At 46.8% G+C, this 72089-nt stretch overlaps 3 protein-coding genes and 1 pseudogene across 3 annotated transcripts; all 4 read left to right on the top strand.

The window, feature by feature from the left end:
* The first annotated feature begins 35391 nt into the window (after positions 1 to 35391).
* LOC109741164 (protein ALP1-like) lies at positions 35392 to 38707 on the top strand. Its single transcript, XM_020300235.4, has 2 exons — positions 35392 to 35846; positions 37380 to 38707. The coding sequence occupies exons 1-2, from the start codon at positions 35714 to 35716 to the stop codon at positions 38414 to 38416; spliced, it is 1170 nt and encodes a 389-aa protein (XP_020155824.1). The 5' UTR covers positions 35392 to 35713; the 3' UTR covers positions 38417 to 38707.
* A 1867-nt stretch (positions 38708 to 40574) lies between these two features.
* LOC109741159 (uncharacterized) lies at positions 40575 to 52747 on the top strand (annotated as a pseudogene).
* A 1632-nt stretch (positions 52748 to 54379) lies between these two features.
* On the top strand, positions 54380 to 55241 carry LOC109741166 (osmotin-like protein). Its single transcript, XM_020300238.4, has one exon. The coding sequence runs from the start codon at positions 54438 to 54440 to the stop codon at positions 55131 to 55133; it is 696 nt and encodes a 231-aa protein (XP_020155827.1). The 5' UTR covers positions 54380 to 54437; the 3' UTR covers positions 55134 to 55241.
* A 365-nt stretch (positions 55242 to 55606) lies between these two features.
* LOC109741158 (E3 ubiquitin-protein ligase Os04g0590900-like) lies at positions 55607 to 56113 on the top strand. Its single transcript, XM_020300231.1, has one exon. The coding sequence runs from the start codon at positions 55607 to 55609 to the stop codon at positions 56111 to 56113; it is 507 nt and encodes a 168-aa protein (XP_020155820.1).
* Positions 56114 to 72089: the final 15976 nt, after the last annotated feature.

Raw genomic sequence — 72089 nt, 5'->3', positions numbered from 1 at the left:
CCTCCGTGATCAATGCCCCTCCGGCGGAGCGCCGAAAAAGGCCCCAGGATGGGATCTCACGGGTACAGAAGGTTGCGGCGGTGGAAATAGGGGTTTTGATCCTCTCCTGATGGTTTGGGGTACGTAGGTATATATAGGAGGGGAAGTAGGTCGGCGGAGCCACGAGGGGCCCACGAGGGTGGAGGGCGCGCCCAGAGGGGGTAGGCGCGCCCCCTGCCTCGTGGCCTCCTCGTTGATTGCTTGACGTCCACTCCAAGTCCTCTGGATCACGTTTGTTCCGAAAATCACGTTCCCGAAGGTTTCATTCCGTTTGGACTCCATTTGATATTATTTTTCTTTGTTACACTGAAATAGGCAAAAATAACAGCAATTTGGGTTGGGCCTCTGATTAATAGGTTAGTCCCAAAAATAATATAAAAGTGTATAATAAAGCCCATTCAACATCCAAAAGAGAATATATAATAGCATGGAACAATCAAAAATTATAGATACGTTGGAGACGTATCAAGCATCCCCAAGCTTAATTCCTGCTCGTCCTCGAGTAGGTAAATGATAAAAACAGAATTTTTTATGTGGAATGCTTCTTAGCATAATTCTCAATGTAATTCTTGTTATTGTGGCATGAATATTTAGATCCGAAAGATTCAAGATAAAAGTTTCATGTTGACATAAAAACAATAATGCTTCAAACATGCTAACCAAGCAATTATGTCTTATCAAAATAACATAGCCAAAGAAAGCTTATCCCTACAAAATCATATAGTTAGGCCATGCTTCAATTTCGTCACAGAAAACATTCTCATCATGCATAGCCCCGATGACAAGCCGAGTAATTGGTTCATACTTTTTAACGCGCTTCTGCCTTTTCAACCCTTACGCAATACATGAGCGTAAGCCATGGATATAGCACTATGGGTGGAATAAATTATAATGATGGGGGTTATGTGAGAAGACAAAAAGGTAGAAAATCTCACATTGACGCGGCTAATCAATAGGCTATGGAGATGCCCATCAATTCATGTCAATGAGAGGAGTAGGGATTGCCATGGAACGGATGCACTAGAGCTATAAATATATGAAAGCTCAACAAAAGAAACTAAGTGGGTGTGCATCCAACTTGCTTGCTCACGAAGACCTAGGGCATTTTGAGGAAGCCCATCATTAGAATATACAAGCCAAGTTCTATAATGAAAAATTCCCACTAGTATATGAAAGTGATAACATAGGAGACTCTCTATCATGAAGATCATGGTGCTACTTTGAAGCACAAGTGTGGAAAAAGGATAGTAACATTGTCCCTTCTCTCTTTTTCTCTCATTTTTTTCTTTTTTTCTCTTTTTTGGGCCTTTTTTTATTTGGCCTCTTTTTTTCATTTAGTCCGGAATCTCATCCCGACTTGTGGGGGAATCATAGTCTCCATCATCCTTTCCTCGCGTGGGACAATGCTCTAATAATGGTGATCATCACACTTTTATTACTTACAACTCAAGAATTACAACTCAACACTTAGAACAAAAATATGACTCTATGTGAATGCCTCCGGCGGTGTACCGGGATATGCAATGAATCACGAGTGACATGTATGAAAAATTATGAATGGTGGCTTTGCCACAAATACGATGTCAACTACATGATCATGCAAAGCAATATGACAATGATGGTGCGTGTCATAATAAACAGAGCGGTGGAAAGTTGCATGGCAATATATCTCGGAATAGCTATGGAAATGCCATGATAGGTAGGTATGGTGGTTGTTTTGAGGAAGATATAAAAGGTTATGTGTGATAGAGCGTATCATATCACGGGGTTTGGATGCACCGGCGGAGTTTGCACCTACTCTCATGGCGAGAAAGGGCAATGCACGGTACCGTAGAGGTTAGAAAATTGTGGAAGGTTGAGAGTGCGTATAATCCATGGACTCACATTAGTCATAAAGAACTCATATACTTATTGCAAAAGTTTATTAGCCCTCGAAGCAAAGTACTACTACGCATGCCCCTAGAGGGATAGATTGGTAGGAAAAGATCATCGCTCGTCCCCGGCCGCCACTCATAAGGAAAGCAATAAAAGAACACCTTGTGTGTCAAAATTGTCACACAACTTTTACCATACGTGCATGCTACGGGACGTGCCAACCTTAACACAAGTATTTCTCAATTTCACAATTACTCAACTAGCACACTCTAATATTACCACCTTTATATCTCAAAACACTTATCAAGTATCAAACTTCTCATGATATTCAATGAACTCAATATGGAAGTTTTTATTATGCTCATCTCGGATGCCTATCATATTCGGATAAATTTCACAATTAAAGCAAATTACCATGCTGTTTAAGACTCTCAAAATAATATAAGTGAAGCATGAGAGATCAATAATTTCTATAAAATAAAACCACCACCGTGCTCTAAAAGACATAAGTGAAGCACTAGAGCAAAAACTATATAGCTCAAAAGATATAAGTGAAGCACATAGAGTATTCTAACAAATTCCGAATCATGTGTGTCTCTCTCCAAACGTGTGTACAGAAAGGATGATTGTGGTAAACTAAAAAGCAAAGACTCAAATTAAACAAGACGCTCCAAGAAAAACACATATCATGTGGTGAATAAAAATATAGCCCCAAGTAAAGTTACCGATAGACGAAGACGAAAGAGGGGATGCCTTCCGGGGCATCCCCAAGCTTAAGATTTTTGTTGTCCTTGAATTTTACCTAGGGGTGCCTTGGTCATCCCCAATCTTAGGCTATTGCCAATCCTTGTTCCATAATCCATCAAATCTTTACCCAAAACTTGAAATTTTCACAACACAAAACTTGACAGAAAATCTCGTGAGCTCCGTTAGCGAAAGAAAACAAAACACCACTTCAAGGTACTGTAATGAACTCATTCTTTATTTATATTGGTGTTAAACCTACTGTATTCCAACTTCTATATGGTTTATAAACTCTGTTACTAGCCATAGATTCATCAAAATAAGCAAACAACACACGAAAAACAGAATCTGTCAGAAACAGAACAGTCTGTAGTAATCTGTAACTAACGCAAACTTCTGGAACTCCAAAAATTCTACCAAAATAGGACGGCCTAGATAATTTGTGTATTGATCTACTGCAATTGGAATCAGTATTTTATCACGTTCTGGTGATTTTTAAAAATTGTTTTCGTCAACAGAAAGTTTCTGGAAATTTCAGCAAGATCAAATAACTATCATCCAAGAAGATCCTATAGGTTTAACTTGGCACAAACACTAATTAAAACACCAAACCACATCTAACCAGAGGCTAGATCAAAGATTTATTACTAAACAGAACCAAAAAGCAAGAAAATAAAATAAAATTGGGTTGCCTCCCAACAAGCGCTATCGTTTAACGCCCCTAGCTAGGCATAAAAGCAAGGATAGATCTAGGTATTGCCACGATAATGGTAAGGTAAATCATGAAAACTCCTTTCGTATTCTCTACGTTCAGCAGAAAGTTTCCTTTGTGGCAAGCAAAAGTAATCAAAGGGGTTAAATTTAATAGGACAAAAGTCCCCAAGATCAAGCTCGGGAGGTATGGGTTCCTCCCTTGGCCCCTTATATTGCACAACCAATTCATCATTACAAGCGTTCTTTTGACAAAAAGTCACGAGTCTTTGCTCAAGAGAAAAACCTAACCCATTATTCTGAATAGCAAAGTCATCATTAAGTTTAGAAATTCTGTCAACTAGAACATCAGTAGGAACCTTTTTTCTAAGGTTTTCATTATAAGCAACATGATCCAAAGATTGTAAACGCATTATGTCTTCTTGATTAAAAAGGATAGCTTCTATGGGAGGATGACCAGCATCCACCATATAATGTGCAAAAGTTTCTTTAGCTTCTTTCATTATAAATCTGAACTCATGAGCCAAAAATATAGTAGCGGCACGCTTAATAGAAGAGTACTCAATATTAGAAAATTCTAAGAAAATTCTTTGTATGCAAGGATGCATATGAAGAAATTGCCTTTCAATTTCAACTACGAGCAATGATATTGCATCCGCAAGACTACTAGTTCTATGAAGAATGGAACCACCCATAATGGGCAAGGCACCGGCACAAGTAAAGAAATCTTGAATAACTCCCTTCCCAATAATATTACCACTACCGACTCGAAACTTTTTTGTATGCAAGATAGTAGGTTCCTCAGGAGGATCATTGAAAGCATCAAAATTTTCCATGTTATTATTATCACTCTTATCAACGATAAACTCCTCCGATTCAGACATAATGGCAGCAAACTCAAGGAACACGAGAAAAGAGGGAACGGAAAAAGAGGGTGAATAAAACGGCAAGGGTGAAGTGGGGGAGAGGAAAACGAGAGGCAAATGGCAAATAATGTAATGCGAGGGATAAGAGTTTGTGATGGGTACTTGGTATGTCTTGACTTGTGCATAGACTCTCCGGCAACGGTGCCAGAAATCCTTCTTGCTACCTCTTGAGCACTGCGTTGGTTTTCCCTTGAAGAGGAAAGGGTGATGCAGCAAAGTAGCGTAAGTATTTCCCTCAGTTTTGAGAACCAAGGTATCAATCCAGTAGGAGGCCACGCTCAAGTCCCTCGTACCTACACAAACAAATAAGAACCTTGCAACCAACGCGATAAAGGGGTTGTCAATCCCTTCACGGCCACTTGCAAAAGTGAGATCTGATAGAGATGATAAGATAATATTTTTGGTATTTTTATGATAAAGATTAAAAGTAAAGATTGCAGAATAAAGGTAATAGAAATAACTTGCTGACGGAAGATTAATATGATGCAAAATAGACCCGGGGGCCATAGGTTTCACTAGTGGCTTTTCTCAATATAGCATAAGTATTACGGTGGGTGAACAAATTACTGTCGAGAAATTGATAGAATTGAGCATAGTTATGAGAATATCTAGGTATGATCATGTATATAGGCATCACGTCTGTGACAAGTAGACCGACTCCTGCCTGCATCTACTACTATTACTCCACACATCAACCGCTATCCAGCATGCATCTAGAGTATTAAGTTCATAAGAACGGAGTAACGCTTTAAGCAAGATGACATGATGTAGAGGGATAAACTCATGCAATATGATATAAACCCCATCTTTTTATCCTCAATGGCAACAATACAATACGTGTCGTTTCCCCTACTCTCACTGGGATCGAGCACCGCAAGATTGAACCCAAAGCTAAGCACTTCTCCCATTGCAAGAAAGATCAATCTAGTAGGCCAAACCAAACTGAGAATTCGAAGAGACTTACAAAGATAACCAATCATACATAAAAGAATTCAGAGAAGATTCAAATATTGTTCATAGATAATCTTGATCATAAACCCACAATTCGTCGGATCTCGACAAACACACCGCAAAAGAAGATTACATCGAATAGATCTCCAAAAGAATCGTGGAGAACTTTGTATTGAGATCCAAAGAGAGAGAAGAAGCCATCTAGCTAATAACTATGGACCCGAAGGTCTGAGGTAAACTACTCACACATCATCGGAGAGGCTATGGTGTTGATGTAGAAGCCCTCCGTGATCAATGCCCCCTCCGGCAGAGCGCCGGAAAAGGCCCCAAGATGGGATCTCACGGGTACAGAAGGTTGCGGCGGTGGAAATAGGGTTTTTGCTCCTCTCCTGATGGTTTGGGGGTACGTAGGTATATATAGGAGGAAGAAGTAGGTCGGTGGAGCCACGAGGGGCCCACGAGGGTGGAGGGCGCGCCCAGGGGGGTAGGCGCGCCCCCTGCCTCGTGGCCTCCTCGTTGATTGCTTGACGTCCACTCCAAGTCCTCTGGATCACATTTGTTCCAAAAATCACGTTCCCGAAGGTTTCATTCCATTTGGACTCCGTTTGATATTCTTTTTCTTCGAAACACTGAAATAGGCAAAAAAACAGCAATTTGGGCTGGGCCTCCGGTTAATAGGTTAGTCCCAAAAATAATATAAAAATGTATAATAAAGCCCATTAAACATCCAAAACAGAATATATAATAGAATGGAACAATCAAAAATTATAGATACGTTGGAGACGTATCAGAGGGTTTTTCTACTTCATAACACACGGTTGTTATCTCCGGACCATGTGCGATGTTTCTTGTTCCCAATCCCGCGTGCATCCCTCAAAAATATCTGCCCGGCTCGAAGATTTTTCTGTTTCATAACACACGGTTGTTATCTCCGGACCGTGTGCGATGCACCATCATCAGAATTTTCAATAGCCCCGCCATTTCACTCCAGCGTTTGACTCCCGTGTGTAAAATTTTCAGTACCCGCGTCATTTCCTCAAACACCTCCCCTACACACACACCCCCTCCCTCGCTCGAAACCCTAGAAAGGTCCCTGCCGCTGCTGCCGCAAGGCCTCCCTTGTCAACATCTGCCGGTTTGCCCGTGCAGCTTACCCACCGATCTCCATACCCAGGCCGCCCTGAGTTTCTTAGATGACGCCTGCCAAATGCCCCCTTTCCCACAGATCCCCACCCCCATCCCCATCCCCCACTCCAGAGCGTCGCAGCCAAAGCCCGACTACGCTTCCCGTGGAGCTAGAGGAGTGGCTGGCCCAAAAGAGGTGTACCGCGATCTCTTCGCCCGACATCACCGAGGAAGCTGAGGACCATTACTGGCGGCAGGCACTCAAGCAGCGGGCTAGAGTATGCGGGCATGTCTCGGCCGCCGGCTATGACATCGAGGTCATCGACAGCGACGGCCTGAGGCGGGATATGTCACAGGTTAAGTGGCCCACCCCCAACCCCTCGGGTTCAACCGCCGTCGATCTCATCCATGGCCCCACCGCTGATCTCCTCTGGCTCGCTGTCAACAATTTGCCATCCTACATCGCCATCGAGCCCCTTTTGTCATTTCTGAAGGACATGTTCTGCGACGCTGGCTTGTGATCCACAACTTCCAAGTCAGACCTCATCGACGACGACCACGAGGAGGGCACCCTCTCCGGATCTTCCAAGGGGAAAGAGCCCATCTGCTCTTCCAAGGGGAGAGTGCCCGTCTGCGACATCAGGGAGGGCACCCTACAGCCGTGCTCTTCCAAGGGGAAGGAGCCCATCTGCGACAACATGGAGCGCATCTAGGGTCCATGCTCTTCCCACAGGAACGAGCTCATCTGTGACAAGTGTGGAAACCCATGATTTGTTTTGCCGTGCCTCTTCACAGGGGGAAACCCATGATTTATTTTGTCGAGTCCCTTTTGTAGTTAATTGCTATATCTCGTTGCTTGCAGTATGCCTTGTTTTTTTTTAGTTGTTCACAATGTGATGCTCTATATGTGCAATTATTTACTGTGCAGTGCATTTCATCAATCCAGTTTTAAACATACCGATAGGAATGCATATATTTGCTTGCTGTTAAGCCTGTTATAGCTAGCATATGCCTCTTTTAAAGTTTTTTGATTGTTCGGTTGTTTCTAGTTAGCATATGTCCAGTTTCAAATGCTATCTTTGGTTATTCGTAGTATGCCTTGTTTATTCCAGTTATTCACAACGTGATCTTCTATATGTGCAAGTATGAACTGTGCAGTTCAATTTCATCACTACCAGTTTCAACAATACCACTATGAATGACTACATTTGGTTGCTGCATCTTGTAGTTAACACACCTTTCCATTTTTATTTAACAATAACCAGTGTACTTAGACCGGCACAATACCAGTTTGAATGACTATGTTTGCTTGTTGTTAAATGTTAGGCCTGTTGAAGTTAACACACCGTTCCACTTGTTTTGCTTTACTAGCGTGCTTAAACCTGCACACTAAAGCTATCTTTTGGAGATTATTTTGTTTGCCATGGATAATTTGGTTGATGTTTAGCCTATTGTGCTTAACATGCTTCTCGATGTACCTACACAGGACAATTTTGGGAACGACTACTGTTTTCTATCGAGGTTAGTTTCATCCCATGGCTTATATATGCTCACTGTTCAGGATACCGGTAGCTGGTACCATATAGGCCGGGGGCTGATAAGGGACTAATCGGTGAATCAGACTTTTAACTGGATATATCTACAACCCATTTATTGTTAGGTTAACTAGGGCCATATGTAATATATCTGAGGCTACATAGCAACATGCACTGTACTTAATGTCTAAATGTTCTGATGATGTCTGGATACACGTAGAAGAGCAGCAACAACATCAGCAGCAACAACATCAGCAGCAACAACATCAGCAGCAACAACATCAACAACAACAACAACAACAACAACAACAACAACAACAACAACAACAACAACAACAACAACAACAACAACAACAACAACAACAACAACAACAACAACAACAACAACAACAACAACAACAACAACAACAACAACAACAACAACAACAACAACAACAACAACAACAACAACAACAACAACAAAAACAACAACAACAACAACAACAACAACAACAACAACAACAACAACAACAACAACAACAACAACAACAACAACAACAACATAACCCTATTTGGATACTCAACTTAGCTAGAGGTTAGAGTTAGTTTCTAGCTCACGACTAATCCTGAACTAACTCCATCCAAAGAGTTGTTTGGATGGCAGGGTTAGATTGACAGAAAATGCACTAGGAGAACTAGCTCCAATTAGCACCTTTTGGGTTGGATAGTTTTTTGGGTGGGTTATAGATGCAACTAGCTCAAACTAGCCCTCATGTTTAGATATACTTTAGGGCTATTTGAGCCTAAACTAGCTCAAACTAACTGTAACCCATGGATACAACAGTAGTTAATCAGCCGATAATTTGTAAGAATGCACTAAACTCCTTCCGGCCCATAACATAAGATGTTAATTCATCTAATATGTGAGTATATTGGATGTTATAAGATATTAAATAAGAGTAATTTACTACATCATTGTGCAATTGCTGTTTAGCTTCTAACACTACTGGAATCAGGAACTTTACCGTCAGCCAGCTCTTTGTCGTCTGCTAGCTGACAGCAAAGAAGTTCTTTGCCATCAGCTTAAATAAAGATGACGGCAAAGAAAGAGCGGACAGCGAAGAAGGTGTTTGTCGTCAGCCTGCTCTTTGCCGTCTACTATCTGACGACATAGAAGCTTTGCCGTTTGCTAGCACACGGCAAAGATGGTGAGTGGCGGACTATGAGGACGACCTAACGGCCACTTCTTTGCCGTCTGCTGGCTGACGGCAAAGCTTCTTTGCCGTCAGCCAGCAGACGGCAAAGAAAGCGACCGTTTAAACGGCCGTTTCCCCCCGGCCCCACCCTACTAAGTGAAATAGGGTCAGCGCCCCACCCCTTCTCCCTCCCCTCTCTCTCCTAGCCCTCACCTCACCCGCGCCGCCGCCCCCACCCCTGACCCCCCACCCCCGCCGCCCCGCCCCGCCGCCCCACCCCTAGATCCAGTTCTGGATCGGTCCATGCCCTCACGTGCCCCGCCGCCATCCGCCGTCCCCGGCGCCCATCCCCTGCGCCACCCCGCCCCATCACCGCCTCCTCCCTGCCTCGCCCCTCCTTCGCCCCCGCGCGTCGCCGCCCGAGGCCTCTGCCTCGCCTCGCCGACGCCGTCGCCAAACGCGGCCACCTCATCGCGCTGTCGTCGTCCCATCGTCGACCACTGCCGCCCGAGCTCCGGCCCCTCCGACGCCGCACCAGACCCCGACGCCGTCACTGTCGACCCCCTCGGCCCAGCCCCTCCCCCGAGAAGGATGCCCAACCCCCTCTGCCTCCGACCCCGCCGTCCACAACACCGAGGTGCGCCACCCCTCCCTCTTCCCTCCCTCTTCTCTCGCTCTCTCTCTCTCTAGGTTTAGGTTTAGGTTTACTTTCTGTTTGTTTAGGTTTAGCCGACAGGAGGAAGAAGAAGATGATGAAAAATTGACATTTACTTTAGGTTTACTTTCTATTTCTTTTTTCAGTTTAATAGGTAGCAGACTGTCTCTTTGTGGCCACTGAATCTACAATGCAGTACTAAGACAAACAACGAGAGCGGCAAGGATTTACACTAACGCAAGGATTTCATAGGCACCAGACCGTCTTTACGGGGAGTACGACTAACACTGAAATGGTATTCACATAGTATGGTAGGATAGTAGAAAAATCGTACTCCTACATGCTAGAGCAGGTCTTTCATACTGTTGCATCAACATCATTGTCTAAGTAGACAGGGAGTTCGTCTGCTGGTTATAGTAGCGTGTAATCAACAAGTTACTCCCAGATAACACATGTACAAGCTACTACTAACTACGATGCTGTAAGCACGAGACAAGAGTTTGACTCGCCTACCGTTTCTTCAGAAAAGCGTCCAGCAGGCCTCGCGCTTGGCAGAAAGCGTAACAAGTTCTGCTGGGTCGTTCGCACTTTGCCTTGCGTTCCAAGTGATATGGAAGCCCACGCACTAGCTTCGAACATGGTCCTACCGATCGATACTCATGCCTCCTTCTTTTCCGAGGAAAACCGGCCCAACGGACCTCGTTTCATTCTGAATATTTTGAGACAGAAGGACCTAGCTGCCTTGTGCCCTTACGCTCAAAAAGAAAGAAAAAATTGTCTAGTGCAGTGCAATACATTATCAGGTAAACATGGCAAACCCCTGATACATCCATTTTGCATCATGTTTTCTTACTGTTATTTATAATGCTTTTATCCATAATAATGCTTTTTGGAGTAATTCTAAAGCCTTTTCTCTCATAATATGCCAGGTATACACAAACAGGGAGAATTCCGGCAGCTGGAAATCTGGACCTGAAAAAGCTACGTCGGGCTACCTATTCTGCACAACTCCAAATGAGCTGAAACTTCACGGGGATTTTTTATGGAATATATAAGAATTATTGGATCAAATAACTACCAGAGGGGGCCCACTAGGTTGGCACAACCCACCTGGGCGCGCCAGGGAGCCCAGGCGCGCCAGGGATCCCAGGCGCGCCCTGGTGGGTTGTGCTCACCCAGGCCCACCTCCGGTGCCCATCTTCTGGTATATAAGTCATTTTGACCTAGAAAAAATAAGAAGAGGACTTTCAGGAAGGAGCGCCGCCGTATCGAGGCGGAACTTGGGCAGGAGCACTTTTGCCCTCCGGCGGAGCGATTCCGCCGGGGGAACTTCCCTCCCGGAGGGGGAAATCATCGTCATCATCATCACCAACAACTCTCCCATCTTGAGGAGGGCAATCTCCATCAACATCTTCAACAGCACCATCTCATCTCAAACCCTAGTTCATCTCTTGTGTTCAATCTTGTTACCGGAAATATAGATTGCTGCTTGTGGTGACTAGTAGTGTTGATTACATCTTGTAGTTGATTACTATATGGTTTATTTGGTGGAAGATTATATGTTCAGATCCAATATGCTATTTTGTTACTACTACCGTTACTTGCTTGTTACAAGTTATCTTGCTAGCAAACTGCTCCGCTACTTACAATTTCAGCACTTGCAGACATTACTTTGCTGAAAACCACTTGTCATTTCCTTCTGCTCCTCATTGGGTTCGACACTCTTACTTATCGAAAAGAGCTACAATTGACCCCCTATATTTGTGGGTCATCAAGGCTATTTTCTGGTTCCTTTGCCAGGGAGTGAAGCGCCTTTGGTAAGTGGAATTTGGTAAGGAAACATTTATATAGCGTGCTGAAATTTATTGTCACTTGTTACTATGGAAAACAATCCTTTGAGGGGTTTGTTCGGGGTATCTTCACCTCGTCCGGAACCACAATTAGTTACCCCTCAACCTACTGCTCCTACTGAAAATATTGAATATGAAATTCCTTCGGGTATGATAGAACAACTACTAGCTAATCCTTATGCGGAGATGGAACCGAACATCATGATATGCACATGATATATGTAGAACAAATTTGTGGATTGTTCAAGCTTGCAGGTTTACCCGGAGATCAAGTTATGAAAAAGGTTTTCCCTTTATCTTTGAAGGGAAAAGCATTGGCATGGTATATGCTATGCGATGATATTGGATCTTGGAATTGGAATCGATTGAAATTGGAGTTCCACCAAAAAAATTATCCTATGCATCTAGTTCATTGTGATCGGAATTATATATATATATATATATATATAATTTTTGGCCTCGTGAAGGAGAAAGTATCGCTCTAGCTTGGGGAGGCTTAAGTCAATGTTATATTCATGCCCCAATCATGAGCTCTCAAGAGAAATTATTATCCAGAATTTTTATGCTCGGCTTTCTCGTAATGATCAAACCATGCTAGATACTTCTTGTGCTGGTTCTTTCATGAAGAAGACTATTGAATTCCGGTGGGATCTTTTGGAAAGAATTAAACGCAAATCTGAAGATTGGGAACTCGACGAAGGTTAAGAGTCAGGTATTAGAATTAAATATGATTGTGTTAAATCTTTTATGGATACCGATGCTTTTCAAAAGTTTAGCACTAAATATGGACTTGAGTCTAAGATAGTAGCCTCCTTTTGTGAATCATTTGCTACTCATGTTGAACTCCCTAAGGAGAAGTGGTTTAAATATCGCCCACCTATTAAAGAAGAAACTAAAGAACCGGTACCAATTAAAAAAGAAACTATACTTTATAATGTTGATCCAGTTGTTCCTTCTGCTTAAATTGAGAAACCACCTTTCCCTGCTAGGATAAAGGAACATGCTAAAGTTTCGACTGTGGTTAACAAAAGCTATATTAGAACACCTAAACCTGATGAACAAATCAAAGTAGAATCTAGCATTGCTATGGTTAAAGATCTCTTAGAAGAAGATATGGATGGGCATGTTATTTACTTTTCTGAAGAAGCTGCTAGAATTGCCAAACCCGATAAAAAGGATAAACATAGACCTGTTGTTGGCATGCCTGTCATCTCAGTTAAAATAGGGGATCACTGTTATCATGATTTATGTGACATAGGTGCTAGTGTGAGTGATATTCCTTACACTTTATATCAAGAAATTATGAATGACATAGCACCCGCAGAAATAGAAAACATAGATGTTACTATTAAACTTGCTAATAGAGACACCATATCACCAATTGGGATTGTTAGAGATGTTGAAGTCTTGTGTGGGAAATAAAATACCCTACTAATTTTCTTGTTCTTGGTTCCCCACAAGATGACTTTTGTCCCATTATCTTTGGTAGACCTTTCTTGAACATCGTTAGTGCTAAGATAGATTGTGAGAAACAAACTGTCGGTGTTAGTTTTGGTGATGAGTCTCATGAGTTTAATTTTTCCAAGTTTAGTATAAAGCTTCATGAAAAAGAATTTCCTAGTAAATATGAATTAATTGGTCTTGCTTCTATTGTTGTACCACCTACTGATCCTTTAGAACAATATTTACTAGACCATGAAAATGATTGATATATGCATGAAAGAAATCAAATAGATAAAATTTTCTTTGAACAATGTCCTCTACTTAAACACAATTTGCCTATTGAAACTCTAGGAGGTCCTCCTCCACCTAAAGGTGATCATGTGTTTGAATTAAAACAATTGCCAGACACTTTGAAATATGCTTATCTTGATGAGAAGAAGATATATCCTGTTATTATTAGTGCTAACCTTTCAGAACATGAAGAAGAAAGATTATTAAAAGTTCTAAGGAAGCACCAGGCTGCTATTAGATATACCCTGGATGATTTAAAGGGCATTAGTCCCACTCTATGTCAGCACAAAATTAATATGGAACCTGATGCTAAACCCGTTGTTGATCACCAACGTCGGTTAAATCCGAAGATGAAAGAAGTGGTAAGAACGGAAATATTAAAACTTCTGGAAGCAGGTATAATCTATCCTATAGCTGATAGTAGATGGGTAAGTCCTGTTCATTGTGTTCCTAAAAAGGGAGGTATAACTGTTGTTCCTAATGATAAGAATGAACTTATTCCACAAAGAATTGTTACAGGCTATAGAATGGTAATTGATTTTAGAAAATTGAACAAAGCAACTAGAAAAGATCATTACCCTTTGCCTTTTATTGGTCAAATGCTTGAAAGATTATCTAAGCACACACACTTTTGCTTCCTTGATGGATATTCTGGTTTTTCGCAAATACCTGTTTCTCAACCTGATCAAGAAAAGACCACTTTTACTTGTCCCTTTGGAACCTATGCTTATAGACGTATGCCTTTTGGTTTATGTAATGCACCTGCTACCTTTCAAACATGTATGACTCTATATTCTTTGACTTTTGTGAAAAGATTGTTGAGGTTTTCATGGATGACTTTTTAGTTTATGGGAAGTCTTTTGATGATTGTTTAAGCAATCTTGATTGAGTTTTGCAGAGATGTGAACAAACAAATCTTGTCTTGAATTGGGAGAAGTGCCACTTTATGGTTAATGAAGGCATTGTCTTGGGTCATAAAATTTCTGAAAGAGGTATTGAAGTGGACCAAGCTAAGGTTGATGCAATTGAGAAAATGCCATGTCCTAAAGATATAAAAGGTATTCGTAGTTTCCTAGGTCATGCTGGTTTCTATAGGAGATTTATCAAAGACTTTTCTAAAATTTCTAGGCCTCTCACTAGTCTCCTACAAAAGGATATTCCCTTTGTTTTCGATGATGATTGTTTAGAAGCCTTTGAAACACTCAAGAAAGCCTTAATTTCTGCACCTATTGTTCAACCACCTGATTGGAACTTGCCTTTTGAAATTATGTGTGATGCTAGTGATGTTGTTGGTGCTGTTCTAGGACAAAGAGTTGATAAGAAACTTAATGTTATTCATTATGCTAGTAAAACTCTAGACAGTGCTCAAAGAAATTATGCTACTACTGAAAAAGAAATCTTAGCAGCGGTGTTTGCTTGAGATAAATTTAGACCTTATATTGTTGATTCAAAAGTAACTGTTCACACAGACCATGGTGCTATTAAATATCTTATGGAAAAGAAAGATGTTAAACCTAGACTTATTCGATGGGTTCTCTTGTTACAAGAATTTGATTTACATATCATTGATACAAAATGAGCTGAGAACCCACTAGCTGATAATTTGTCTAGGCTTGAAAATGTGCTTGATGACCCACTACCTATTGATGATGGTTTTCCTGATGAGCAGTTAGCTGCAATAAATGTTTCTCATAGTACTCCTTGGTATGCTGAGTATGCTAATTACATTGTTGCTAAATATTTACCACCTAGCTTTACATACCAACAAAAGAAAAAAATATTTTATGATTTAAGACATTATTTTGGGATGACCCACATCTTTATAAAGAAGGAGTAGATGGTATTATTAGACGTTGTGTACTTGAACATGAACAGGGACAAATCCTACGAAAATGTCACTCTGAAGCTTATGGAGGGCATCATGCTAGAGATAGAACTGGTCATAAGGTATTGCAGTCTGGATTTTATTGGCCTACTCTCTTCAAGGATGCCCGTAAGTTCGTCTTATCTTGCAACGAATGTCAAAGAATAGGTAATATCGGTAAGCGTCAAGAAATGCCTATGAATTATTCACTTGCTGTTGAACCATTTGATGTTTGGGGATTTGATTACATGGGACCTTTTCCTTCCTCTAATGGGTGTACACATATTTTGGTTGTTGTTGATTATGTTACTAAATGGGTAGAAGCTATTCCAACCAGTTGTGCTGATCACAACACCTCTATTAAAATGCTTAAGGAAGTTATTTTCCCAAGGTTTGGAGTCCCTAGATATTAAATGTGATGGTGGTTCACACTTTATTCATGGTGCTTTCCGTAAGATGCCTGCCAAGTATGATGTTAACCATAGAATTGCATCACCGTATCATCCTCAATCTAGTGGTCAAGTTTAACTTAGCAAGAGATAAATAAAATTAATTTTGCAAAAGACTGTCAATAGGTCCAGGAAGAATTGGTCTAAGAAATTAGATGATGCACTTTGGGCTTATAGAACATCATATAAAAATCCTATGGGTATGTATCCTTATAAAATGGATTATGGAAAAGCTTGTCATTTGCCTCTTGAGTTAGAACACAAAGCATTTTGGGCAGTCAAAGAACTCAACTATGATTTCAAACTTGCTGGAGAAAAGAGGTTATTTGATATTAGCTCTTTAGATGAGTGGACAACCCAAGCTTATGAAAATGCAAAATTATTTAAAGAAAAAGTCAAAAGATGGCATGAAAAAAGAATCCAAAAGCGTGAGTTTAAAGTCGGATAATATGTTCTTTTGTACATGTCGGTGTACAAAAGTAGGGGTCCCTTTTTTCACCCCACGCCCCTGGCCACGCTTGGCGGGGCAGAGGAAGCAAAGGCACGAGACGACCAGATCAACGCCAAGACGGAAACACAAAGAGCAGAAGGGCGAGGTGGACTCCCCCGGCAAGACCCTTGCCGGGGCGGCCTCCACAGCCCCGGCAAGAACCTTGCCGGGGCAACTTGCCCAGCGCCACCAGGGCTGCCACCCTGGAGCCTCAGAATTCCGATGCCCTCAACCACATTGGAACCAAAGCTCGGGAGGCGCCTCCGTGGTGGCATGCAGATCTTTGCGAAGACCAAGAACGTGCAAGATCAGATGAGAATCAGAAGACAGAGATCCTCGGCAAGATCCTTGCCGAGGATACCCTCGAGGCCCTCCCGGCAAGACACTTGCCGGGGACGCCCACGACGCCGCAGCAAGACCCTTGCCGGGGCCCCGGCAAGACCCTTGCCGAAGACATCCGCAGGGCCGCAGCCAGGCCCACATCTGCCAAGACTCCGCCGCCGTTCCCATGCAGCTGCCAGCCCACCAACTAGGCAAGCACCTGCATGGTGACGTACGGCCTCCAGGCCAACTCAGCAAGCACCTGCGTGGTGGCATGCAGATCTTCGTGAAGGCTCTGCCACCGCACCAACTCAGCAGCCAGCCAGCATGGCGCTACACGCCTCCTCAGTTCGGACGCGCGTCGAAGCCAGGCGAGGCGGCGACAGCTGGGATGAGCTTCCTTGCCGTCCCCGATAAAGCAATAAGGGCACATCGATAGTGCATTAAATGTGTTTGTCCTATGGTGCCAGAGGATAAACTCGACGACTGTATAGCTTTCCACCTCTTGTGTGCCACTGTGGCAGCCCCTTTGTCTATAGAAGGAGGCCCATGGCATACTGAGAAAGGATTCGGACTTTTTGGACCCTACACACACCTTGTAGCTAGTCCAAGAACACCAGATAAACAGAAACCAGCAGGAGTAGGGTATTACGCATCACTTGCGGCCCGAACCTGGATAATCCCCCTGCGTTGATCTCTCAATCACGCTCTTTCCACTGCCCCGCGCCCGCCAGCCGTAGAAAAAGGGATTCCTCGCGGTCGTAGGTGTCGTTTCCCCCGACATCTTTGGCGCGCCAGGTAGGGGGCGCAAGCTGTGAAATATTGTTTGAAGGTTAGCACATCGATTTCATCATCACCATGGCCCCCAAGAGAAAGGGGATCACAGCGATCGTCCTGTCCGGGGCCGGCCCATCCACGCCAGCGCGAGCAGGCGGCCGGGTGCCCACGGATGGGGCCGGAGACGTGGCCCGCGAGCATCCATGCCATTCTGGCGATCGGAGCCAGGCGAGCGGCGTCGTCCAAATCCGAGACGACGAGCCACGCGCCGCTGGGTCCAGGGGCGGGGCCGTGCTGCCCACGGGCGGCGCAGCAGCCTCTACGGCACCCCAGCCGGCGCCCAGGCCGCGCCCTTCCCAGGCAGCGCGCGATGAGCAACACCGCGATGCCGGAGCCCCCGGGCACCGCCGTGGAAAGAGCCCTGCGCCACTCACAGGACGAACCAGGCCGGCGTGCCCGCTCAGACGCCGGTGCAGGCGGCGTGCGACCGCGAGACCGTGATATAGACCCTTCTAACCCGGTTAGGAGTTGGAGGCGTCACGGTCTACGCAGATCTCGTCGCCGCCTACGCCAGCAGAAGTGCTGGCGCGCGTGCAGCTGCTCCTCAACTTCCCCCCTGCTGCAGAGAAGCTCGACGAGTGGAGAGCCACCATCCGAAGCCTTGTCAGCTTTGCCAACAAAGACGAGTCGCTCCCGACGGGACCCTCGCACCGGCGTCCTGGCGAGCCGGTGCATGCCGGCGGTGGGGAGACCAGAGACGCTGCAACCACGGTGCACTCCCCCCTGCGGCCGCGACAACAGACACCGGCCCGTCGACCCGACATCGGTGACAACCTTTCCACAGTGTCGTCCGACCCACGAACACGCCGCAACCAACGTCAAGTCCTTCGAGAACGGGCCCAGGAGGACGCTCGAACTACCATCGACGGACGACGGGAGATGCGCCATCAGTCAGATCGGTGTGCGGGGCCTACTATGGACCACCCGGCGCCGCGGGGGCCCCGGTGACCTGCCTTACGATGTGGGTTGTCCAGCCTTTACCCGAGAGCTACGGCAGTTCCAGTGGCCCTCCCATCGCACATTCAAGCCCGATGTTGGCGAGAAGTACAACGGCAAGACCCACCCGTCGGAGTTCCTCAGCATCTACACCATCGCGATGCAAGCTACTGGAGCTCGCGACGACAAGGTGCTTGCCAATTACTTCTCATTGGCACTCAAACCCAACGTCATGTCATGGTTGATGCACTTGCCGGTGGATTCCATTTCTTCTTGGTCGGATTTGTGTCATGAGTTTGTTGGCGCCTTTACTAGAGGCCACCAGGCTCATGGCTAGGCAAGCGATTTGCATATCATCCCCTAGAAGGAAGGTGAAAACATGTGCAAGTACATACAGAGGTTCAGCCGAGTGCAGTACAACATCCCAGATGTTCATCCCGCCGCCATTATCAGCGCATTTCATCAGAATGTGCGCAACCGCAAGATGCGTGAAGAGTTGGCGATGAACAAGGTCAAGGATGTGGCCGAACTTTATGTTCTGGCCGATAGATGTGCTCGAGCTAAAGAAGGGAGGAAGTACCCCGACGAGGACGCCGGTGCGGAAACCGACTCCACAGACGAAGACACCGCCGCCCCGACAAAGAAGGGCCGGTGCCGCAACAGGAAGTGCAAGGGCAAGACTATGCTTGCCGTTGATGGATCCGGCGAGCTCGGCGCCGCCAAAAAGGCCAAGGCTGACGACCCCGGCAAGGAGGTTACCGGGTGTGCCGCCTGCTTGGCCCTAGCGGCCGTCGGCAAGCCAGGAGGCTCCGACAAGTAGTACTGCATGATCCACCGCACCAAGGGCCATGACCTCCAGAACTGCCGACAAGTTGAGCTACTTGCTGAAAAGCAGAAGGCTGAATATGAAAGGTGAGACAAGGAGAAGGGTTAGGATGGTGTTGAGGGATCCAGCAAGAAGCGTGGCGGCCAAGGGGGTCGCCGCGGCAAAGGTAACCAACAAGAGAGGCCCGCTCGGGGCCGCGACAAGAAAGAGGAGGATGATGATCACGACGAGGACGACGAGTCCGGCGAGCACGAGTTCCAGAAGGCTACAGAGGCTATGTGCGGCGACGGTGGCGCCTCGTGGCACACCTCACACCGCCAGCTAAAGCAGTGGGCGCATGAGGTCACTGCGGCGGAGCCGTCGTTCGATGCCCAGAAGCCACTGAAGTGGTCCCGCACGCCCATCGTTTCTGACACCAAGGATCACCCTGACCGCACAACTACGGTTGAGTGTTTGCCGTTGTTGGTTTCACCAACAATACACAACCTCAAGGTGACCAGAGTGCTGGTTGACGGTGGTGCCGGTCTGAATTTGATCTCCCCCGCTGTGATCAAGAAGCTGGAGATTCCTGATGGAGACGTCAAAGAGACGGGCACGTTTTAAGGGGTCAACCCGGGAAGGAGCCAGCCTAAAGGTAAAATCACGCTGCCCATTACGTTTGGGGGCGAGCTAAACTATAGGATGGAGAAGACCGTCTTTGATGTCGCTGAGATCCCCTTGCCATACATTGGGATCCTTGGCCGCCCAGCGCTGGCCAAGTTCATGGCGTTGTCCCACTACGCCTACAACACGTTGAAGATCACGGGGCCGCTGACCATCATCACCGTCCCCTCTGACAAGAAAGACGCGCTCATCAGCGCCGACCAACTCTACCGAGAGGCAGTTGCAGCAACTGCCACCAGGGCACTTGCTCCTGCCGCTGAAGCTCCAGGGAGGAAAAAGGCCGGCAGGACTCCTTCCGGCAAGACTCCTTCTGGCAAGACCTCTTCCGGCAAGACTCCTTCCGGCAAAACCTCTTCCGGCAAGACCTTTTACACCCACTCCGGCAAGCGCACCTCTTCGGAGTGTTGTGCTCCAGTTGAGGACGTGTCAGAGAGCTCCACCGGCAAGAGCAAGAAGTCCAAGGCTGCACCACCAGAAACCAAGAAGGTGTCTGTCAAGGAGGATGGCACGGGCGGGGCTTTCACTATAAGCTCCACCCTTGACAGCAAATAGGAAAGCGCGTTCGTCGCCTTCCTGCGGGCGAATGTCGATGTATTTGCATGGCAAGCATCTGACATCCCCGGCGTTCCCAGGGAGGTGATTGAGCACCATCTTGCTGTCTGTCCTCACGTGTGGCCCGTTAAGTAGAAGGTCAGGAAGCAAGCTTTGGAGCGACAAGAGTTCATCATTGAAGAGATCAGGAAGTTAGAGGCGGCAGGCCTGGTAAGAGGAGTACTCCACCCCACGTGGTTGGCCAATCCGGTGGTGGTGCATAAGGCAAATGGGAAGTGGAGGTTGTGTATTGACTACGCAGACATCAATAAAGCTTGTCTAAAGGATCCTTTCCCTCTACCACGCATCGACCAGATTGTAGACTCCACTGCCGGGTGTGACCTGCTGTCATTCCTCAATGCCTATTCAGGGTACCACCAGATCTTCATGATGAAGGAAGACGAAGAGAAGACCGCGTTCATCACCCCATGTGGTACGTACTGTTTTGTATGAATGCCTTTTGGGTTGAAGAACGCTGGTTCGACGTTTGACCGAGCAGTCCAGATTGGTTTTGATCCCCAGCTACATAGAAATATGGAAGCTTATATGGATGACATAGTGGTCAAAACCAAGGACAGGGCCACGCTCGTGCAAGATTGAGAAGAAACATTCGCAAACCTGCGCAAGATCAACCTCAAGCTCAACCCAGAGAAGTGCGTGTTCAGTGTCCCCTCCGGCAAACTTCTTGGGTTCTTTGTGTCTCAACGCGGAATCGAAGCAAATCCCGACAAGATCAAAGCAATCGAGCAGACTGAGGTGCCGAAACGGGTCAAAGACGTCCGTAGGCTCGCCAGCTGCGTTGCTGCCCTGAGTAGGTTCATCTCCAAATCTGCTGAGCGCGCCCTCCCCTTTTTCAAAGTTTTGAAGAAGGCGGGTCCAGTAAAATGGACTCCGGAGGCTGAGGCAGCACTGCAAGATTTGAAGAGGTACCTCTCCTCCACGCCAATACTAGTCGCACCTAAACCACGAGAGCCGTTGCTGCTGTACTTAGCAGCAACAAATCAAGTGGTCAGTGTTGCGCTGGTGGCGCAGAGGGAAACTGAGGGAGAAGCAGCAGTTGCAGCAGAGTCGTCAGATGGCGGGCCGGGGTTTTCCCCGGCAGAGCCTGACGCCGGCAAACCAGAACCCCCGGCAAGGCCTGGACCCGGCGAGGCAGAGCCTGAGCGGATGGGCGAAGTGGGACAGCAGAAGAAGATGGTGCAGCACCCAATATATTTTGTCAGCTCCCTCTTGTAGGGGGCTAGGTCAAGATATTCTGGAATGCAGAAGCTGCTTTTCGGACTTCTCATGGCCTCGAGAAAGCTGTGCCACTATTTCCAGGTGCACGAGATCACCGTCGTCACCCGCCTCCCTTTCCAACGGATTTTGCACAACCCGGATGCGACAGGGAGGATTGTGGAGTGGGCATTGGAGCTGTCGAGCTTTGGCCTTAGGTTTGAAAGTACTTCAACAATCAAGAGCCGAGCTTTGGCAGAGTTCATAGCAGAGTGGACCGCAACGCCCGACGAGGAGATTCAAGAGACCACCCTTCCCAGCAAGGAGACGAGCAGTGAGTGGATTATGTACTTTGACGGAGCTTTCTCACTCCAAGGTGCTGGTGCTAGCGTGCTACTCGTCGCACCCACCGGAGAGCACCTCAAGTACGTAATCCAGATGCACTTTCCCTGGGAGAGGTCAACGAAAAATACAGCGGAGTATGATGGGTTGCTTGTCGGTCTCAGGATCGCGGCGGACCTCGGAATCAAGAAGCTCATCATCAGAGGTGATTCGCAGCTCATCGTCAAGCAAGTTAACAAGGATTACCAGAGCCCACTGATGGAGGCCTACGTGAATGAAGTGAGGAAGTTGGAAGAACGTTTCGACGGCCTATAGGCAGAACATGTTCCCCGAGCAGAGAACAGCATTGCCGACGACCTGTCAAAACGCGCTGCCGTCAAGTTGCCTGTGGAACCAGGTACCTTTGTACTTCAGTTAATACAACCATCCGTAGAGCCATCAGCAAGGCAGAACAAGCGAAGGAAGACAAGCCCCGGCAAGTACCTTCCCGCCGAGCTCCCAGGAGCCACCGGCAAGGAGGTTGCCGGGTACCACAAGCCTGCCGTGGGGCAACTACCTCCGACGGGGCCCCAGGCCCTAACCGTAGAGGCAGCTGCCCCTGCGGCTGAAGATGTGCCTTTGGTCCTTGCCGTCGAGCCCCAGGCTCTGGCATGGGCGTAGCCCACTGTCCGTTTCCTCCAAACAGGAGAGCTCCCCGAGGAGCAGGAAGAAGCAGAGGAAGTAGCCCGGCGGTCCAACATGTACTAGTTTGTGGAGGGTACCCTGTACATAAGGAGGCCGAACGGAGTCAGGCTAAAGTGCATTCCTCAAAAGGACGGACTAGAGCTGTTGGCAGAGATGCATGGAGGTATGAGAGGCTCCCACATAGGGTCAAGGGCCCTTGCCGGCAAGGCATTCCGGCAAGGTTTCTTCTGGCCCACAGCCCTCCAGGATGCAGCTGTGCTAGTAACCAAGTGTGAAGCTTGTCAGTTCCATTCAAAGAAGCTTCATCACAGCTCAAGCCCTTCGAACAATCCCTCTCTCCTGGCCATTTCGGTCTGGGGGTTCGACATGCTGGGCCCCTTCCCCCATGCTGTCGGGGGCTTTGAGTACTTGTACGTGGTAATCGACAAGTTCGCAAAGTGGCCCGAAGTGGAGGTAGTGAGGAAGGTGACAGCACAGTCAGCCGTCAAGTTCTTCAAGGGGCTAGTTTGCCATTTTTGTGTGCCGAACAGGGTCATCACCGACAACGGCACACAGTTCACAGGCCGCACCTTCATGCAAAACATCCAGGACCTCGGTAGCAAGGTCTGTTTCGCTTCGGTGGCACACCCACGGAGCAACGGCCAGGCGGAGAGGGCAAATGCTGAAGTAGTGTGAGGCCTGAGGACAATGACTTTTGACAGGCTGCAGAAGTGTGGAAGGCACTGGATTGATGAGTTGCCGACGGTTCTTTGGTCGATCAGAACGACGCCAAATCGAGCCACCGGCCAGACACCCTTTGCCCTGGTATATGGGGCAGAAGCAGTTCTCCCCACAGAACTCACATACGGGTCACCTCGAGTGCTTGCTTATGACGAGCTTGAGCAAGAGTAGTTGCGGCAAGATGACGCGACGCTCCATGAGGAAGATCGTCTTCAGGAGGCTTTGCGAGCTGCACGCTACCAGCAGGTCTTGCGCCGCTACCATAGCCGCAAGGTTCATGCCCGAAGTCTTGAGCAAGGTGACCTTGTTCTTCGGTGCGTTCAGTCGGCCAAGAATTCCAACAAGTTGACGCCGAAGTGGGAAGGCCCTTATCGGGTAATACGAGTCGCCAGGCCTAGCGCAATCCGCCTGGAGACCGAAGATGGTGTCCCAGTGAGCAACTCCTGGAACATCGAACATCTTCGTAAGTTTTACCCATGAGGCGCGGTTGCCAGGCCTCCCGGCAAGCCACCTTTTGTACAAGCCTTGCCGACAAGGCATGTAACCCTTCGTACAAAGCCAGGCGCAGACCCTGAGCATAAATAAATGAAGCGCTGGCGCCCTAAGTTTTAGCATGCATGCTAGGTTAAGTCTCTCTTTGGTAGGGTTGATAGTGCCCGACGGCAACTAACCCCTAGCATAGAGGTCGGGTGTGTGTCTTTCTGTCCTTTCCAGTCTTTTCTTTAGTTTGCAGGCTGCACAGGCGTTTCTGCTAAGCCGTTTAAGGGCAGAGAGGTGGATCGACATCCCCGACCCCGGCAAGCCATTGCCGGGAGGTTGCAGATTCAAGCACCCGACCATGGCAAGCCGAGGTTGCCGGGGGCTGCAGATTCAGATAAGTTGTTTATCTCCTATTATGCATTTCCGTATGGAATTGGGACGTATGAAGCCTCGTTTATTCCTAAGCCACCGTGCTCCCCCTTTCCTGTGCCCAGGAACTATTCCCCGGGCCGGAACTTGGTGGTAGTTGCGGTGGCAAGGAAGCAAACGAAAGGCCTAACCCTACTTCGCCCCTGCCTCCGCCGAGAGCGTGAGTATGGTCGTGAATGAATTGAGGGGACGGCAAGGCCTGTTTCCGGGCGACAATGTTTATCTTAAAAATAACAAGGATTCATTCCTTGGCATGGGCCTCGCTCACGCACAAAGAACCCGACAAGCACCCTTTTTCATTAGTACGTTCCAAACAGGCACCGTTCGTATGGAATGTAAAAATAAGCAAGGGGATTACAAGGTTTAAATCTAACAAATGCCCGCAGGTTTAAAAATAAAAAAGATAAGTGCCCCGTGATCCCCGTTTTTGCCCCTTTCCTCCCAGGCGCGGCAGGTGAAGGCAAAAAGGAGGCGACGGGGAACACGCCGATGGAGAGCTTGACGAGGAAGACCCTCGGCAGGGCGCGTGGCCGAGGGAGGAGGGCGGCGTGGTCAGTCAGAGTCGGCGTCCTCCCACCTGACGCCCTCGTCGTCGCTGTCACTGTCCTCCTCGCCACTCCCGCTTGAGGAGGAGTCTTCATCGTCGGAGGAGCTCTCCACGCAGCACCTTAAGCGAGTTCCCAAGTGCCCAAAGACCTTGACGGAGAGCAGGTCGTTCTCCATTAATTTAAAGTGGAGAACGAGCCCCTCCGACAGGCTGTGGGCACGAGCGAAGGCCTTCCATCCACGGCGAAGATACATGACGTGAGGGGCGGGGAAGTTGACATCGACCCGCATGCTGCCATTCCCGCATCCCCTCATATGCAGCCTCAAAGCCTGTGGCGGGTCGAGCTCCATCTCCCGAGTGAACGGAGTAGGGAGACGAAGACGACGACCACTGGCCTGTACAGCCTGATGAAAAATTCGCAGGGCTGGTCTCCAACATGGCCCTCCATTGGGGGAGGGGCCGCTGGCGGAGGCGAGGCCGGTGCGCCACCCCATCCTCCTCTTCCCCGAGCGCCATGGCGGCCTCAGCCTCACCCCCTCCCCCTTCCTCTCACGGCCGGCTCCACCGCCACGAGCTCTTGGGAAGGAGGGGCACGCTGTCGATCAGAGGCCCTCGTCGCCGCCATCGGAGTGCCAGCGCGCCCTCTCGCCATAACAGAAGGAAGGAAGGAGCCAAGGTGGAAGGAGATGAATGATGAAGGATTGAGGGGTGCCATCCCCTTCCCCTTCTTATAAAGGGGCGGGGCCGGGGCTCGGCTGCCCCACTTAACCAATCCGATCACCAGGGGCGCAGGGAATTGAGACCGAACCGCTGCTCCAATCAGCGACGGCCCGTTTTCCCGCCTCACCATTTAAGGCCAGTGCCCCCCGCGTCCGCTGCCTACCATCTTCAAGGCATGGGGGACACGTGGCGAGCAAGCCAAAGTCGAGAAGACAAGTGAAGCGACCGTTTTCCACCCCGTGATCGTGGGGCATGGGCGCCTTGAAGGACACGACTCGAGTCCACTTAGTAAATGAGCCACGCCCCTGCGTTTTCCTCTTTTTATGGGGAAGGCGCGAGCCGCCACTTTACTACGATGTGACGCATGAGGGCAGCAACCGCCCCACGCATGACCCCAAAGTCATGCATAACCCCCACGTCACGCATTCAACGCGGGTCGTGGGGAAGCGCAACGAGCGAGGGAGTTACTACGGTAAAAACTCCGCCACCCGCGCGCCCGCGCACCGTTCTGGGCCTGGCCCAATGACGCCCCGCGCTTATATGTGGCCCAGGCCTGGGGGCTCCTGTCAGTGTACAAAAGTAGGGGTCCCTTTTTGCACCCCTTTACTTGTGCGCGGGCAGTGGCAGCCCCACGCCCTAGCCACGCTTGGCGGGGCAGAGGAAGCAAAGGCACGAGACGACCAGACCAACGCCAAGCCGGAAACACAAAGAGCAGAAGGGCGAGGTGGACTCCCCCGGCAAGACCCTTGCCGGGACGGGCTCCACAGCCCCGGCAAGAACCTTGCCAGGGCAACTTGCCCAGCGCCAGCAGGGCTACCACCCTGGAGCCTGAGAGTTCCGATGCCCTCAACCACATTGGAACCAAAGCTCGGGAGACACCTGCGTGGTGGCATGCAGATCTTTGTGAAGACCAAGAACGTGCAAGATCAGATGAGAATCAGAAGACAGAGATCCTCGGCAAGATCCTTGCCAAGGATACCCTCGAGCCCCCCCCCCCCCGGCAAGGGCGCCCACGATGCCGCGGCAAGACCCTTGCTGGGGCCCCGGCAAGACCCTTGCCGAAGACATCTGCAGGGCCGCAGCCAGGCCCACATCTGCCAAGACTCCGCCGCCATTCCCATGCAGCTGTCAGCCCAACAACTAGGCAAGCACCTGCGTGGCGACGTACGGCCTCTAGGCCAACTCAGCAAGCACCTGCGTGGTGGCATGCAGATCTCCGTGAAGGCTCTGCCACCGCACCAACTCAGCAGTCAGCCAGCCAGCGTGGTACTACACGCCTCGTCAGTTCGGGCGCGCGTCGAAGTCAGGCGAGGCGGCGACAGCTGGGACGAGCTTCCTTGTCATCCCCGATAAAGCAAGAAGGGCACGTCGGCAGCGCATTAAATGCGTTTGTCCTATGGTGCCAGGGGATAGACTCGACGACTCTATAGCTTTCCACCTCCTATGTGCCACTGTGGCAGCCCCTTTGTCTATAAAAGGAGGCCCGCGGCATACTGAGAAAGGATTCGGACTTTTTGGACCCTACACGCCTTGTAGCTAGTCCAAGAACACCAGATAAACAGAAACCAGCAGGAGTAGGGTATTATGCATCACTTGCGGCCCGAACCTGGATAATCCCCCTGCATTGATCTCTCAATCCCGCTCTTTCCACAGCCCCGCGCCCGCCAACCGTAGCAAAAGGGATTCCTCGTGATCCCGTAGGTGTCGTTCCCTCGACAGTACAACTCTCGTTTCAGATTCTTTGCAGGAAAACTCCTCTCAAAATGGGAAGGCCCATATGTCATCGAGGAGGTTTCCCGGTCTGGAGCCATCAAAATAAATAATCCCGAAGGTACTAACCCGAAGGTTGTCAATGGGCAACGAATAAAGCATTATATCTCAGGTACGCCCATTAACGTTGAAAGTAATATTATCCAAACTTTGACACCGGAAGAACACATAAAAGAGTCCTTCCGGAACACTCCAGAATCGTGAAAATAAGGAGGTACGTGATACGGTAAGTAAACGGACTCCGAAAAATCTGCAAAAATATTTTTTATCAGTTTTGGAATGTTATTTTTTGGAAATAAAGAAACTTCCAGGAAGCGCCCCCTAGTGGGCACGGTTGTGCCCACCTGGGACACCTTACGGACTCCGTTTTTCTCCCGTATGCTTGTCCTCCAAGATAAAAAATCTATATATACTTGCCGAACCTGTTGGTCACCGTATCACGAAGAAATCCTTTGTTCTCTTTTCTTGTTGTTTCCAGTCAGATTTATCATGGCAGGCATCATGTCTTATTGCTCCTCCAACAACATGGAAGAAGATGCTTGGTTGATGAAGATCGAGACGAAGCGGGAGGATCCTATGGATGCCATCAAAGGAGACAAGGGCAATAAAGCTACCTTAGATCCATCCTCGGTGGCAGCACAAGCACTGCTGGCCGAGGAGGAAGAAGAGGATATCCTTAAGCCCTACCTTACTCACCTTACTCCTGTTGAGATTGAAGCTTTTTGCGTCATTGAAATAGTTCGCATACAAAATAATAAGTACCTCACTCGCGAAAATATTATGCATCAAGAGCATATCATCCATCTCCGGAGCGTCATCCGTCGGTTGGAGAATCTCTTGATCCTTAAGGATAGGATCGCTTCATCACCACCACCATCTTCTTCACTACCAAAGGAGAACCGAGTATCGGGTATGGGCACTCCCCTTGGCTTCCGCCAAGCTTGGGGGAGGTGCCCCGATATCGTATCATCCCACTATCTTATTACTTTTACGTATTTTAGTTCGATCTTTTGCATTAGATGAATAAAATTTTAGTTCGATCCTTTCTTCTTTGAGAGTTTGCTTAATGATTTATCCTTGTAATTGTGTGCAAGTTATATAATAAAGTTTAGTTTGAGTTTTTGCTTTCTTTACTTTCATGTTGCAAATAAAAGGAAAGAAATAAAGAAAGAAAAAGAGAAAGGAAATAAATAAAAGGAAAGAAATAAAAGGAAAGAAATAAATCAATAAGATTATATACTAATCTATGGTAGGTGATGGCACCACATAAGGAAAAGTATAAGTATAAAATTTTATTAGAGATTGACAAACATAGCATTAGTCCATGATGCAACTCATGAAAGAATTAATAAGGGAAGAGAAGATTCACATATAAATATACTATCCTAGAAATCTTTTGTGATTGTGAGCCCTCATCAAAATATTATATGCCAAAATTGTTGATGTTGGACAAGGAAGACAACTTAATGGTTTATGTTTGTTTATATTCACATAGAAGTCATATTGGCATAGATCCTTTAACATGTGATGCTTTCCCCCTATCTTTGCTAGCCAAAAATTCTGCACTAAGTAGAGATACTACTTGTGCATACAAAAACCCTTAAACCCAAATCTTATTTTCAAGTGTCCACCATACCTACCTAGGGATTGAGCAAGATCCCTCAAGTAAGTTGTCATCGGTGCAAAAAGGCAATAAAAATTGCTTCTAAAAGTGTGAGATCATTTAGTGTAAGAGAAAATTGAGCGTTGTACGAACTTGGATGGCAATGAATAAAAGCGACAGACTTCATAATAAAGGTTGTCATCTTAAGGGGCAGTACAATGTGGCATTCTTTTTCACTAAGGGATTGAGCATACAAACAAATAAGCGCATGGCAACCTCTGCTTCCCTCTGCGAAGGGCCTATCTTTTACTTTTATGAATTTACTTTTATGCAAAGAGCCAAAGTTCTCCTTCTATTCCTTTTATTTTCCTCCTTTGGCAAAGATGATGAATTGTAGTTGCAAAGTTGACTGAGAACATAGTTTGTTGGTTTTTAATAAGGTTTTTGCTTTATACTTCGATTGTGTGATGAACTGTTACTTATTCATGAGAAGTATATGATAAAAGTTCTATGATAAAAGTCCTATGTCAATTTTGTTGCTGTTATAATAATCAACATGATGCTTCTATGTCCGTATTTTGTTTTTATCGACACCTCTCTCTCAAAGCATGTGGACATGTTTTTCGATTTCGGTTTTCGCTTGAGGACAAGCGAGGTCTAAGCTTGGGGAGTTGATACGTCCATTTTGCATCATGTTTTCTTAATGTTATTTATAATGTTTTTATCCATAATAATGCTTTTTGGAGTAATTCTAATGCCTTTTCTCTCATAATATGCCAGGTATACACAAAGAGGGAGAATTTCGGCTGCTGGAAATCTGGATCTAAAAAAGCTACGCCAGGCTACCTATTTTGCACAACTCCAAATGAGCTGAAACTTCACGGGGATTTTTATGGAATATATAAGAATTATTGGAGCAAATAACTATCAGAGGGGGCCCGTCAGGTGGGCACAACGCACCTGGGCGCGCCAGGGAGCCCAGGCGTGCCCTGGTGGGTTGTTCTCACCCAGGCCCACCTCCGGTGCCCATCTTCTGGTATATAAGTCATTTTGACCTAGAAAAAAAATAAGAAGAGGACTTTCGGGACGGAGCGCCGCCGTCTCGAGGCGGAACTTGGGCAGGAGCACTTTTGCCCTCCAGTGGAGCGATTCAGCCGGAGGAACTTCCCTCCCGGAGGGGGAAATCATCGTCATCATCATCACCAACAACTCTCTCATCTTGAGGAGGGCAATCTCCATCAACATCTTCAACAGCACCATCTCATCTCAAACCCTAGTTCATCTCTTGTGTTCAATCTTGTTACCGGAACTATAGATTGCTGCTTGTGGGTGACTAGTAGTGTTGATTACATCTTGTAGTTGATTACTATATGGTTTATTTGGTGGAAGATTATATGTTCAGATCCAATATGCTATTTAATACTCCTCTGATCATGAGCATGTTTATCATTTGTGAGTAGTTACTTTTGTTCTTGAGGTCACGGGAGAAATCATGTTGCAAGTAATCATGTGAACTTGATATGTGTTCGATATTTTGATAGTATGTATGTTGTGATTCCCTTAGTGGTGTCATGTGAACGTCGACTACATGACACTTCACCATATTTGGGCCTAAGGGAATGCATTGTGGAGTAGCAATTAGATGATGGGTTGCGAGAGTGACAGAAGCTTAAACCCAAGTTTATGCGCAATTCCGTAAGGGACCGATTGGATCCAAAAGTTTAATGCTATGGTTAGAATTTATTATTAATACTTTTCTCGTAGTTGCGGATGCTTGTGGGAGGGTTAATCATAAGTAGGAGGTTTGTTCAAGTAATAACAACACCTAAGCACCGGTCCACCCACATATTAAATTATCAAAGTAGCTAACACAAATCGAACCAACATGATGAAAGTGACTAGATGAAATTCCCGTGTACCCTCAAGAACGCTTTGCTTATCTTAAGAGACCGTTTTGGCCTGTCCTTTGCCTCAAAAGGATTGGGCTACCTTGCTGCATTTTTGTTACTACTACCATTACTTGCTCGTTACAAATTATCTTGCTATCAACTACTCCGCTACTTACAATTTCAGCACTTGCAGACATTATCTTGCTGAAAACCACTTGTCATTTCCTTCTGCTCCTCATTGGTTCGACACTCTTACTTATCGAAAAGAGCTACAATTGACCCCCTATACTTGTGGGTCATCAACCCCATGTTTACTGCCAAAACATAGGAAATCAAACCTTTGCTCGACATGCTAGCTAAGCTAGTACCCGCCCAATAAAACTTTGCTTAATACAACATGGGGGGCTGAATACTAGAAAAAAGGCATGCAACTACAACTGTTTAAAGACACGATGCGAAATCTCAGCCTAACGTGACACTCGCTGGTCCAACAGGGGATAGTATCAGATAGTACATATAAGAAGAGAAAACAACCGAAAACGACTACATCGTCAGTCTCCTTGACACACAAAATATGCTCTGTTTTTTAGATTACTATGCTCTGTTTTTCAACATTTTCAGTTTTCTTTCATGTCTAAAAAATCCCTAATTTTGAAGGGTGCCAATTGCCATTGCCAACTAACCTACGAAATTAATTAAGTGTTGTTGATGTTGTTGAGCACAAGTGCATTGCTTTTTTCTTTCGGTTTTCTTTCATGTCTAAACCTTGGCTTTGTTCCAACTATTGCCAACTAACCTACCAAATTAATTAATTGTAGTTGATTATCTTCTGCTCAAAACTTCTGCTGTTGTAATGTTATATGATAATGTTGTAAGGGTAGTAATTGGTCTCTTCTACTGCTTATCAGAGATGGGGGGGCCGCCATCGCAGGCTGCGCTCTGCCACACCGGAGTACGACTTGGAAGGTTTCGAGTTCTTCATGATCATACTTGAGAATTCCTCCAAGAGGCAGGTATATAAAAGGAGATATCTCCCCTTCACCCATCTCTTTATCATAACTTCGTTGTTTGCTACATCACTCCTTGACCCATGTTGCAAAGGCTTCCTGACACTTTTATGGAGATGCTGGACGACCATCGGCCAAAGAATGTGAAGCTACCACAGGCAGGCAGCGGGCTTCGCAGGCTTTGGGACGTGGAGGTGGTGATCAGGAATGACCACATGTACATGTGTCGTGGCTGGGAGCAGTTCGTCCGTGCCTACGACCTGCGGAACGGGTACTTCCTTGTCTTCAGGTACGACGGCGACGCCATGCTCACCGTGAAGGTGTTCAACATGACTATGTGCCGCATGCGCTACCAGGACGACGACAATGCAAGTACACTCTGCCTCTTCTTCCTCTCCATTTGGCTTTGTCTCACACTAATTGTTAAAAAAAATTGTTGCATTTGGTCAGGCAATCGGAGCAGTGGCAGCGACTCTGGCTACAGCAAAAGCAGCAGCGAGTCTGGCTACAGTGAAAGCTGCAGCGAGGATGATCCGGAATGGAGTGGGGAAGAAGAGGAGCAGAGTGGGGATGAGGAGGTGCAGCCTATTCTATCTGACGATGACCTCGCGATGGTGGTGGCTGACGATGGCCAAGCGATGGTGGTGGCTGACGATGGGCAAGAGATGGTGATGGCTGAGGATGACCTAGCGATGGTGCTGCGTGAAGATGGCCTCGCGATGGTGGTGGTGCCTGACAATGACCTCGTGATGGTGGTGGCGCCGGCGATCCCACAGCCGGGCGACATGACCATGCCAATTGTGGTAGAAGAGTACATCCCGCTGCCTCGCCGCTCAAAGCACATCAGGATGATGAAGGAGAAGGAGAAGAAGGAGGAGTGAACTATGTCAGGTATGTCAGATCTCCAAAATGATCTATAATTAGCTTTGTTTCCTCCGAAATGACCTAAGTTAGCTCTAATATGCTTAGTTACCTAGGTTTGCTCAATAATGACATACACTTGGCTTACTTATGTAAAAAATGGCATAATTAGCTGACTTAGCTTATAGAGCTAGAATTAGGGTTAGGGGGGCTACGAGGGGCCCACAAGCTTGTAGGGCGCTGAGCTTGTGGCCCAGTCGTGGCTCCCCTGGCCTCCTCCCGAAGCTTCGTGGTTGTCTTCTGGTCCAAGAAAAATCCTCAAAAAGTTTCGTTGCGTTTGGACTCCATTTGGTATTGATTTTCTGTAAAAGACAAAAATAAGGAAAAAAACAGCAACTCACACTGGGCACTAGGTTAATAGGTCAGTCACAAAAAAGATATAAAATAGCATACTAATGCATATAAAACATCCAAGATAGATAACATAATAGCATGGAACGATAAAAATTTATAGATACGTTGGAGACATATCACATGCCATATTACTATTGCTTTAATGCCTCCACATGTTTGCGTCATGAAATGCCTTTCGTTATTACAAATAGACGTGTCCAACAATGCGTGCAAATGGATGATCTAGTATACACATAACATGAGTAGGGTTTTACCTCTATCAGAGGGCCTGAACCTCGTAAACTCGCCTCATTGTCCCTCTCCCCCCGACCTAATCACCACGCTGGGATAACCTACCAAGGGATCTGTCGAAATCATCTCCGACACTCCCGGACTCCTAGATGTTGAAAACATGGGAGTTGCTACTTTGGTGATTTGTGTATTAACCTTTCTACCATAGTAACCGCATGTAAGTGAATGGCATTCCACATTTCTACCGTCGGTATGCACTGAAAGCAAAGATACATCATGTCCTCTATCGCTTGATGAAAAATTGGACATTGTCCATCCAATCCAACGTGGAGGTTGCATAAGATTGATTTCAGTGGAAGAAGGCCACGAAATTCCCTTCACCCAAATATCTTTATTTTGCTTCGTATGCTCAGTTTCAAAAAAGGCTCCACACTGGATTGGTGTGAGATGTTCCTTGTCCATTCACCCTAGGGTTACCTCCACCGAACTGATGTTCCCTTTCTCTATGGTATGTTGTACATGCCGTGAAATTCTAGTTTTGGTATAGTGCCATGCCATGAAATCTTCAAAGGCATTTACATTGAGTAGAATATGTAGTATACATCATGCACCAATTAGTAGAAAGATTGGGTTGACTATATCAAGATCCCATGTTCCATAGTTGGGTCAATCAAATCGATGCTAGTAATCACTTTACGAGTGGAGCTTGAAGGAATCAATGTATCTTCCGATATATTTATATTTTCTCCATTACCAACTTGAAAAATGCCCCTCCCCCTCCCGAATGCTTGGGTTCTAGCAACAATATTTAGCCGCATGAAAGAAGAAATCATATTTGGTCCAATATTAAGAAGGCTACCATCTGTATAGTACTTGGCACAAAAACACAAGCAAACAATGAGTCTAGTGAATCTAGCAGACGCCAAACTTGCTTTGCATGCATAACTAAATTTGAAGAATAGAAAACGTGAAAACCCATACCACCTTCACTCTTGGGTAGGCAAGCTTCCACCGGACAGTCCAATGCATTTTCTTTCCTTGATCACAACCTACTCACCAAAACTTAGAGATTGCATCCGTCATTGTCCTTACAAACTCCTTTAGGTAACTTGAAAACCGACATGCCAAAAACTGAAATTGATTGTGCAACACCTTTAATTGAATTTTCCTTTCCTCCAATTGACTACATTTCTCTTTCCACCCTCGCAATCTCATACAAATTATCTCTATGAAGTGCCTGAAGCAATCACTCCGGTTAGCTTCAACTAACGTCGATAAACCAAGATATTTATCAGAGAGTACCTTAGTGTTAATATTAAGAATTTCACAAATCCTCGCTTTCAAACCCACATTGGTATTAGTGCTAGAAAAAAGTTTGATTTCTTCATAGTCACCAATTGTCCCAAATTTTTACAATACCTATCCAGGGTTTCTTGTGGCGAAGTGGCTTTACTCAAATATGTTTTCATGAGAATTAAAGAATCATCAGCAAAATAATGGGTGAAAATAACGGTACTTTTTCTAGACGCTCTGATCATTCATGCCACCAACTTCCTCTCCATACAATAAATATAACTAAGGGGAGACGGGATCCCCTTGTCAAAGCCCTCCGAAGAAAAAAAAACCCTTCCCTTTCATGATCATTGACCCTTATCGTGTATTTGACCGATCGATACAAGCCATCATCAATTTTACCCATGCCATGTCAAACCCCATCTTAATCATCATGTTCTTCAAGAAAACCTAACACAGTCATACGTCTCGTGCATGTCAAGCTTAATTGCACATAAATTTTCTTTCCCCTTTCTCTTGTTCTTCGCGGAAACTCATTCAACACGTTCATAAGACCACTCTTTAGTTACACTTGTTGACTCATAATCACAAACCCGTGTATCATAAAACCAACTAGCTTTTTGTTGATCACCATCATATCCATTATTTCCTTATACTTAATGAAAATACAGAGCACCTATCTTGTTCGCATTTATAAAGAACAAAACCGTCCCGCTCCTCCGGCTATGATCATGGAAATGTACACCCCCACAGCATACACAAACACACTCAAATTAAACATTCATCATGCATCGTACACAGTCATACGCACCTTGTTTTTTTTTTCCCGGTGACATCAAAGACACCGCAAAAAAAGAAAGAAAAAAGACACACCTATACGGATGCACAAATACTCAAAGCCTGTCTCTCCCATCTAGCCATCTCCCTCTCCTCTTCCTCCCCCGGCGTCTCCTTCCTTGCGTTGCCCCTTGCTTTCCTCACGAAGCCATACCGTACACGCTCGTCGTCCCCAGCAACTCCCCATGCCCTGCACCCTCTGCATGCCGAGCGACTGCGCGGGCCCCTTCGCCGCCACCTCGCCGCTGACGCAGTCGTGACACCCGCTGCGCTGTTCCCCCCGTGTTCACCCCACCCCTGGTTCCTGATTTCACCAGGTCCCATCAGATTACTCGCTCTTCCTGATTCATCCGGGCCGAGACTCCGTGTTCGTCATGGCGCCGCTTCGCGGGGCCAAGCGCCGCAAGAAGGCGGCCGCGGAGAAGAAGGCCGCAATGGCGGCCGCGGCGGCGGGGCAGGGTGCGCCTGGCGGCGACTGGTGGGATGGCTTCTGCATGAGGATGGCAGGTGCGTCCCTCTTCGGTGCTCGCGGCCGTACGTCTAGACGAGATTTGTTTGTGCAGATTCTGTGCCTCGCGAGCATTTGTTTTCTTTCTTTTTGTCATGTTACTTAGATCTAATTATGTCTCGGGCTTAAATTCTTGGGACTAATCTTGTGGTCTGTCGATCTTGTTAGAAGCTACTCGTGATAAATGCGATGGTACTGCACAGGTTGGAACAATGCCACTGGCTCAGTAGTTGCTGAGCAGGGTGTCATGTTGAGCACCGATGTCGCATCGTGGTAGACCAACGGCGATGCTTCAGTTTTAGGTGTGATTTTAGAATGGGTCATCGGTTGCGCAAACTCAGCCTTCAGTTGTTGGCCTGTGCCCTGATTTCTGATTACTGGGCAGTCATCCGATGTCAGGTCGTCTAACGAATTTGGTACACTTTTAGTGCAAATGATAGTTCATTTCATTACGTATTCTAGTCAGTGCTTCAATGTTCTCCATCCAAGCTGATTGAGAATCTTGCTTCGTATTCCATCAATCCAGAGCCCGTTTAACAGCACAACATATTTTGAACAAGAGTCCATGTGAATTCATTTATTTGCTGTATGGAAAAGCTCCTGCTATTGGGTATCACTGTCAAATGAACTTTTTATTTTGGGTCTAACTTTTACCATAAATTTAACTAAGAAATTAGGAATTATATGTACCCAAAAAATATAGCATTGGAATCTTTTTCCGAATACGAAAGCAATAGTTCACTTTTTGTAGCATACAACTTATATTTTGCTAATCAAATTCATGGTCAAAAATTGATCCAAAGTACGAGGCGGGCTTACATACCTGACGGGAGGGAGTAGCTTTTAACTCATTTTAGATGATAGGACATTGCATTTGTTTAATTGTTTCCTGGGCACTTGTGTTGGCGCACATATTTTCTTAGAAGTTACAAAAATTCTCATTTCCTAACTAAGTGAAGTAAAATATGGCATGAAGGGCATCCTCCACAGGGGGCCTCTTTGCTATTTCTGACTATCTTTGGAAGGAGATGACTCCTAACTAAACACCGGCAACCCTCAAAACTTATTTCTGGGCTATCTTTTAGAGTTCAAACATTCTTTTCCTGAATTTTTTTAGTTTACTGCAAACAAGTTCAAGTAGCAACTTGATGTTTCATTCAAGTTACTACTGGTATATGATGCATTTTGTGCAATATAGAATCGTCAACGTGACATGGCTGACATATAGTGCTTGTTGAAGTGGAGCAATTTTATGTGACTTTCATTTTTACGCTGGCACCGAACGTGAAACTTTAGTTTTAGCAAGTACTAGTTGTATAGCCCTTGCCAAAAAAATAATATTAGTTGTATGGGCTGTGTAATGGCTATATCTTGATTTGATCTCCACCTGACAAAAAGCTTAATGTGCAAGTTTATTGAATATATAGAACAGCATTTAATCATGAATCCATATGCTATCGATGGAGTCTATTTTAACACTATCATAATAGTAAGTTCTGGGTTTTGTAACCAGTTTTACATTTTCTTCTCAGGAACCTTATCCTCTGCGGAGGATGCACACAGATTTGAGTCTCTCTTCAAAATGCCCAGAAAAACTTTCAACTATGTTTGCAGCTTGGTAAAAGATGATATGATGGTAAGGGCTAGCAGCTACACCTTTATCGATGGGACGGTGCTGTCTTTAGAAGATCGAGTAGCTGTTGCTCTGAGAAGGTTGAACTCTGGTGGGTCGCTGGTGACCGTAGGAACCTCTGTTGGTGTGAACCACTCGACTGTCTCTCTGATAACTTGGAGATTTGTTGAAGCTGTGGAGGCACGAGCAGGCCACCACTTACGCTGGCCAGATTCGGATGAGATGGCGATGATCAAATCCAAGTTTGAGAAGATCCATGGTTTGCCAAACTGCTGTGGTGTAGTAGACACAACTCACATCATTATGTGTCTCTCTTCAGCTGAACCAAACTGCAAGGTGTGGCTAGACCACGAGAAGAATTACAGCATGGTATTGCAGGCTGTCATTGATCCTGATATGAGGTTCACAGACATTGTAACCGGTTGGCCAGGTAGCATGAAAGAGTCGAGTATTTTACACAGCTCTGGTCTCTTCAGGCTGTGCGAGAACGGTGCACGGTTGAATGGCAGCAAACTGACGGTATCAGACGGGTCAGAAGTTGGGGAATACGTAATTGGTGATGCAGGATACCCTCTTCTCCCGTGGCTGTTCACTCCTTACCTGGACAATGACCTCTCAGAATTGAAAGTGGAATTCAATAAGAGACACTCTGCAGCCAGAACAGTCGCGCTGAAGGCGCTGGCGAGGTTCAAGGACACATGGAAGTTCCTGCAGGGAGAGATGTGGCGCCCCGACAAGCATAAGCTGCCTCGGATAATCCATGTGTGCTGTCTGTTGCATAACATAGTGATAGACATGGAGGAGGATGCAGCCATGGACGACGCTCATATATCAGATGATCATGACGCTAATTACAGTCAGCAAGTGTGCCAGTTATCAGATGAGAAGGCTGTCAGGATGAGAGACAAACTGTCCGAGCACTTGAACAGCAGTTGACAGAAGAGCTCGATGAAGAATTGAATGTAGGTGCTGCTGTTGATTCCGTCCGTTGCAGGCTTGCAGCTTAGGCTTTGGCTGCATAGTTTTGCAGAGTTTTGGCCAATCTTGACTGATGAAACTCGGTTGTAATCTTAGAGCCGTAGTCCATGCCAATTCGATCTGGCTCTTTTGACTTTTTATCATCTTGTTGGTGCTCAATGAATATTACTCTTTACAAGATCGACTATAAACTGTCCCTTTCGGCAGGCGTTTGGAAGCAGAATCAAACATATACCCTCCGTTCACAAATATAAGATCGTTTGGATATTCGAATATAGATTACATGCAAACTGAAATGAGTGAACAAGCACAATAAAATGTGTCTATACATCTGATTCAGAAAAAGATAGAACATCTTGTATTTGTGAACGGAGGGAGTAGTTTACAAGCAACAGAAATTTGTATGGCTCTTTGATTCGTTTGATTACAATTTCATAGGGAAAATGTCAGATTACAAAGAAAAAAATTGTGATTACAAATTTACAACGTCGCCCATCTTGAATCGTACTTTAAGGCCTCCTTTAGTTTGTAGGAAATCTGTAGGGTAGGATTTCTGAAGAAAAATTTTCTGTAGAGTCCTTTAGTTTTTAGGAATGGATTTCTACTGCTATGTAAGATTGGTTTCTATCCTTCATATTTCAAGGGGAAGAAAATATTAGCTCAGCCCTAATGGAAAATTTTCTATGCTATAAACCAAGTGACATCTCTTTTTCTATTGGGACCGAGGTACATGTTATCTTATTTTCTATGACCTCCGTATTTTTTATGATTTTTCTATCCTATGAACCAAAGATGGCCTAAGGGCCTCTTTGATTCAAAGGATTTTCATGGTAATTTTAAATGATTGGAATGGATAGTCATTTGATTCATGGGATTGAATCCTACAAGATTTTTTTTCGAAGGATTATTCATACTAAATTTCGTAAGAATTTTGGCATCCATGCAACCTCTTGGTAAGAATCTTTGTTTTTCATGTGATGCTATCAAACAAACCAAAATCTTGTAGGATTCCAATAGTCATGGCATGACAATCTTAGGGCTCCTTTGGTTCAAAGGAAAAGTGGAGGAAATTATCCTTTGATCTTAGTTTCAAAGGAAAAACGCATCTTGGACCTCTTTTCAAATTTCTATGCACGAAGAACGAGACAAAGATCTTTAGTGGCATAATAGCATTCTAACTAAACAGTTTCATGTGATTGGACTTTGATTTGACCATGTTCATCAGAATTCTTGTGATTTTATTCATGTGAACCAAACACCAAAGTTGACAGAATTCATGTTTGAGCAATCATGTGTTTTGCGCATGCATTCCTATCATATTCCTGTGTTTTTCATATTCTCTTGTTTTTACAATCCAGTGAAGCAAAAGAGCCCTTATGTTTTCCCTATTCCCATGTTTATGGAATCCTGCAAATGAAAGAGGTCCTAAGACTTGATTGCACCATGTGAAAGTCATACAAATGTTTATTCAAGGACAACATGCGAAAACATCGAGCCCGTAGAGGTTTTCTTGTCTTCCATTCTTTCTTTGTTATTGTGCTCAAAGGCTCACATTTTCATGTTTTTGAGACATTTTGTGTCTGTTCTTAGGAGATGTTTTTCGCTATTCCTTAATTTTTGTGTTGTCATACGTGTTAGCCCATGTCATTTCCTGTGTGTTTTCTTACTGGGATTTTGTCATCATGTCATTGTTTTACTAGGTTTTAGGACAAAAACAATTATGTTTTATGGCGCGGAAATATTTCTCTCCCACATCCTTGCTCTCAACTACTTCCATCATTGTATTAGAGCATCTCCAACTGCGCCCCTAACAGCCCCCAGGCCATTTTTTAGCACTGTCGCTGAAAAATTGGATCAGTCGCACCCAGGACCTTGTTTATCGCCCGTTTGGGCCGAAATAACAGCCAGCGAACCCGAGCCGAACCCAAGCCCCCGAGGGCCGCCTGGGGGCGCCAGCTGAAGCAAAAAGACGTGTGGGTCCGCTCTGTCGGCGAGAGACGTCACTTTTTCCCGCCGATCCCCCGCCTTTTTCCTCCATTTTCCCTCCATTCCCCCCTTCTGCTCTCTTCTCCCACCATTCTCCTCCCTCTCCCCGCCATCCGGCCGCCATCCCGCCATGCCGCCGAAGAAGTATACGGCCCCTCGCGCCGTTGCCGTTGCCGATGCCACCCAGCCGAAGCAGAGGAAGACGAGGGCGCCGCCCGGAAAACCACCGTGCATGTCGAACGCCGACTGGAAGGCGGAGGTTCAGCGCTGGGAGGTTGTCACCACCGACCGGCGGAACAGGCTCAACGCCAAGAGGGCCCGGGACAGGGCGGTGGTGGAGGAGCAGGCAGAGGCGGCGTCTCGCGCGGGGATGATGAGTCCACCCGACGGCCACGGCCCGCAAGCTGCCTGGAGCCAGCAGAGCGCCGGATCGCCAGCCAGCTTCTCGCCGTCGCCGCAGCCCTGGGGGTGCACACCCTCGCCTGGCTACGCCGAGGGTGACGCGCACGGCGGATTCAACCCCAACATCACCTTTCCGCATGGCCAGCGCGCCTCACCCTCCGGTCTGAAACCCGACCAGCGCACGCCCTCGCCCACGTTCGCTGGTGTCCAGTACACCCCGTACACCTACTTACCGCCGGCTTATGCCGCCTCCGTGACGCCGCCTCTGCATCGTGGCGCCTTGCACTTCTCGCAAGCCTCGTCGTCGCACTTCGGCAACCCCAACGCGACGGAAGCCGACATGGACGAGATCATCACGAGCGGCTCGGTCGCCGCCGCCGCCGCCTCCCTGGGTTCCAGGCACAAGACGATACATTGGACCTCGCCGGCGACATGGACGATGATCTCGACTAAGGCGAGGAGGAGGAGGAGGAGGAAGAGGAGCCGGCGCCTACGCCGGCGAGGAAAGGGAAAAAGAAAAAGCGAGGGGCCAGGACCGGCGAGCCACGCGTCAAGTGGACGTCCAAAGAAGACGAGTGCCTCACCGAAGCATGAAAGACCGTCTGCCTCGACCCGATCACCGGCACGAACCAGAGCGCCGACACGTACTGGGAGCGCATCAAGTCGGAATTCGACGAGCGCAAGTTGGTCGACCCTACTTCGCTACCATCCACATGAAGCACGGCTCGAAGGCCATGGCGAACCATTGGGCGCTCATCCAAACGGCCTGCAACAAATGGCATGGGATCATCGAGGAGATCGCCGCTCGCCCGAAAAGCGGCGCCAACGTCAAGGGCCAGGTATGCGCAGACGCCTGCTCTCGCTTCTTTTCGCCGTGTGCGCCGCCGACACTTGTTCTTCGGCGCAGATGGTTCGGATGTTCGCCATGTACCGCCAGGACACCAGCACCGACCAAGAGTTCAAGTACCTCCACGTGTTCTCCCGGATCGAGAAGTGCGACAAGTTGGCGGGCGTCCGACACACTGTGAGGCCCGGATAAATAAGCTACAGTAACCCTCTGCTAATGATGCCACGTCACCTTGATTACTGTAGTTAATCTCGCGTTAGTTCGAAACCAATTCAAATTCAAATTCAAAATAAAAACAAACAAACAAAAGAAAAGACCCCCGGGCCAACCGACCCAACTGGCCGGCCCAGTCGGCCACTGGCCTAGCCGCCCCCACTCACTCCCTTAACCCCCCTGGCGATCGAACCCTAGCCAACCGTCGCCACACTCCCCCTGTCGCTCCCCACGTCCCCCCCCCTCGATCCAGATCTGGATCGGGGACGAACCACCCCCACTCTCCCGCATCGCCTCCCCCTCTTCCCCCACCACCTCTCGATCCCATCTGGATCGGGGTGGGGTTCGAACGACGACGACGACGCCGACGCCTCGCCCCCCTCGCTGCGTCAACCGCCGCCGTCGCCCGGAACACCACCGCCGCGGCCTACCTCGTCGACGGCCACCTCGCCGGACTGCCCCCTCGACGCCGTCGTCCCCGCCTACCTCCCCACGCCCCGCTGCCCGAATCCCTACGGCCCCAGTGAGCCCCGCCTCCCCTGGCCCTGGCCGCCGGCGCCGGCGTGCGCGCCCAGCGCCCCTCGTCTCGCGCCCGTTCGGGCGCCCCGCCCCGTTGCTCGCCCGTAACCGCTAAGGCCCCCCTGGCCCAATGACAAACGGGCCCCAGCGCCCCAGAACGGTTTTATAAAAAAAAGAATTTAAAATAATAATAGTAATTAATTAATTAATTAAAGAATTAATTAGCTTTATTAATTCTGTATTAGTTTAACCTAATCATTTTAGTTCACTAATTAACCTAAACCCTAATTAACCTAAATAGTGTATGACAGGTGGGTCCCACTGGACCCACATGTCAGTTTGACCAGTCAACACCTCTGTTGACTGCTGACGTCATGATGACATCAGCAAACACTATTCTGGATAATGTTGGATTAAATTAATTAGATAAATTCTAAAAATGATTTTAAAACTTTAGAAAATCATATAAAATAAACCGTAGCATCACGATTGGTATCACATGAAAGATGCTCAAAACGACGAGACGGTTTCGAATACGCAGCCCGTTCGTCCGCCACACATCCCTAACCTATCGAACTCGCAACTTTCCCCCTCCGGTTCATCTGTCCGGAAACGCGAAACACCGGGAATACTTTCCCGGATGTTTACACCCTTCGCCGGTATCACCTACTACCGCGTTTGGGCACCCCTAGCATCACGATTTGTCATGTCATGCACCGTCGTGCTTATGTTTGCATTATATTTATTGTTTCTTCCCCCTCTTCTCTCGTTAGACACCGAGACCGACGCCGCTGCTAACCAGTACGACTACGGTGTTGACGACCCCTCCTTCTCGGCTGAGCTTCCAGGCAAGCCCCCCCCCCCCCCTTGATCACCAGATATCGCCTATTCTTCTCTATACTGCTTGCATTAGAGTAGTGTAGCATGTTACTGCTTTCGGTTAATCCTATTCTGCTGCATAGCCTGTCATTGTTGCTACAGTTGTTACCCTTACCTGCTATCCTACTGCTTAGTATAGGATGCTAGTGTTCCATCAGTGGCCCTACACTCTTGTCCGCCTGCCATGCTATACTACTGGGCCGTGAACACTTCGGGAGGTGATCTCGGGCATATGCTATATACTTTATATTGTTACATTACTTATGATACTGTTCGGAGATGGGGGCTGAAGGGGCAGGTGGCTCCATCCCGGTAGAGGTGGGCCTGGGTTCCCGACGGCCCCCGACTGTTACTTTGTGGCGGAGCGATAGGGCAGGTTGAGACCACCTATGCGAGAGGTGGGCCTGGCCCTGGTCTGCGTCCGCGGTTATTTCATAATAACACGCTTATCGAGATCTTGGTATTTGATCTGAGTTGGGTCGTTGACCTTATACGCACTAGCCGCCACGTGGGACAAGATATGGGCAACCGGCGTCATGGTATTAGCCGAAGCTCTTTTTGACGTCAGCGACTGAGCGGCGCGCGCCGCATTGGACCGTAAGCTCGCGCTTGTATTAAGGGGGCTAGGTCTGCTTCCGGCCGCGTACGCAACGTGCAGGTGTGCAATGCGCGATGGGCCCAGACCCCTGCGCGCATAGGATTTAGACCGGTGTTCTGACCTCTCTGTTGAGCCTAGGTGGGGCTGCGACGTGTTGATCTCCCGAGGCCAGACATGACCCAGGAAAGTGTGCCCCGCCAGAGGGATCGAGCGTGTCGGGTAATGTGGTGCACCCCCTGCATTGAAGTTTATCTATTCGAATAGCCGTGATCTTCGGTAACAGGACGACTTGGAGTTGTACCTTGACCTTACGACAACTATAACCGGATACTTAATAAAACACACCCTTCCAAGTGCCAGATACAACCCGGAGATCGCTCTCTCACAGGTCGACGAGGAGAGGATCGTCGGGTAGGATTATGCTATACAATGCTACTTGGTGAAGTTCAATCTACTCTCTTCTACATGCTGCAAGATGGAGGCTGCCAGAAGCGTAGTCCTCGACAGGATTAGCTATCCCCCTCTTATTCTGGCATTCTGCAGTTCAGTCCACCGATATTGCCCCTTTACACAGATACCCATGCATAAGTAGTGTAGATCCTTGCTTGCGAGTACTTTGGATGAGTACTCACGGTTGCTTTTCTCCCTCTTTTCCCCCTTTCCATTCTACCTGGTTGTTGCAACCAGATGCTGGAGCCCAGGAGCTTGACGCCACCTTCGACGATGACTCCTACTACGCCAGAGGTGCCTACTACTACGTGCAGACCGCTGACGACGACCAGGAGTAGTTTAGGAGGATCCCAGGCAGGAGGCCTACGCCTCTTTCGATCTGTATCCCAGTTTGTGCTAGCCTTCTTAAGGCAAACTTGTTTAACTTATGTCTGTACTCAGATTTTGTTGCTTCCGCTAACTCGTCTATGATCGAGCACTTGTATTCGAGCCCTCGAGGCCCCTGGCTTGTATTATGATGCTTGTATGACTTATTTTATTTTTAGAGTTGTGTTGTGATATCTTCCCATGAGTCCCTGATCTTGATCGTACATGTTTGCGTGTATGATTAGTGTACGATTGAATCGGGGGCGTCACAAGTTGGTATCAGAGCCGACTGCCTGTAGGAATCCCCCATCCACACTCCTTGGCCGAAGTCGAGTCTAGACTTTACAAAATTTGTAATAACATGGCTGTGCGGCCCATGGGCCCACGTCGCCATTGGGGGGTATTAGGATCTTTTATTTTTTGACCTATACTCTGGGACTCTGACATCTCTTCTATTCGGGTTAAACGATTTTACTTACTCTGACTCTAGGTTCTCATAACTACTTCCACCCGGAGAGCCCTTCGTTTCAGATGATCGCTTGGTGCATCAGAAACTTCCGAATATACTATTTAATGTTTTCCCGGGACCTTTGTGCCTACCGCCTTTGCATTATCCTACCATCGACTTATCCTTATGAATAACGTCATACACTTGTCATTCATACAATCATTCCCCGTTGATCTTGTTATTACAAGATGCCCCGAAATACTCTCTGTTGTCCCGAGAATCCTTTGAGCTTACTGCCTTGCAGTTCTTTACCACATGAATACCCCTACGGATAATTCCTCACACTTACCGAGTATCCGCTCATCCCCAGTTGTTCTAGTGTTTCACAAAAGTCTTTGAAATACTATTCGATCCTCCAAAAATCTTTAGCAGCTTATTGCTCTGCAAATACTTGTCTGCTTGCATTATGGATGCTTCCCATATGTCTGGCAATATTCATTAGTCTCCTTTGACACCGTCATTTGATCCTATTGATTCAACATGAGTGCGAATGTACGCAATCATCGGTTTACCCTTTTAAATTATCTTTTCGGCTCAGATGTCATTTTGAACATGAGCTGGTTCTCGACCAAACTATTTGTCGTCGATTGTGCCTCTGGTCTATTCAACCTATCCATCATTGATCAGAGCGTCTACTTCTGATCCTTCGATTTGGAATCATAATTCCTTTGCATTTAAGCTTCGAATTATTCAGATGATTCCATAACCTGTTGCATTTGCATTCCTTCCTCTTCTGGTTGAGTACCGATACTCACATCATATCCTTTGTGGACCATCAAGTCCTTTGTTGTATTGTTATCCGACAGTGTCCTCCATATTCAATCACCTTGTGAGTTCTTTCCCTGATACATAATGCCTTTGGTAAATTGTATCCTCTCCCTTTGTCAACATTCTCTGCTTTCGAGCTATTGTTCATTACTCCTGAAGCTCGTGGTATATGTTCCTAAGATGCCCCGATGGGTTGAACCAATGCCTTTCCTAATCTGTGTGAACCCGAAAGATTTAACGGGTCATACTCCTCTGGTAATTCACCAGGTAGTTCTTCACCTTCACTTAATTTTAATAGAGTAGTGAGTGAAAGGTTATACATTGGAGAAGTGGGAGTCGACCTTGAACTTTGTGTTCATGCCCACAGACACGATGTAGATCTTATCATGAAAGCTTCTCTTAAAATAAATTGTCCCCTTGGTATAAGTTCATCTTATATCTGGGATTTGGTCTTTTGCAATCGTGGATTCGACCATATTGTTCTTCTTTGATCCCATTTCTTGGACAAGATTAAGTGCTTGCCTTCTGCAAATGATTTCACTTGTCCAACCTCTATTCCGCTCTACCTTTGAGTATACCCTCTGGTACCTCGAGAATATCATGGAACTGCATAACTTCTTATGGGTTCTTCATCAACTGTTATTTCTCACCGATTCAAAGTTTCCTGGGTTCTGGGTTGTCGTCAACCGAGAACACTGATAAGTGAATCAATTCCGCACTCCGATTCAATAACTCTAAGTAATCTTCATTGAATATGAGTTTATTAATCCTTCAAGTCATCGCTAGCCTAATCGGCTATATCTTTATCATGCAACTTTTTAACTGTGCTACCTGGTCCTTCCTGGAGCACAACTTTCGACGATGAGCTAAGCTTACGGCGATCGTCCTCGGCATATCATTTCGCCTTGAACAACAATCTTTGATTTCAAGTTTGTATTGTACTAGTGGTTTCAATAACCTTTCGCTCCATCATTCATTTGACTTGATGTCATCGTCGATTGATTACATCTTAATGAAATCTCTCGACAAATGTGTCGTGATCATCATCAACAATGATATGCCTTCTTCTAAGTGTGAATCGAATTCATGATGGGAAATACCATCCCTTCCCCTCGATGATTGGTATTAACATCGAAAACATTCTTGCATTCCCTCCAACACAAAACTTGTTCTTGTTTTGTGTTATACCTTGAGTTCCCGGCAATCCAACTTGTCTTATGTCCTACCTTGGAGTATTACCATCTTATATATCAAGAATGTTGTGAGAATTTCACCACCTCTTGAGAATTTTTGATATAAGTGGTACTTCACCATCACCATTCTTTTCTTGGTCCCCATGTTGTTCCTAACAGGAATACCGACAGATGGACTAGTAATTTTAAAACTTCTAGCAACCTTATTGCTTTGAAGTTAATGGTCAACATTTCATTCTTAGACTATTGGTTATCGAATCGCCATTCTAACATTGTTTGTGCTACCTAAGTCCGTATTCGGGTGCACCGTCAACCAATGTTTAATCGTGTATATTTCTTCGAGCAGACCTCATTATATCATTTGAACTGAAAAAAGCTATCTCCTTGTTCACATAATTGTGGAAATCCATCTTTTGGAAATCTCGATGAATTGTGGCTGAGTTCATCAGCCACCTCCTCATTCTCTCCTTGATTTAATAATGAACTCATGATTCGGAGCTTGCTTCCATAGTTCATTTACCGAGAATCTTACAAAGTCGTCTCGATAATTTGTGTTGCACCTTTTTCTTCTCATGTATCCTAAGTATGAGGTATCCTGACATCAATCTGAACTAAATCTCGGTCAGATATGATGGTTGGGACATTTTCCAAAAGTCGTAACATTGGTCTTTATATAACCCGGTAAGGTGGTGTCTTTGCTTAGCACCCCTAGCCAGCAGACCTATTGTTATAATTTCCTTTTTAGCATGGTTAGCCATTCTTCCATGAGGAAATTGTAAGACTTACTCTATAAGTTGTTCCTGATGGATCCTTCATGTATCCAGAGTCTGACCTTTGCTTGAAAAGCATGTCAATGCTATCTCGAAGCATGTATGTGGTACTCTGATCATCGATAATAACATTTTGAAGCACCATGCTAAATTTCCTTTATCAATGATTCAAACACCGTTGTCTGGGTAATGTCATGAACTTCCTCTCCCCTCACCTAAATGGTTTTCTACGTTATATCCTGTCATGGATATCATTCTCTACTTGTCCTTGGGAAGGATATACCCTTGAAATATGTGTTTAAAGACATTTTCCTTTCCATTGTTCCATTTAATCTAATAGTCATATTTTCCTTTCCAGTGGTTGGTTTAACGTTTCTTGTGATCTATATGGTCTAAGCAGTAATATTCTCCTGCTTATGTAAACACCTCGGTGTACAGTTCTATCAGCAAGACCCTGTTACTATTGTTGATGACATTCCGGAATCCATCGATGTACGAGAACTTTGCCTATTGGTCCGCCTCGTTCAACGAGCAGGAAAATGGTTCTCTTCGTCCCTTGCCCTTGGTACCGACGTTGTTGCCGACATAATCGACAGGCTACCATCTGACATGCCTTGCTATCATGACCATGCAAGATGTCACCGCTCCTACTTTTAACCCACATGGTGGGCCCATAACCCACAGTTTCACAGAATCGAAACCTGACTCTCCTGTACACCCCTGTTGCCAAAGTATTCCTCACGTTTGACCCCACATGTAGTTCACGTGTCACCTTCCTAGAGACGATCTATTCTGGTATCGGATATGATACCTATTCCCGCTGCTCTGAACCCCTTACATGCCCTGATAAAGACATCGAACGATTGACTAACTGCTTGAAACTTCTTATCGTATCTTCTTGCTCGGCTCTCGATGTGTTTCACTTGACCAATTCGAGAGTTACTCATGTGATCATTCATGGGATAACCCCCAGATGATTTCCCCTGATAGCATTCTATCGTTGTCGGGCTGCCCCTTCCCTATTCGTAAGTACGATGGAGATCCCGAAGAAAGGATGCAGACTTCACCATGATGACCTGAAGCAAGGAAATGAAGACATCAACTTAATGGATCAACCGCTTCGAGAAGAGCAACCAAGATCGAGAACGCTCGTTAGAATTTCGTAACCAAATCCCTTCCCCGGCACTTCCCCTCTTAAATCTCGGGACGAGATTTCTTGTAGTGGAGGAGAATTGTGATGCCCGGATAAATAAGCTACAGTAACCCTCTGCTAATGATGCCACGTCACCTTGATTACTGTAGTTAATCTCGCGTTAGTTCGAAACCGATTCAAATTCAAATTCGAAATAAAAACAAAGAAAAGAAAAGACCCCCGGGCCAGCCGACCCAACTGGCCGGCCCAGTCGGCCACTGGCCCAGCCGCCCCCACTCACTCCCTTAACCCCCCTAGCGACCGAACCCTAGCCAACCGTCGCCACACTCCCCCTGTCGCTCCCCACGTCCCCCCTGGATCCAGATCTGGATCGGGGACGAACCACCCCCACTCTCCCGCATCGCCTCCCCCTCTTCCCCCCCACCTCTCGATCCCATCTGGATCGGGGTGGGGTTCGAACGACGACGCCTCGCCCCCCTCGCTGCGTCGACCGCCGCCGTCGCCCGGGACGACACCGCCACGGCCTGCCTCGTCGACGGCCACCTCGCCGGACTGCCACCTCGACGCCGTCGTCCCCTCCTACCTCCCCTCGCCCCGCTGCCCGAATCCCTACGGCCCTAGTGAGCCCCGCCTCCCCTGGCACTGGCCGCCTGCGCCGGCGTGCGCCGTGCGCGCCCAGCGCCCCTCGTCTCGCGCCCGTTCGGGCGCCCCGCCCCGTTGCTCGCCCGTAACCGCTAAGGCCCCCTGGCCCAATGACAAACGGGCCCCAGCGCCCCAGAACGGTTTTATAAAAAAAGAATTTAAAATAATAATAGTAATAAATTAATAAATTAATAAATTAATTAATTAATTAAAGAATGAATTAGCTTAATTAATTCTGTATTAGTTTAACCTAATCATTTTAGTTAACTAATTAACCTAAACCCTAATTAACCTAAACAGTGTATGACAGGTGGGTCCCACTGGACCCACACGTCAGTTTGACCAATCAACACCTCTGTTGACTGCTGACGTCATGATGACGTCAGCAAACACTATTCTGGATAATGTTGGATTAAATTAATTAGATAAACTCTAAAAATGATTTTAGAACTTTAGAAATCATATAATATAAAACGTAGCTCGGATCAAAATAGTTTGTACATGAAAGATGCTCAGAACAACGAGACGATTTCGAATACGCAGCCCGTTCGTCCGCCACACATCCCTAACCTATCGAACTCGCAACTTTCCCCCTCCGGTTCATTTGTCCGGAAACGCGAAACACCGGGAATACTTTCCCGGATGTTTCCCCCCTTCGCCGGTATCACCTACTACCGCGTTTGGGCACCCCTAGCATCACGATTTGTCATGTCATGCACCCTTGCATTATATTTATTGTTTCTTCCCCCTCTTCTCTTGTTAGACACCGAGACCGACGCCGCTGCTAACTAGTACGACTACGGTGTTGACGACCCCTCCTTCTCGGCTGAGCTTCCAGGCAACCCCCCCTTGCTCACCAGATATCGCCTATTCTTCTCTATACTGCTTGCATTAGAGTAGTGTAGCATGTTACTGCTTTCGGTTAATCCTATTCTGCTGCATAGCCTGTCATTGTTGCTACAGTTGTTACCCTTACCTGCTATCCTACTGCTTAGTATAGGATGCTAGTGTTCCATCAGTGGCCCTACACTCTTGTCCGTCTGCCATGCTATACTACTGGGCCGTGATCACTTCGGGAGGTGATCTCGGGCATATGCTATATACTTTATACTGTTACATTATTTATGATACTGTTCGGAGATGGGGGCTGAAGGGGCAGGTGGCTCCATCCCGGTAGAGGTGGGCCTGGGTTCCCGACGGCCCCCGACTGTTACTTTGTGGCGGAGCGACAGGGCAGGTTGAGACCACCTAGGCGAGAGGTGGGCCTGGCCCTGGTCGGCGTCCGCAGTTATTCATAATAACTCGCTTATCGAGATCTTGGTATTTCATCTGAGTTGGGTCGTTGACCTTATACGCACTAACCGCCACGTGGGACAAGATATGGGCAACCGGGGTCGTGGTATCAGCCGAAGCTCTTTTTGACGTCAGCGACTGAGCGCCGCGTGCCGCATTGGACCGTAAGCTCGCGCTTGTATTAAGGGGGCTAGGTCTGCTTCCGGCCGCGTACGCAACGTGCAGGTGTGCAATGGGCGATGGGCCCAGACCCCTGCGCGCATAGGATTTAGACCGGCGTGCTGACCTCTCTGTTGAGCCTAGGTGGGGCTGCGACGTGGTGATCTCCCGAGGCCGGACATGACCCAGGAAAGTGTGCCCGGCCAGAGGGATCGAGCGTGTCGGGTAATGTGGTGGACCCCCTGCATTGAAGTTTATCTATTCGAATAGCCGTGATCTTCGGTAACAGGACGACTTGGAGTTGTACCTTGACCTTATGACAACTATAACCGGATACTTAATAAAACACACCCTTCCAAGTGCCAGATACAACCCGGAGATCGCTCTCTCACAGGTCGACGAGGAGAGGATCGTCGGGTAGGATTATGCTATACAATGCTACTTGGTGAACTTCAATCTACTCTCTTCTACATGCTGCAAGATGGAGGCTGCCAGAAGCGTAGTCTTCGACAGGATTAGCTATCCTCCTCTAATTCTGGCATTCTGCAGTTCAGTCCACCGATATTGCCCCTTTACACAGATACCCATGCATAAGTAGTGTAGATCCTTGCTTGCGAGTACTTTGGATGAGTACTCACGGTTGCTTTTCTCCCTCTTTTCCCCTTTCCATTCTACCTGGTTGTTGCAACCAGATGCTGGAGCCCTGGAGCTTGACGCCACCTTCGACGACGACTCCTACTACGCCGGAGGTGCCTACTACTACGTGCAGACCGCTGACGACGACCAGGTGTAGTTTAGGAGGATCCCAAGCAGGAGGCCTACGCCTCTTTCGATCTATATCCCAGTTTGTGCTAGCCTTCTTAAAGCAAACTTGTTTAACTTATGTCTGTACTCAGATTTTGTTGCTTCCGCTGACTCGTCTATGATCGAGCACTTGTATTCGAGCCCTCCAGGCCCCTGGCTTGTATGACTTATTTTATTTTTAGAGTTGTGTTGTGATATCTTCCCGTGAGTCCCTGATCTTGATTGTACACGTTTGCGTGTATGATTAGTGTACGATTGAATCGGGGGCATCACCCACACCCTCGCCAAGGCCAAGGAGACGTACAAGCCAGGCGCGCCGACGCCGGGTGCGGCGGATGGGCGCCCTGACGGCAACAAACGAGCTAAAACGGAGAAGGACGCCGCGCTGGCTACCGAGCGTCTGCACGCGTCCATCGAGTAGTGCATCGCCAACGCCAAGAACCACGCCGCCCAGAGGGAAGAGAAATCCGAGGCGCGGTGGTCGGCGCTGATGACGAACAGCGCCATCAAGCTCGACCTACTCCAGACCAACGTCGCCGCGAAGAAAAGGAATAGTTACCCGGCTTTCCTGATGGGGACGGACATGTCGACGATGGACGAGCATGTCAAGGCGTGGTACCTGGCGGAGCGCGGCCTCATCTTGAACCAGATGCCGTCGACGGCCGCGCCAACTCCCACGCCGACACCAACACCGCCGCGAAGTCCGAGTGATGATGCCTCCACGACGCCCAACACATAAGCCGCGCCAACGACGACCAGCCCGAGCACGCCGACTCCCGCCAGCCCGACGCCGGAGGAGCACGCCGTCGTTTGATGCATTGCCTACACGTCCTTCCTTTTGAACGCCGAACTTTCGCGTATGATTGATCGCCGAACTATGGTATGGTGATCGCCGAACTTTGTGGCATTGATCGCCGAACTTGTGGCGTCTTTTTGGGTAGCGGAAAATGTCATGTTTGAATTTATACGCGCCTTGGGGCTGAACCTGGGGGTGTGACTCGAAACTAGATCGTCCCCAGGGCCAAAAAAGCGCCGGCGAAGGGCCAAACCACAATCACCGGGTGCTCCTTGGGCCGAACGAGTGGAGATGCTCTTAGCCCACAATTTTTTTCTATTGCACCTTTATTGACCCCACTATTTTTTCTTCTCTATCACCATTTGCTATTGTTTTCATGGATTTTAGCCACCTTTTCATGTTTTTATGATGTCATGGGTTTGGATAGGTTTAATTGTCTCATTTTCACGGACCAATAAATTTTCCTGTTTGTTGCTTATAGCATTTGTTAATCTTTTCATTGGTGTTAGTCCACACCATTTGACGTCTTCGTACATGTATTTTGTACAGAGAGGTCCTTCTAACATGTCATTGTTCCCATATTCTATTTTTTTCATACTCCCTCCGTTCTAAAATAGATAACTCAACTTTGTACTAACTTTAGTAAAATTAGTATAAAGTCGGGTCATCTATTTTGAAACGGAGGAAGTAGGTGTTAGCCCATTTGCATATGTGCTCACCTTTGCTTCTTGTATTGCTGCCATTTTTTCTTTACAATTTCTTCTGTTTCGTTGATGATTTCTTCTCATTGGGGTTATGCAAATATATATCTCTCTCTCTCCTCCAAAAATCTATTAATTTCAGGTTCATATTATTTGATACTCCCTCCGTCCACTATTATAAGGTGGTGTTTCAATATGGGCACTGAAATGAGTAAACAAACACACTAAAATGTAATAATGAACGGAGAGAGTACTTGTTATGACAACTTGCCGTCGTATTCACATTCACCGATGTTTATGTACGGATTCGGGCTATGAAGGTGAACCCACGCCAAATTTGGCAACTAGATATATCGGGGGCTTTTTTTTTGACAAAAACTTGGTATGCAGTTGGTGTTCAAATGTAAATACATATGTGACAGGTTTGTGGTTGAACAAGAGCATAAGCAATTAGTTTGATTTCCACTGACCATCCAAAGCATGAGAAATCTTAATACATAAATAGTTGATCCCCACTAAGTCTAATTCTCTCAACATGCAGCCCTCCACATCATCAAATGTGCCACGTCATCATCCACTGGAACTATTTTATAGCACATGCATACCCCAATTTAATCCTTCCATCTCCAATAGTCCAACATACACATATAATTACTTTTAAAAATAATAGATTTCGATGTAGATCATTTTATTCATATAGAATGTATCCAAAATTAACCTTTAAAATCCGGCAGCAAGGCGCGGGGAAATCACCTAGTTAAGTTAGTTGGAGGCGCCATCTCTGCCGATGGATGCATGCTTCCTTACACGCAACCATGCATGCATGCATGCCTTTGTTGCCACCTAACCACCACAATTTCACCTCCCTTATATACTCCATGAGGCTATGATCAACATCAGTACTTGGGTTGTGATCCCCTCACCACTGCGCCATGCCCACATCCAAGGCATTTCTCATCTTGGTGCTCGCCGTGCTCACTCCCATGGCGGCGACCTCCCAGGACACGGCGACGAACCTTACCCTCCACAACCTGTGCGCGTACCCCGTGTGGCCGCTCATCACTCCGAACATCGGCCTCCCCGCCATCCCCGACCTGGACGACGCCGCCAGCCGCCTCGACGGGGGCGGAGAGGGGCTCGTCACCCTGTCGTTCCCTTCCGGCGCGTGGTCCGGCCGCGTCGTGGCGCGCACCGGCTGCAGCAGCAGCGATGACTACGACTCCTCCTCCCCCTCCTCCTCCTCGCCGGCGGCGGTGACCAGGTGCGACACGGGCATGCCGCCGGCGCCGGTGACGGTGGCGCAGGTGAGCGTGCACGGGTCCGGCGGGCTGGCGGAGTACAGCGTGAGCCTGGTGGACGGGTTCAACCTGCCGGTGATGGTGACGCCGCACGGGTTCGAGCAGGGCCGGCAGTGCCCGTCCCTCGGCTGCGCGGTGGACCTGGACGTGGACTGCCCCCGCGACGCCAGGGCCCCCGCCGGCGGGTGCAGGGCCCAGGGCCAGGGGCACTTCTTCAAGGAGAGGTGCCCGGACACTCGGACGACGCCGACGGACGTGGAGGCCACGCCGCAGCGCTGCATCCAGCCCGGCGAGCTCAAGATCGTCTTCTGCCCCGATTCTTCCTACTAGTCACTCGCTACCACACCACACACTAGGCTAGCTAGACCGGCTGTGTGTCACTCACGATGCCGGTTATATAATAAGCTTAGCGATTGATTGCTGATTCGCTAAGCCAGATTCAACCGAATAATATGTTAACTATTCATCTTCAGCTTGGACTGATCTTGAGCACTTGACCCGGTCTGATTGATCTCGCCATGTTTAGCAACAAAAAACAAGGAAAATAAGCAGGCTTAGTTTGTGTTGTTGCTACTAGCTTCCAAGCACAAGGGAACAGATGCAGGTCGCCATCAGTGGCATCAGCGACGCGCATCGACAATCGACCATGCAGCAGCTTCGTAACCATCGTCGCTCTCGGGTTGTCCGGTAGCTTGCATCTGTCGACCGATTAATGTTCCGTCCATGGCTCATTTCACCTCGATCGGAGCTTCCTAGCCTAGGTAGTACTACGTAGGTACACACATCACATGAAGTGGTTCAACATGAGCTCGTCCACGTACAGGTCGCCGGTGTTCATCGGCCTCCTGGTGGTGATGTCCGTGGCCTTGGTGCTCCTTCTGCACCACTGCATCCTCGTCAGCTGCTGCAACGGCGAGAGAATCCGCAGGGGGAGCCGACGGCGAGGTGCCACGGCGCGGCAGCAAGAAGAGCAGCCGGAAGAGAGCGTGGGCGACCTGAGCTCGTCGTCGCGGGTGCAGCTGGTGGCGAAGCCGGTGGTGTGCCGGTACCGGAAGGACGAGGAGTGGAGCGAGCCGACGTGCCCGGTGTGCCTTGCGGACTTCGCGGACGGCGAGGCGGTGAGGGTGCTGCCGGAGTGCCTGCACTACTTCCACGCGGACTGCATCGACACCTGGCTCCGCGCAGGCAACACCAGCTGCCCGATGTGCCGCGCCGAGACCACGCCCACGCCGTCGCCCAGCCCCGCCGGGTCACTCCACCACCAGCTCTCCCTCGACATCTCCCTCGAGGACATCCTAATCCGCACGTAGAGATGGACGGCCGGCGGTGAACAGGAGGAAGAAGCAGAGTGTATGTGTATCTACTACATTGCTCTGTTTCGCTTCTAAATTCTAATCCGCACGTAGAGATGGGCGGCCGGCGGTGAACAGGAGGAAGAAGAGGTAGTGATCGATTCTTTTGTTAGAATTCGTTGAAGAAATACTGATAGTGTTGTGTTATTGGCACTAACTCTTTATTCGCTCTTAATTAAGAGTAATTCTGATATTTGGGAAGTTAATCTGCATATGAGATATTCTTCATTTCCCCCATGTGAACTCACATTTTATGCTCATTTGATAGTAGTCACTTGGCTGATAGAATTTCAGCTCAGGATGTGGACAAGCTTATTAGAGACAATGGAAGAGTTATATAAAGCTGCATTTTCTATGGAACATAGTAGCCAGTTTTACCAGAAATTCTAGAGTTTGATAAAATGGATGCTTGATGATTTCCATAGAGATAATATCAACATTGCTAGGCTGAATTATGACATTATTACTTTAGTCCCTAAAACAAAAGAAGGCAAGGAAATATGAAGACTTATATGTTTACTTAATGTTAGTTATAAACTTATAAAATTTCCACTAAGATTCTCATAAACAAACTTAGTGAGGTGGTGGGCTCTTCGATCCCCCCCCCTCCCCCCCCCCCCCCCCCCCCCATACAAACTGCTTTCACTAAAGACATTTATATTAGGGAAGATGTCATAATTTTGCATGAGGCTACCGATACTATGCATGTTAAAAAAACAGGAGTACTATTCTTTTCAAAGTTAACTTAGAGAAAGCATATGATAAAATCAGATGGTCTTTTGTTCCTAAGATGCTCTCCTTGAAAGGATTCCCGGATAGATGAAATGACTGGATTATTGGGACCATGTTGGAATAGAAGTTAATTACTATGTAAGTCCTTATTTTAATACTTTTATTAAAGGATACCGAAAAAGGCTTTCGCCCCGCTTTATAGATAAAGCAAACCGCCCGAACCAAACATCCAACAGAGTTCACACACACACCCACACACACACTCAAAGTCACAGCCGCACACACCGCACGGAACCAGTAGGGTTAATGCTGAGGGCACAGCTCAAGAAGCCCTAAGAACAAAAGGACACACAAAAAGACCGCCACGGACGAGTCCAGCCTAATCAGGTTCCGGCGGCGGTGGCGGAAGCGGGGGCGCCATGCGGAAGGCCATCGATCGAAGGTCGGTGAGGAGGGTGTCGATGACGCTCCGGTCCTGGGGGCGGCTAAGCGGCCGCCAAAGCTGCAAATAGCCACACATTTTGAAGATCGCGTCAGTCGCACGTCGCAGAGGCACTTTCTGAATAACGAGCTTGTTGCGAATATTCCAAAGCGTCCATGCAAGGATCCCAATGCACAGCCATCTAATATGGCGGTAACGCGGGGAGGAGGCATGGATCTCCGCGAGTAGGTCAGGGAAGTTGGAATTGCACCACTGTCCGCCGACCGTTTCACGGAAGCACGACCACAGGAACTGGGCAGTGGAGCAGTTGAAGAAAATGTGGTTCGAATCCTCCACCGTGGCGCACAGGGGACACATCCGTCCCCAGGGCCATTGCGCTTGCGGACTTCCACCCCAGAGGGGAGACGTCCCTGGATCCACTGCCAGAGGAATATCCGGATCTTGAGGGAGAGACGAATGTCCCAGATTAGGCTAAAGGGCTCAGGGGCCAGCGAAGGGGCGATGGCAGCATACAAAGACTTCATGGAGAAGCTTCCCGAGGGCTCCAGATGCCACGCCATGGAGTCGGTGGCGCCCTCTAGATGCATTGGCAAGAGAGCGATGTCCTGTAGAAGGGCGTCCCACGCGTCAACCTCCTGGGGGCCAAAGGAGCGCCGAAAGGCGAGGCGCCCTAGGTCCATAAGGGCCGTTTCAACGGAAATTCGGGGGTCTGCCGCAATGGCAAATAAGCCCGGGAAGCGGGCGGCCAGAGGGGAATCCCCAAGCCAGCGGTCGAACCAAAACAGGGTCGAGGACCCGGAACCCACCGAGATGGAAGTGCCAATCCGGAGCACGGGGAGGAGCTGAATCACAGCCTGCCAGAACTGGGATCCCCCAAAGCGCTGGCAGAAAGCAAGAGGTTGTCCTCAGAGGTACTTATTCTGAATGATGGTAAGCCAGAGGCCGCCCTCCCCGTTGGCAATACGCCATAGCCATCGGGTCAGGAGAGCAATGTTCATGCGACGGGAGGACAAGGTCCCCAGACCTCCCTGGTCCTTGGGTTTGCAAATGTCCGGCCAGCTCACCATATGGTATTTTTGCTTGTCCCCCTCGCCAGCCCAGAAAAATCTGGACTGATATTTGGCCACCTCCTGGTGAAGCGTCTCATGGAGTCTATAGAAGCTCATGAGGAACCAGAGGAGGCTAGCCAGCGAGGAGTTGATGAGGATTACCCGAGCCGCCTTCGATAGCCACCGGCCCTTCCAGGGCTCGACCCGGTGTTGCATCCGGGTCACGGAAGGGCGGAGGTCCGCTACGGTGAGGCGTGAGTCACTAATGGGGATCCCCAGATAGGTCGTGGGGAAAGAACCCAGGCGGCAATTAAGCCGGTCCGCAATGCCCTGGGCCTCTACCGGTGGGTATCCCAGCACCATCACTTCACTCTTATCGAAGGCATGAAGATTCCATGTCCCCTTTAATTTTTGATTTAGAAGCATATGCCCTGCTATTAATATGGATAATGCAAAAAATATTGGGGTCGTTAGGGGGTGCTAGAGAAAACCAGAGAAGGAGGGGTGAATATGTTGCAGTATGCAAATGACACAATTTTCCTCATGCATGGTGATATTTCTAGTGCTTAAAATCTTAAAATCATTATGTGCTTTTGAACAAATGTCTGGTTTCAAAATTAACTTCCTCAAGAGTGAATTTTCCCCTTTGGTGAAGCTACACGCACATAGACACACACACACACAGAAAAGAGAGAGATAGTTAATAGAGAGATTTTTACTTGTCAAGTGGGCGATTTACCTATGAAATATTTGGGCATCCCACTTAAAAAAAAGTAAGTATTAAACATAAAGATTGGAAACCGTTTGAAGACAAGAAAACTAAACTACGTGTGCTTATTGGCAGCTGAAAATGCTTAGCACTGTTGGTAGGCTTTTTAGTGAAGTCTCCCCTTAGCAATATCCTTATTTTTATTATGTCCTTCTATCATATTCCCGTACGGGCGAGGACTCCTTATCTTGTTATATAGAAGACGAAGATGGCTTATGACACACATCTTGCCTGTGTGTTAGCTCCCAACCTTCACACGGCGAGTTTAGAGATTCTTTGGCCAAGGTTCCTGCTCCGAGGAGGCGAGGGGCGATAGCTGGTGCTGATCGACGAGCACGAACACGTCGTTGACTCCCGTGGTTGGCGTGGTAGTGATGTTTTGATGCAGAGGGGGCTCTGGTTGGATTCATGTGCCATGTTGCACGGGTTGGTGCGGTTTGGGGCATTGCGGTACATGAGTCGAAGGCGCACGTCGTGCATCTCGAAGTGGTTGAGGGCGGCCAATGCATTGACTCCTCACTTTCAATTCCCCTCGCTTGGCAAGTGCTCAAACATTACCAAATATATACCCATAACCACATCAATGCGCACGCACGAACCTAACACTTGCACAGACATGCCCATAAGCACATAGCCGTTGCGGCCCTGGTCGGATGATGTGTTTTGGAATGTCTACCCGCTTCTTGCCACCATGTGCTGGACAATTCCGTGCTCCTTATCCAGGGCAGCGCCTTGCCTTTCCTATCTTATCTGCTAGTGCATGCACAGTGACGCGACGGTGGACGTTTGATCGGTAACCTCGCACGCAGGTTCACCCATCGTGTCCGACACCGTCTGGCGCTCAGTCCATCCCCACATGCGCATAAAGGAAGCAACGTTGAGGGCATAAGGGATGAAAAGCGCCGGAGAAAAATTAAACCAAAGAACGCAAACAAAAACTCCAACGAAGAAGGAAATAACAGCACACAAAGAACAGACACAAACACAGAACAAATAGGGGATCAAACTTAGGCCCACCTGGTCAGAATCAATGGCGTGGCGGCGGCGGCGTTTAGTGCTCGTCGACTGCATACTCAAAGGCGCTTTTGGGTGTGTGTGTGCTTTCTCCAGGAGGCACGTTGGAGTGCGATGTGTGCAGCAATGTGGCTGCCGTGGCTCGGGGTGGCAAACCACCGCAGCTGGCGCCGTCTTGGCAATAAGCAAAAGTGAGGCCAGGCCCAAACCTCGGTCAGCCGGCGAAGCAAAGAACACGGCGGTGGACGAAACAAATGGAACACCAACGATTGGAGAAACTATCAATGAAGCCAGATGAGACAAGAACATCGCTAGCGGGAACGGGCAAAGTGCCATCCGGTGCGAGACTTGCAAAGCGAAGGGGGATGAGGGCTAGTGTGCGCTGCATCTGACTTGCGCGTAAAGCAACAAACTTATAGGAAAATATAACTGCCTCAAGGAAAAGATAAAACACCCACGACACACTCCGACTCCCACAAGCTGAGCACTGCCATTGGCATTCCCTCATGGGCGGCCTCCGCCCCCGGGTCCATCGCCCCCACCCCGAGTCAACTCGCATGAATGAAACAACCACGGTGGCCTGGGTCCGTTGCTCGCTGTTGGTGCAATATCTGCCTACCAGTGTTTTGGAGATTGTTGACAGAAACAGGCATGGACTGATTGTTTGCAAGCGCATATAGAGAGAAATAGTCCATACATAACCATAGAGAATGCTGTCTTCGGTGCCAAGTTCAAGGAACTTCACCGAAGTATATCTGCACTGCAGAGAAGAAATAGCTACTTTTGTTGAAGACATGTAGACGAGAAGATTGATGTGAAGGAATTATCCCCTCGAACGTTTGCTGCTGAAGCGAAGCATATGTTTCGGTATGGTCGTTCGAAGGAATTGACTGCAGCGAACGGAAGTCGAAGACAAATTGAAGACGTAGTATTCTTATTGTCTTTCTTATTTTGTTCTTTTGAATCATAGGACCTCCGTACTATTAAGAGGGGTATAGGTTCTCAAAGCTGAGATCCGCTGTGATGCTTAGCCCAAAACCTATGAAAGATGCAAGAGAAATCTCTTTATGCTCCGAATGATTACCTGGCAATAGTAGACGTTGTTCTTCATGCTGCATGAGATATCTTTCAGACTGAGTTAGCATTACTTGCTCCGCAAGTAATGTTACAGTTGTGCTCAAATTTGCGACCGTTGGACTCGTGTCGTTCGGTCATTGGCTGATCCACATGTCCAATTTGGTCATTTCCCTTCAGGGAAGGATGCGGCTATAAATAGCCACCCCGCTCCAACGTTGTCCGTTGGCTGCTCCGCTTGAGATTTCTGAGAAAATTGATTTGAGCAACCCCTCTCCGAGTGATTTGAGTTTAAGATCCACCGAGAGAAAAATGAAGAGCCCGAACTTAGACAGTGGTTTAGCATCATAGTAGTTTTGAGTTAGAGTTCTTGTACCTATTACTCTTGAGAGCTGCACACTCTCTAGAATGATAGGTTTCCACTTGAGTGTTGAAGAGATGTTGTCTTCACCGAGCTAGATCTTCAGCAACCAAGAGTGAATGTGGTTCGTGAAGGTCGACCGAAGGTTTGGAGATCGCCGACAAGGATCTACCATGAGTGAAATCAACTAGAGTCTGATCAGCTTCGAGTTGAAGGAGAATAGGGTGAAGAGAGTTTATCTGTCGTGTTAAGTCACAGCCCCTCCAACCAGATGTAGCCCTTTGGCAGAAGGGTGGACTGGTCTATCAAATCTCTCTGTCGCCATCGAGCACCACTGGTTCAATCTACTTTACTGCAATTCCTTCAGCGGTTTACTTTTGTGCTCCATGTCGATAGTTTTCCCGATCATTATCATCTGTTGTATTTACCTTATTGCATCATTCTATTCTGTTGTTTACCTCGGATATCATTGTGTTCATTCCATTTCATTCTCATCACTTGTTTTTATTCGTCACGGTCATATTCCTCGGTTCATCTGTGATAGCTTACTATAGTTTTATTTCTCTGTGCGTATCATGTTGTGTCTTATTCTACTGCATATGTTTGCATGTTGCATCACTCTCGTCGTAGTTAAACCTGTGATTTCTCAAGCTGATACTGTTATCACTTCTTTCGACGAGGAATATGCTTCTGAAGATGAAGATTGATTTAGTTCATTTCCCTCTTTCCATTATTCCGCTGCTGTGATTGGGATTAGTTTTAAAACATTCGAAAGAATTTTTGAATCTCCCATTCACCCCCCTCTGGTTGATATACTCTCGGTCCCAACAATTGGTATCAGAGTAGGTACTCCCTGTCTTTGTTTATTAAAGGTCTAACATCGTTGGAGTTTTGAGTATGCCGTATGCAGGTAGATCCTCGCACTTTGAAAGATTTCCTATCTTCGATGGAAATGACTATCTCTACTGGAAGGAATGAATGAGAATTAGAATTCAAGCTATCAACTATGATCTGTGGCAGATTGTGGAAGATGGCTACACTATTCAGCAACCGAACAATCCTAATACCGATGATAAAGCAAATCTGCAGTTGGATGCTCAAGCAAAAGATATCATCTGTAGCAGTCTATCAAAAGACATTTTCTTCGGTTCCAAAAGCTCGACACTGCCAAGCAACTTTGGGATGCTATCAAAAAATGCTTATGAAGAATTCATTACCAAATTAGGTCCTCACATTCAAATGCTTCGTGCAATGTTTGTTGGCTTCAGAAGTCTTCGTAAGGAAAGTGCTATGGAACTCACTGGTCGATTGACAAACATTGTCGAAAGACTTCATCAACAAGGAGTAACTGATATCACCGATAGGGATGTGGTCAACAAGCTTCTGAGTGCACTTGATGAAACTTTTGATCCCATCATAGCTGAAATCAAGCAAAGACTAGACTATGAAGAATTTCACTATGTTGAGGTCATGACGCTGTTGTTGATTCATGAAGAAAAGATGGAACTGGAAAATGCAGATCAAGAATCTTCTTCGGAAGGTGAAGGAGAAATTATCTCAAACTATGGCAGTTCACACAAAGAAGAAGATATTGAGAATCAACACACCATCACCAGGGAACTCGAGATGCTAACAGACAGGCTAAGTAATCTCAGAAGACAAAATCTATGCCTCACGAATGATGACGGATTTGATTTGCCCGAGTCATCAAGAAGGTTACCTCCGAAGGAAATGAAGTGCTTCAAGTGCAAACAATTTGGTCATCTCATAGCAGACTGTCCCTACTGGGAAGGAAAACCTAGCAACAGATGGAAATATCTTCACTGCAGTGGATTCACATGAATGGATCGTCATACTAAGCTCTCGAAGGAAAATGAGTTTTCCTCATCTTCTTTGACGAGACCAGTCACTGACGTGAAAGCCAGACCAACCATCGAGTAAAATATGAAGAGACTATCACAGCTGAATAGAGCATGTGCTGATATGACCTTGAAATCTAAAGAGGAGGCAACATATATTGAATCAGATGATGAAGAATTTCACAAAAGGATAGGAAGGAGCAATACCTTCATTGCCTATGAATCATCAGAAAATTCACTCGAATTAGACTCCGATGATGATGCCTCAAGTGATGATGAACCAATCGCTTTCTGTCTCATGGCAAAATCATCTAAGGATCAGGTATCAGCAAAACATCAAAAGTCCATGAATGGATATTCTCCTGAATATATTTCCTATGCTAAACTGGTCAAAATCGCAAAATCTCAACATAATGAACTTGAATTGCTTGAGAAGAATCTTAGGAAAACTGAAGGATTAATGGTCGAAGAGACGGAGAAGAATCAAAAGTTGATGGATAAGCATGTCGCTTTTTCTTCAACTATTGATGATCTTTCCAACAAATATGATTATCTTTTAGTCAACTTCGAGAGTTTATCTGATGAATTCCTTAACAGGAATCAAGAACTCAAGTCTCTGAAAGAATCTCATAACATGCTTGCAAAAGAAAAATCTTCTCTCTTCGTCAAGCAATCTGTTCGACTTCCTGATGATTTTGTGCCTCCTTGCTTAAAATGTCTAGAATGTAGCAACGTTGATTCTCATGCTGAAACTTCTAATGGTCACGTCGAGAATATTGCAACTAATATGAATGATATCTCTAACCCCTCTCCCAAGGTATTTGCTAATGTTACTAAAGAAAATTGCAGGCTAAAGGACTTGCTTGAGACAGGAATGCTTAAGTGCCTCAAAGGGCATCAAACTCTCTGTGATGTGCTCAAGAAGTCAATACTGCACAAAAATCCTCAAAAGGAAGGATTGGGGTTCGAAAGAAACTCAACTTTGATGGAACCTACTGGACTCCCGATCAGTATCCTCGAACGAGTTGGGTTCGTGCTAAAAGCAAAACACTCGAACCTGCAATTATGTCAGGATATGATACTCCCATTACTGTTGTTTCTGATGAGTCTGATGACTCAAACTACAAACTCTTCAAACAACAGAATGGTAAGGTGTTCGCTCAATATGTTGGTACTAACTACGGGTCTGGTTCACCCAAAAGGCAAATTTGGGTGAAGAAGTGCATTATTGAAAATCTATCTCTCACTGCTAACTTGAACATGTAGAGTAATTCTCCTCGAGAAAATGATTATCATTTACAGAATGGCTCAGGAAGTTTCGCGAATGGGTATCGATCAACCCATCGACAGAAGGAATACATGCGTATCTCCTCACATCATTACGCTCATGTCTCTAGAAACAATTTTAATGCATATTCATATGATTACTCTCGAAGTGTGCATGTACCTTGCAGATATCGCCGAAAGAATACTCCGGCTCAGATGAAGCAAATGAGATCCTAGTCGCACACGCAAGTGTGGGTTGCGAAAAAGAACTAATCCTCTCTTGCGGATATTATCTTAGGAATTCCACCCGCTTATTCTTTGCCCTGAGATCTATTGTTGGTGCCAGTTCTTTGTGTTTTTCACCTGTTCTCTTTAATTTTCGATGAGTTTGTGCTTTTCTCTCGCTTGGCTGAGTGGTTTGATTCGGACCATGTTTTCCCTCTTTTTCTTTCTCGTCAAATGAGTCCTTAGATGAAGATGTTGCTGATGAAATACCAATGTACGATCAGCGAGCTCTTCTTGACAAGCCCTATCAAACTCCCTCACCGGCAAAAGTTTCACCTCCATTGAGAATGTCACAAAGGATTGCACGTGCTCCATTCTTAGATAAACCTTCGGGTTCTGCTACCCCGTCTGTGAAGAGAAAGCTGATATTTCTGCAAAGAAAGGAAAAACAAGTGTTCCTGCTTCCACAGAGGAACGGAAATATGACTTTGATCTCATGATTGATGTCATCGAAAATGCTGCCTACGATGCGGAATCAGTTGATTTGAGCAGCTTGGATCTTCCTAATGATGGCTGGTATCAAAATATTTTGCTTAGTGATACGTCTCGAACGTATCTATAATTTTTGATTGTTCCATGTTGTTTATTATCAATCTTGGATGTTTTATAATAACTTTATAGTCATTTTATATCATTTTTTGGTACTAACCTATTGACATAGTGCCAAGTGCCAGTTGCTGTTTTTCCATGTTTTTTACATCGCAGGAAATCAATATCAAACGGAGTCCAAATGCCACGAAACTTCAGGATGATTTTTTATGGGCCAGAAGGAAGGCAATGGGCCCTGGTTGCACTTGGGGGGTGCCCCGAGGGGGGCATAACCCACCAGGGCGCGCCAGGAGGCCCAGACACGCCCTGGTTGATTGTGCCCACCTAGGGTGCCCCGAGACTGCCTCTTTGCTCTATAAATACCACAATATTCCAGAAACCCTCGAACAAGCGTCGAAATATTCATCCAGCCGCCGCAGAGTCCAGAACCACCAGATCCAATCTAGACACCATCACGGAGGGGTTCACCACTTCCATTGGTGCCTCTCTAATGATGCGTGAGTAGTTCTTTGTAGACCTTCTGGTCCGTAGTTAGTAGCTAGATGGCTTCCTCTCTCTCTCGCTAGATTCTCAATACAATGGTCTCTTGGAGATCCATATGATGTAACTCTTTTGCGATGTGTTTGTTGGGATCTGATGAACTTTGAGTTTATGATCAGTCATATCTTTTTATATCCATGAAAGTTATTAGAGTTTCTTTGATCTCTTATATGCATGATCTCTTATAGCCTCGTATTTCTTCTCCGATATTTGGGTTTTGTTTGGCCAACTTGATCTATTTATCTTGCAATGGGAAGAGGTGCCCGGTAGTGGGTTCGATCTTACGGTGCTCGATCCGAGTGACAGAAGGGGAAACGACACATATGTATCATTGCTACTAAGGATAAAAAGACGAGATCTATATCTACCGCCATATAGATAAATGGATCTTGTCTACATCATGTCATCGTTCTTATTGCATTACTCCGTTTTCCATGAACTTAATGCACTAGATGCATGCTGGATAGCGGTCGATGTGTGGAGTAATAGTAGTAGATGCAAGCAGGAGTCGGTCTACTAATCTTGGACGTGATGCCTATGTAATGATCATTGCCTGGATATCGTCATAATTATTTGAAGTTCTATCAATTGCCTAATAGTAATTTGTTTACCCACCGTTTGCTATTTTTCTCGAGAGAAGCCACTAGTGACACCTACGGTCCCCGGGTCTTCTTCCTCATATATTTGCCTTGCGATCTACTTTTCCTTTGCATTTTTATTCAGATCTATTAAACCAAAAAATACAAAAATACTTTGCTGCACTTTATTTTATTTGCGATCTATTATTTCAATCTACTACAATTTACCTCACGTCTGCTTGCCAATTTCTGGCGCCGTCACCCGAAAGGGATTGACAACCCCTTTAACACGCCGGGTTGCCAGGTGTTGTTATTTGTGTGCAGGTGTTGTTTACGTTGTGTTGCCTTGTTCTCCTACTGGTTCGATACCTTGGTTTCATAACTGAGGGAAATACTCTACCATCGCTGTGCTACATCATCCCTCCCTCTCCGGGGAAATACCGACGTAGTTCCAGCTACCATCACTGAGCTGGGAGAAATGACCAAGAAACCAAACCAAGCAGTTGAGGACAAGAAAACCATCGAGCAGATGAGACGAGATGCCAACACTGAATCTAAAAGGAAGGAGCTGAATAAGGAAATCATTGAAATCACAAAAGCTCTTAGTGTGATGAGGAATGAGAAAATCGAATGGCACTCACAACTAAAGATGGAAGTATCACAGCTATGTGACCGAAGGAATGATGAAATTGACCGTCAGGTAGTTCTTGCTCAAAGAAGAGTAAAAGAGGAAAATCGTCAGAAAGTAAAGGCAAGAGCCAGCAAACAGAAGGCAATCAAGGTTCGCCATATTCAGAATGTTGCAACTGATGCTCCTGTCAACTCAAGTGCTCCTCTGTAGTAGATACCATCGTCCCCTCCTCACGAGGATGAACACGTACAACAAGCTGAACCTATGGTGGTTATCATTCCTACCTCTGCTGCTCAAGAGACGGATGTTATTGACATCTTTCTGAACAAACCGGATGAAGGAAATGTCCAGCCCGAGCAACAAGCCCCAGAGGAGAAAATTGATGAAGAGATAGAGGTTGAGAAGGCAGTTCCATCGCCACCGAAGGATATGCAAGTTGAGCCCTTCGGATACAACAAGGAGGATGATAAGGTTGAGGGGGAGCAAAATGCTTCCCGAGGAAATACCACCCCGGTCACCTCATGTGGTGCCCATACCCAGTTGGAGGTTGATCCTGCTCCTGCCTCTGTTGCTTCACAGGCAGAACAGGAAGAAAAGAAACCTGAAGAAACCATGGCTCATGAACAAGGTGTACCACATGTTGTGCCCCAGGAAATCGAAAGAGAAGCAGTTGTGACCCAAGTGTCCAAAGAGGTTATTGTGACTTCATCTGTGAAAGTTCACCGAAAGAAAAGGCCCTAGTGCCTAATAACCAGAAAGCCGTTGAAGGAGTTCCAGCGAAGGAAAATGAAGGTCAGACAAGTGCTTCAAAGCCGTCTGCACCAGAGAAATTGAAAAGGCCTCTTGCTCCACTCAAGCCAATCGATGAAGATATGCCAGCATCTGATGATGTGCGGCCCATGGAAATGAGCGATGAAGAAGTACTAAAAAATCACCAGGAATCATTTCCCTTGGTCCCTGCTGAATATGGCTCAAATGGTCCTACATTCAATGAGCACCTTCATCTTTCAGAGCTAGCATTCTTTAGGACAAGCCCGTACGAAGGAGAAAGGACTTTGCTGTCACCGAGGTTCTGGACTGAAGAACAACCTGTGTATTATGCCCGGATTTTGTTCGGCAAGAATCGGATTTTCAATCACAAGATATTGAACTTTGCTGAGCTCGAAGAGATACCATGTTTCCACCATGCCATCGAGCATTTTGAGCATGCATTCCTAAAGGGATTTCTTCGCTTCAATCATGGATGGAATCGAGAGGTAATCCATCAGTTCTATGCCACTCTGTACATCTTAGGAGATCTTGGAAATAGCTCAACATGGGTCCTCGAATGGATGACCGGAAGGGAAAAGATCAAGTGCTCGGCAGATCAGTTTTTAGCTCCGCTGAATCTTCCTTGGTGTGAGTTTGAAAAGAATCGTGAACACAAGATGCATTATTGGGAAGTGTCCGAAGAGCAACTTCAAATGCTGATGTACACTACAAAAAAATATACTTCCGTGATGATACGTGTTTGTCACAGTAGGTCGCGTTTTTTGTCATGCATGTACATCCATGACAAATATATGATAGAATCAAGATAGTCATACCTGTGCTGTCGTAGAAGTGTTCCATGACATTACCAAAATTATCATCACGGAAGTGTCCACTTCCATGAAGATAAATCGCGCGTCACAGAAGTGCTTTCGTCAAGGGTGACCGACACGTGGCATCCATCGTAAAGGAACGCCGTTAAGCTATCGGGTCGGGTTTTGGATCCGATAACCCGTTAACAGCCCCGACCAATGGGGATTTTCCACGTGTAAAATCATCATTGGCTGGAGGAGACACGTGTCAGGTCCGCATTGGCACAGGTGTCACTCATCCAATGGGCGAGACGCGCCTATGATATGTTGACACGTGGACCGGCCCATCAAGTTTAAATGGGCCGACCCAACTGAAGGCCCACAAGATTTTGCGGACCATAATGAGCCGGCCCAGCTAAAGGCCCATGAGATTTTGCGGACCATAATGGGCCGGCCCAGCTAAAGGCCCACAAGATTTTGCGGGCCATAATGGGCCAGCCCAGGTAAAGGCCCACAAGATTTTTGTGTGCCATAATGGGCCGACCCAGGTAAAGGCCCACAAGATTCTTGCGGATCATAATGGGCCGGCCCAGCTAAAGGCCCACGAGATTTTGCCGACATTAATGGGCCGGCCCAGCTGTAGGCCCACAAGATTTTGAGGACCCTAGTAGGCCGGCCCATTAACTAGCTGCCATGTTTTGGGCCAAATGCCGGCCCATATTTGATCCGGTCCATTAATGGCCTGCCACGCTCTGGGCCTAATAGTGGCCCATATGAGATCCGGCCCGTTAAAAGCCTACCACGTTCTGGGCCAAATTACGGCCCAGATCAGGTCCGACCCTTTAAGAGGCTTTGGGCTCAATTATGGCCAATATCAGATTCGGCCCGTCAACTGGACACTATGCTTTTGGGCCCACTTGCTAAAGGCCCACTTAGTAATTCGACCTGATATTAGTTTTGGCCTGTTAAGGGCCCGTTTAACATTTCGGCCCTATATTAATTTCGGCCTGTTAAAAGCCCGTCATATAGTTGGGCCTAACTACGGCCCGCTTTGCATCCGGCCTGCTCGCAGCCGATATCTGATTGGGCCAAACAAGGACCGAGACAATTTTGGCCTGTTAAAAGCCCGTGATTTGATTCGCACAATCATGGGCCGGGGTTCATTTCGGGCTGCTGCCGGCCCGTGAGCTGTTCGGCACGTTTCAGGCCCAACCTACATCGTGATTGCATGACGGCCCGATTATGTACCGTAATTTTACGGTTTGGCCGGTTTACTGCGAAGACAGGATATATATACAGTAAAATAACTGCAGCATCGTGAATAAGAAAAAACCTAGACTATACAATAAAGAAATTACGGCATATTACATCCACTGGGCATCAAAGTTCGCCACTATGATAATAAAGCACAAGCAGACAGCAGATTACATACACTGGACATCAAAGATCGCCACCAGTGCAAATAAACACGCCGACAAAATAATATACAAAACCGACAGCACTTCAATAGAGTTCAAGAAAGGTTAGCCCTGCTGGGGAGCTGCAGCGCAAGCAGCTGAGCAAGATGATGAGACTGCGCTTGTTCAACACCTATATCTTCCTCACTCTGAAAGATAAACAAGCAGACAGATGACAGGTTTTGCACATAAAAGTATCAATGGTGACAATTCATCACATTTCTTACTGACGAATAAAGTGACACAGTTTAAAATTGCATTAACACAATATGGTATTGTTCAGGTCAAGACATGGCAGGAAATGACATTGTGAAGGAGTTGGCAGCTTCACGGCACCACTGGATTACAGATCAAGAACTCATAAGTATCAATGGTTAGTGTGCTGTCAATTTATACCATTTCAGATTGGCAAATAAAGAGACGGTTTAAATAATAGTAGAATGATAAGACATTGTTCATAGTTAAGACATTGCAGAATATGACATTGTGCTGTAGTGGGTAGGTTCACCACACCACTGGATTACGGATGAAGAACAGAAGCATACATGCAGTGCAAAAGAAGATCACTTGCTCTGTATAGTTTAATTTACATGGTATGAAGAAGGAACTTGGTTGTACAACTGAAAACTTAAATTGAGAAAGGACAAACTTTTGTTTATGAACTACATAATAAACTTTAAACAAGCAATTTGATGCAAACACCAAAAATAAACAGCTGTTGTAGTCATGCCTAACCAAATATATACAACAAAGTTTGAAGGCTTGAGATGGACAAACTTACATTATTGGTGAAGACATGCTCTATAAAGGCCTTGTCCATGCTGATGGTGGGGGGGGGAGGCAATTCAAGAAGTTTACCACAGAATCTTCTTCAAAAGCATTGCCTTTATTCTACATTTTGTTAAGAGTAAATATAGATGTGATAATATACGAAAAAATGGAGAATATTTAAGATAAGATGAAGAGTGATGCTACATAACCAAGTAGCTATAAATGTAAGTCCAGCGATACAGGCAAAAGGTACAGCCAAGAGCAATGCACAGCTAAACTTCTTCAGTACCAACCTTATGGTAAGAGTAAATATAGATCTGATGTGTAGAAAATGGAGGGCAAAGGAAAATAAGCTGCAGAGTGATGGTACATGAACAACTACCTGTCATTATAAGTACACTGATAAAGGACAGCATGTACTTACAAGAACAATGCAGAGCTAAAAAAACGTTGGCACTGGATATATTCTACACTAATGTAACCATTCATACAGATCAGATAATTTGGAGCGAACAATTGATAAGCAAGCTATCATGCATACTGCTGTCACATAATGAACCAAGTATGTATGCAAGTACAGTGATACAGGACAACAGGTACTAACAAGAGCAAAGCAGCGGGCAACATATTTGCGATATCCTATCGTTCTTGTCAAACCGGAATTCTTCTTCGAGCAGATTTCCTGCAAAAAAGATCCGTAAGGCACATGCGGAAAAGTAGAAGTTCAAATTGTCATGTGATTTCATAGACAGCACCTCATCCTGGGAACGAGACCAGTGCATAACAAGGTTTTTCCATTCAATGTCTTCTAAATTTAGCACAGGAGACTTCACCGGAAATTCGTTTATAGACTTGCCATCAAAGTGTCATTTCCTCAGGTAACACCGATACTGCTGCAATGCTTCCTTGAAAAGCACAAGCAAGCTTTGCTCGTCATGACTATCCAGATTGACCCTCGCCTAGTTACAACAATGTAATGTAAATCATTGATGTGT

This window comes from Aegilops tauschii, chromosome 4 (genome assembly GCF_002575655.3).
Source record: "Aegilops tauschii subsp. strangulata cultivar AL8/78 chromosome 4, Aet v6.0, whole genome shotgun sequence".
NCBI lineage: Eukaryota > Viridiplantae > Streptophyta > Magnoliopsida > Poales > Poaceae > Aegilops > Aegilops tauschii.
Note: the sequence above shows the minus strand (reverse complement) of the source record. Positions and strands in the feature narration are given on the sequence as shown.

What these genes read in the sequence shown, in the direction of transcription:
- LOC109741166 (XM_020300238.4), top strand. Translation starts at nt 54,438, where the DNA reads ATGCCCACATCCAAGGCATTTCTCATCTTGGTGCTCGCCGTGCTCACT.
- LOC109741158 (XM_020300231.1), top strand. Translation starts at nt 55,607, where the DNA reads ATGAGCTCGTCCACGTACAGGTCGCCGGTGTTCATCGGCCTCCTGGTG.
- LOC109741164 (XM_020300235.4), top strand. Translation starts at nt 35,714, where the DNA reads ATGGCGCCGCTTCGCGGGGCCAAGCGCCGCAAGAAGGCGGCCGCGGAG. An exon ending in CTTCTGCATGAGGATGGCAG is followed by an intron (nt 35,847 to 37,379) that starts GTGCGTCCCTCT and finishes TTTTCTTCTCAG; the next exon opens with GAACCTTATCCTCTGCGGAG.